We start from the raw sequence: 72,089 nt of genomic DNA on the forward strand, positions 1-72,089 counted from the left end.
GAGGTGGAGGAGGAGGAGGAGCAGTAGAAGGAGGAGGAGCAGTAGAAGGAGGAGGAGTAGAAGGAGGAGGAGCAGTAGAAGGAGGAGTAGAAGGAGGAGGAGCAGTAGAAGGAGGAGCAGTAGAAGGAGGAGGAGTAGAAGGAGGAGGAGTAGAAGGAGGAGGAGCAGTAGAAGGAGGAGGAGCAGTAGAAGGAGGAGGAGCAGTAGAAGGAGGAGGAGTAGAAGGAGGAGGAGCAGTAGAAGGAGGAGGAGCAGTAGAAGGAGGAGGAGCAGTAGAAGGAGGAGGAGCAGTAGAAGGAGGAGGAGTAGCAGAAGAAGAAGAGGAAGCAGAATGTTCAGATGGAGCAGGAGAAGAAGAGGAAGAAGAATGTTCAGATGGAGCAGGAGAAGAAGAGGAAGAAGAATGTTCAGATGGAGCAGGAGAAGAAGAGGAAGAAGAATGTTCAGAAGGAGCAGGAGAAGAAGAGGAAGAAGAAGGTGGGGGAGCTTGAGAAGGAGCAGGAGAAGAAGAAGAAGAAGGTGGGGGAGCTTGAGAAGGAGCATGAGAAAAAGAAGAAGAAGAAGAAGGTGGGGGAGCTTGAGAAGGAGCATGAGAAGAAGAAGAAGGTGGGGGAGCTTGGGAGTTATGTGGTGTGTGAGGATGGGGATGGCGGCAAATCACAGTGTCCTCTGTGAGAAGACCCCTCACCCCCTGATTTGCCAGGGTGATGAGGAGGCCCTCAAAGAGGAGGCGTTGGTCTAATGTCATTTCTGACATTTTGGCCAAAACAACTGTGACAAATCCCTCCTGAGCAGTGGGAGGCTGTTGCAGGGTTGCATGGGCATCCCGAATGAGGGCTAGTGAGGCGTCACGCACCCTTGTATCCCTCACCTGCCTTCTCGGACGCAGACGAAGAGGAGACACCTGGCATCTCGTGCTTGGCCCAGCAACCTCGTGCAACCCACTTGGGCCTGCCACCTCATCCGCTCCACTTGGGCCTGCCACCACGTTACTGATACTTGGGCCTGCCAACACGTCCAAGATACTTGGGCCTGCAGCCTCCTCCAAGCCACTCACCCTGTCCTCCTCCTGCCTGGCATTTTCCTGATTCCTCCTGCTGCCTGGTCTCGTCCTGTGTATGGAAAAAAAGTAAAGTTTTACTATTTTTTAACATTTTTGGTTTATTTATTTAAGCTCCTGACTGTTGCATTTTTTTTGGTCACGACTTAGCTAAGCCAATCATTCTGACCCATGTTTTATGGTCAATCACACCACAAAAATTCATGGCCAATACTGACAAATTTTAGGAATAACACTTTTAGATCTAATTTTTTATTTACCTTTAATATCTTAATTTACATCTCTTTAACAACATTTGAACACCACATATTTGCACATTGAAAGTACTATATACCTGGCTCCAGCTGGGCAAATCTGGATCTTCATCCAGGATGGAAGGCTGCTGAGAGGGTTCTTCTGCAGAGGGAGCAGCAGGTTGGCTGGAGGGAAGGCTGGAGCTTCTGTGGCTTCTGGGGCGAAGGCTAGAAAGTGACTCCTAACCTCCAGGTGTTCATCCAGGAAGCTCAGTTTGCTGTAGTACCACAACTTGGGTTTAAATACCCGCCCTGCTCCAGCTCCAGACCTCATCGAAGCCAAGACCTTGTTGCGTGCCTTCCTGTAGGTGCCTCTCAAGGTCCCAATTTTGACCTCCAACTGGTCAGTTGTCACATCAAACCCCACCTGTCTCCGCACAAGTGGGAGCAGGCTCTCCAGTGCAGTTTTGCGCAATTCTCTATTTCGAGAGATGGGGGTCTTTGGTGGCCCACAGAACAGGAAGTTCTTGCCACCTATCAATGAAGATCTCCAAGAAGTCGGGTCGGTTAAAGAGATTCATCTTTTCCTGTCAAAACCAAGGATAAAAAAATAATGTCACTACACAATCTAGAAAGTCAATTACTCTTTCTCACAAGCTAGCCTTAAAGGGTCACTAATGGATAACTATATTTTTGGAGGAAAATTACTGTTTACAGTGTCTAGAGACATACAAGTGCATACATATAATGTGCCTCTAGTTTCACTTTTGGTTTTAAATTTAGTTATTGTTTCTGTGAAGTAAAGAGACACACAGAACCCAAAAAAAAATAAAAGCAGGGCATATTTTAATTTCAAAAATTAGTAGCATTGTTTTGGTTGATTTTTAGACACACAGCTTAGACCACAGTGACAAGCTCCCCTGATAATTTGAGAGGGAGCAGAACCAGGAAGTGATGATTTATGCAAATGATTACAGCTGCTTAAAAGCAAAAAGGGACAATGAGGACATGAAATCAAGACTGATATAATGTAAAGTTAGTTATTTCTGCCCCAAACAATTTTGGCTTAGTGCTCCTTTAAATGTCTGTCTTTCCTGAATATGCCACTGCTGTCCCAAGTTCGAAGCATACCTACACGCTTGTCGTTCAAACGTCTTTCTTACGCAACCCGGTCGTATGGACGCTACATGTGTTCGAGCCTTATATACACTCCGCACACGACATCCGCCCATGCTTAAAAAAATTGATGTTTCCCCCCCGCCCCTATCTTCCGTCGCAAAAACGACAAGGTGGAATTGGGCAGCAGATCATGTTGGGTCAGTTCCTAGGAAACAGATGACCAGTTGTGTCGAACTAATAAGCCAGATCTCATCCTCATTTGTGTATGAAACGTTAGTTAGATAAAAGCACTCCGATATAGTTTGGTCAAGACATAAAAGCGACCATTTGCATCATGTTTAAACCGACTTGTTTTTAGAAGACATCCTGATGAGAACCGAGATTGCCCACACAACAGTAGTTGATCAAAATGCATAATCAAAGCGTTGTTTACGTACGACGGCACTATAGCGGACCATTACCTTCAAATTTCAAACTGGCTATGTTGTAATTTCTGAACCTAAGATGTAGGCCACAAAATCATTCAATCAAGAAAAACATGTAAAATGTAGTTACATACCGGTCTTTGACCCGATCGTTATCTCCGCCGTCTTCCACAAACTGTGAACGCCCCTTTTACTCACGTGGTAGCCCTTTATACACGCGCATGTGGGACTTACGCACGTCTCCCCGCCCCTGACGTTCATGGTATCGTATTTCCCCGCCCCTTTTCCATCTTTTTTTTGTTGGAAGCACATGTTGGAGAATATGGCAGCACGGCGAATCAGTTGTAAGGCCTCCAACATGACCTTTGAGGAAATGGTGGAGATGGTCCTCATCCTCAAAGCAGAGGACTACGATGGGAGGCATGGGCCAATAAGTACCCTAATAAGGTCAAGGCCCAAATAATGGAGAAGGTGAGGAGGAGTCTCCATCAGAAATTTGGAGTGAAAAGGTCCAAGGAGCAGATCGGAAAAGGTGGTGTGACCTCAAAAAACGGGAGCCGGAACAAATGAAGAGGATCAAGGAGAGTGATTAGAAGAAGTAGTTTGTTATATATTTTGTAAGATTTGTTCCGCGCCATGTGTTTTTATTTCAGGTTGTACTGTAATATTTTTTTAGGCACAATAATTTGTCGTCAACTGGACGTCCATTCGGAACGACTAAATATTGTGTTTTAAATCCTACAAATTATGAATTTTTTGAAATTGTGGTGAGATCAATCGTGAAAATTATGTAGATGTGCTATTAAAACCACAAATCTTTTTTTAATAATTAAATATACAGTAAAAGGAGAGTCTGCTCAGCAGTCGGTGACACATGTGGACTCATTTGCATAATTGTTGTCCCTTTAATAACCCATTTTGGGCTTCACACAGAGCTGAGGTGATCCAGTGTATACTTGTTGGCTTACATGTTTAAAAGTAGACCAAAGCTACAAGATTTGTCAGGATCTTTGTGAATGCCTTCAATCCTGTGTTTTGCCCTGAGGGTTTTTCTAAACATCAATAGTCCCAGAAATTTTATAAAGTGAATCATATTCCTCTTTCAGGCCTATAAGCTATAAAAATCCTGTTTCCATTTTCTTCATTCTCGTAGGGCGTCATGAAGCTTCAAACACGGGAGCAAGAAGTCCAGCAAGCCACACCCCCGAGGGATGGTGATGATGCGCAGCTGCCACCACATCAGGTAAAGTAACATATAACTAACCCAGCTCAGTATTGGATGTAGGCCTGCCTAATTTAAATAAATTGTTTTGTCCCACATTCAGGATCAGGTGGTGGCTTGGACAGGCATACAAAACAGATGCTGATCTCGGAAATATGGGCCTGCAGAGAAGAGGTGGAGGAGATACATTTGGCCAACAGAAAAAATAATGAAAGAGCAAGGAGGGTGGAAACTAAATTAAAAAATTTATTGGATGTTTTGGGGAGAGTCTGAATCTGAAAAAAATTCAAAAAAATATTTAAATAGCAGATTTTGAAGTTTAGTTTAATAAAAAAAAAAAAAAAAAAAAAAAAAACCAGATTTTAGACTTTATTTAATAAAAAAAAAACCAAAAAAAAAAATAAAACCAGATTTTAGACTTTATTTAATAAAAAAAAAACAAAAAAATAATAAAACCAGATTTTATACTTTATTTAATAAAAAAAAAACCAAAAAAATAATAAAACCAGATTTTAGACTTTATTTAATAAAAAAAAAAACCAAAAAACTAATAAAACCAGATTTTATACTTTATTTAATAAAAAAAAAAAAAAAAATAATAAAACAAGATTTTATACTTTATTTAATAATAAAAAAAAAAAAAAATTACAAAAATGATTGTATATTGTATGAGAAAAATCACCCACAAAAATACAAAAATGATTGTATATTGTATGAGAAAAATCACCACAAAAATACAAAAATGATTGTATATTGTATGAGAAAAATCACCCACAAAAATACAAAAATGATTGTATATGTATGAGAAAAATCACCCACAAAAATACAAAAATGATTGTATATTGTATGAGAAAAATCACCCACAAAAATACAAAAATGATTGTATATTGTATGAGAAAAATCACCCACAAAAATACAAAAATGATTGTATATTGTATGAGAAAAATCACCCACAAAATACAAAAATGATTGTATATTGTATGAGAAAAATGACCAAAAAAATACAAAAATGATTGTATATTGTATGAGAAAAATGACCAAAAATAATACAAAAATGATTGTATATTGTATGAGAAAAATGACCAAAAATAATACAAAAATGATTGTATATTGTATGAGAAAAATCACCCACAAAAATACAAAAATGATTGTATATTGTATGAGAAAAATCACCCACAAAAATACAAAAATGATTGTATATTGTATGAGAAAAATGACCAAAAAAAATACAAAAATGATTGTATATTGTATGAGAAAAATGACCAAAAATAATACAAAAATGATTGTATATTGTATGAGAAAAATGACCAAAAATAATACAAAAATGATTGTATATTGTATGAGAAAAATGACCAAAAAATATACAAAAATGATTGTATATTGTATGAGAAAATATACCAAAAATTTTTGTAGGGTATTTATGAAAAAATAAAAATAAATAAATTAAGAAAATAAAGAGCTTTTGAACCTCAAAAAAGTGTGTGGTGTTTTTCATAAAATACGTAAAATTTTCTATGTGTTTGGTTTGGGGGGTCACCTGGGAAATGTTTGCTAGTTGATAATGAAAATACACTTAGTTACACTTAGTAAAGAACTCCAAACAACACAAGCAAGACATAACAAGTTTAGAAAAAAGATTATGATTTATTTTTTTGAAAGCTACAATTATGGCAAATTTGATTGAGATGGTATTGCCCCCCTACCCATGAAATAGTCCATGTATTTGTCCCGGACTTCACGGGCACTCTGGGGGGGCAGTCCTGTGTGGCCAGCTTCAAGGCCCGCCAAAGTTTCTGCAGGGGTCAAATGTGTGCCTCGGGCCCAACCAGGGCCATATAATTTGGAGATTGTCTCCGCAAAAATTGTGGAGAATGCAGCAGGCAAAAATAATAGTATTCCACTTATATTCCGCCATGTGGGAGAGAGGTGAGGAAAAGGCGGAACCGGCTGGCCATGATGCCGAAAGCGTTCTCAACCACTCTACGTGCTAGGCCCAGCCGGAAATTAAAGACACTCCTCTCTGGGGTGAGGGTGCGCTGAGGGAATGGCCTCATAAGATGGGGTCCAGGGCAAACGCTTCATCAGCCAGGAAAACAAATGGCAGGCCTTCTACATTCTGGTCATCCGGTGGCAATGACAGATCATCATCCTGAAGGCGAAGCGGAAGCTAACCGTCTGCCTGAAGGCTCCCCCATCCGATACCCGTCCATTCATCCCGACATCCACAAAAAGGAATTCATACTGTGCTGACACCACCGCATCAGCACAATTCTGTTGAACCCCTTATAATTAAAGAACTGGATCCTGAACGGGTGGAGGCACGATGCGGACGTGCTTTCCCGTCGATGCTCCCCCGCAGTTGGGGAAGTTCCATCGGGTCTGGAAGTCCAAAGCCACAGACTGCCACGTCCTGTGGTGTGGACGGAAGCTGGGGAAGAAAAAAAGAAAAAATTAGCCACATAACCTTGCAAGCAGATTATACAAAGACATTATAGCATTATAACATTTCTGGGAACTAGCATATTATATCTAAATATATTTAGCCAATTAACACATTAAACACCCCCTCTGATGGGCCAATGCCCAGTTTGGGGGGAGGGCTAGATGAGTTTGGGAGTACTAAAAAAAAATTAATTTTGATTATTGGTGAACATAGACTTTACAACACATTTTGGAGGGGAGGGCTAGATGAGTTTGGGAGTCCTAAAATTTAAATAAAAAAAAAAAAAAATATTGGGGAACATAGACTTTACAACACATTTGGAGGGGAGGGCTAGATGAGTTTTGGGAGTCCTAAAATTTAAATAAAAAAAAAAATATTGGGGAACATAGACTTTACAACACATTTTGGAGGGGAGGGCTAGATGAGTTTGGGAGTCCTAAAATTTAAATAAAAAAAAAAAAAATATTGGGGAACATAGACTTTACAACACATTTTGGAGGGGAGGGCTAGATGAGTTGGGAGTCCTAAAATTTAAATAAAAAAAAAAAAAATATTGGGGAACATAGACTTTACAACACATTTTGGAGGGAGGGGGGGGGACATTACAATGGATAAACACAAATACATTGGAAGTGACTAGACTAGGTAGGTTGGGGCCCAGGATAGCATGCTGGGGAGGTAAGTGATGGAAAATATGCCATGTAGGCCAAAAAGGGGCATCAAAGTTTACATCATGCATGGGGGCAAAGGGACATTCACAGCATATTCCAGACATGGAAATTAGGGAAGGAGGAGATAACTACAAGACATTAGCATACATTATAGACATAAAATGTGATATTAAAGGAGAATACTTACCCTCATATATTCCTCCTGCAGAACCTGGATGATGGCAGAGCAGGTGTCAGGAATGATGAGGCCCAGAGCCTGGGGGGGAGATGCCCGTGGAGAACGTTAAGTCCTGAAGGCTTCTCCCAGTTGCCAGATAACGGAGGGTGGCAACTAGCCTCTGCTCAGCACTGATGGCTTCCCGCATAACGGTGTCCTGCTGGTAATATAGGGGGACACCAAGCCAACAGGTGCTGAAAGACGGGAGCAGACATCCTCAGGAAATTCCTGTAATCACAGGATTATTTTCCTGAAGCTCCCGCAGCAAAGGCATGTGAGAGAATTGGTTCCTACGGAGCAACCAATTCTTGGTCCATGAACGTGTCCTCCCTCCTGTTCATGAACTCCTCATTGTCCTAGGTCATAAACAAACAGACCTATAGACAGAAGTGCTTTAGCACGAAGTCCGGCGACGACTAGGTGCCTGCAACATGGCTACAAGGCTAGTTACGAACGACAAATCAGAATTGCACTAAACAGACCGCAGTGAAGAACAGCAAGACCTATGAAGAACGACCCTGACAATGAAAACGCGGGGACAGGACCGCAATGTAAAACAATACGACCTGACCGGCACGTCTCGATTGCCTAGATACGACCCACACAAGTACAAACTGAACGGCAGAGATCAATCTGAAAGCACAAAGACTGAAAAGCACGAATCGTCACTCACCAAACTTTTACTAACACGCGTAAACACGGAATCAGCAAAAGGAGCCCCAAGGGTGCGCCAACAAAATCAAACCTCCCCTTATAGTCCCGTCATACGTCGGAGCGTCATCGCGCCGGAGAACGACAAGATTTTGGTAGGTTACGTGTGTACGCAAAGCAAGCCTGCCGAGCTTCTCGACAAGTTCAACAAGGAACTCGTCGAGGAACTCGACGGGCTTGGCACGTCGAGTTTCTCTGTCGTGTGTACGAGGCCTCACTGTCTGACTGATCTTCTATTTCACAAAGCCGGAACACACTACACGAGGCCGCCTTGCAGGCTGCCTTTTATAGTGTGGGGCGTGTACTAAACCCCCTGAGCCATAATTGGCCAAAGCCACCTTGGCTTTGGCCAATTATGGCTCGTAGTTTTTTGAGCGCTGTGATTGGCCAAGCATGCGGGACATACAGCATGCTTGGCCAATCATCAGCGCTCAATGCCGCAGTGAATTATGGGACGTTTTGCGTCATTCGAATTTGGCGCGAATGACCCGTTTTGTTCGAATTTCGACGAACGATCGAACGACCGATGTTCGAGTCGAACATACGTTCGTATCGAACGCAAAGCTCATCCCTAATTAAGAGTAAAATTACCATGTATATGAGCTCTAAGTGATGTTATGTGATCGCTGTGGTATAGGGTGTGTTTACTATAGCATAGCCCCAATAAACCAACTCCCTAATGCACCTGCTCGTTTGATCCGGGAGTCCGCCCAAGGCACACGAGGAGTTAACGCTGAATACGCCCTGTAAACAGATAAGATCACTATTTAAACTGTGTTGTTGCGTCGAGAGGCCACGCCCTCAGAGGAAGTCGGAAGGACGAAACGTCAGGGCGTGACCTCGCGACACACAGGAAGCATTACACTGTGTGCTGCGTTCCAGCTGCCCTCCAGTGTGTGGTAGTAGAGCGTGTCCTATCCACGGTGGACGGGACTGACACATGCAACAATATACAACTGTGAGCCTAGGAACCAGACCGGTATTTGCTGGGTGTTTTAAACCACCTTTTAACTTATGCTGTTAACCATATCAATGCGCTGATTGATGCAGCTTGTGGAATAAAGACTTTAAAACGGTATTACACCATATCTAGTCTTTTCTTTGCCCTCCTAATGTGCTGATATTAGGAGCAAAGCACACTGATCAACTGCTGGTCCTGGAGTTGGAGGAATTCGAACGGAGCAGAGATTCAGAGCTGGTTAAACTCTAACATCTGGTGAGTACATTACCTTGAGGGGAGATTGACATGAGAAACAACTGAAGGGTGGCGTGTTCATGCTTGATGTCACCTGCAGCAGACAGCTCAACACTCTTTTCAAGAACATTTTCTTTCACTGGACTCTTGCTTTTTACGCTAACACCGTGAGAACTTTTTCTTCTATGCATGGTCATAGAAAAAAGAAAGGGTCATCAGTTTCAGTGACAACCTAGCGCTGCTTTAGTAATTAATAAGTATTTATGTATTTATCTGCTTATAAGAATTTACTATATATTTTGATGTTTTTTTTTTTTAAGCGGCTGCTGACAGGTTTATTTGAATGATAAATGGTAACATTTAATGATTGTTGTCTTGTTACATATACCTCTATGCCCATACGCTGAGATAGTGGAATTAGGCCTATATCTTCACTATTTCTTTATATAACTCTAGAAATGTACCTACTGCGACCAAAATCCTTGTATCCGGGGGGCATAAGCTTAACCACCTCCAGCCTGCGCTATAGTCGAATGATGGCTAAAGCATGGGCCTTAATTGCCGGGCGGGCATCTTCCTGTGCATGAGCTGCCTGCGTGCCCCTTGTGGGGCGTGTGCGGCGCACTCTGTGATCACTGAGTTAATGAGACCCTGGCCCCTTACCACATGGTCAGCTGTCAGCCAATGACAGCTGATCACGTGATGAAAACAGAAGATCAGTAATCAGCTTTTTTTCCCCTCACGCTAACAGAGTGGGGGGGAAAAAGCCAATCACTGAACTTCTGACAGAGGGACATCGGTTCTAAACAGGGAGAGGCACTGCTGCTATGAGGTGCCCTCTAGTGTCACCTGCCAGTGCCACATAAAGGTGCCCATCAGTGCCACCTACCAGTGCCCACCAGTTCCACCTATCAGTGCCCACCAGTGCCACCTATCAGTGCCCACCAGTGCCACCTATCAATGCCCACCAGTGCCTCATCATCAGTGCCACCAATCAGTGTTGCCTATCAGTGTCACCTACCAGTGCCTATCAGTGCCACCTATCAGTGCCATCTATCAGTGCCACCTCTCAGAGCCCACCAGTGCCACTTATCAATGCCCATCAGTGCCACCTTATCAGCGCTTATCTGTGCAATCTATCAGTGACCATCAGTGCAGCCTCATCAGCGCACATCAATGAAGAAGATAAATTACCTGTTTTCAAGATTTTACAACAAACTATGAAACTTTTTTTAGTTTTTTAATAATAATGAAAAAAATAAAACAACAGTGATTAAAAATTACTAAAAGAAAGCTCTATTTGTGTGAAAAAAAAGCAAAAATTGTAATTTGAGTAGAATGTTGCATGACCGTGTAATTGTCATTCATAATGTCAGAGCGCTGAAAGGTGAAAATTGGCCGGAGCAGGAAGGGGGTGAAAGTGCCCAGTAAGCAAGTGGTTAAAGTGTGAAATAAATTGGCTTCTTGACCACATAAATGGAAGCAAAGAGGTATGTCTAATCCCTAGGCTATGCATGTTCCGGGGAATGTAGTATATCTAAATAAAAAGTTAAAGTTGTATGAGCCTATCCTTAGAGGAAATTACGGATATATTTCCACAACATTCTCAACATTTGCTTTAGAAACTTGGCCAATCACTGCCTGTCAAAGGATTTTGTAAATCAGGCAATTAAGAATTTTTATCAGCAGGAGCCTTGAAGAACAGAGGCAGCGGTGGAGTGCACAGGTAGTGACTAGATTTGTCCTCACGGGATCAACAGGTATTTTTTGTACTTATATGATAAAATGCTTTCAGTATTATATTTAACAAACCAAAACCGACCAAATAAGAGAAGTTCAATTGTTATTAACCTTCCCTCTCCACCCCCAAAATATGGTCACTACAAGAAACATGGCATGTCAGTGTAAGCCTTCTATTTTATTTGTTTAATAAGATTTTATTGAGAATAATATATAACAGACATATGAAAACAAAACCAAACCAGGCTCAACATATCGAAATTAAGGTGAGTAATCAGTTTTCTTGAAGCGGCGAATACAACAATTTTAGACTTTTCGAGAATAAAGCGGCAAGAACATATATCAACTATATAACAGAATTTTGAGTAGAAAGTTACCATAATAAAAGAATAACTTCAAAAACATAGAGAACTAAATGTAGTACGTTTGTGTGGATCAGAGTACCAGTATTATGCTGAGCCTACAACCATAAAAAAAGACCTATGGTACGCGGTCCCTAATGATCCGACTCAATGGTCGTAGGTGACCCGATAGACCTAAAAACTAGCAACTACTTCCAGATACGTGGAGCAGAGAGAGACAGCTTATAAGGTCCTCATGTTCTGGTATAGGACCCCAGAGGTTATCCATAAATATGATCCCTCTATATCCCAGAAATGCTGGAGATGCTTACGAGATATAGGAACGCACTACCATATCTTCTGGAAATGCCAGTTAATTCTGCCATTTTGGTCCTCGGTCCAATCAGTGCTCCAGTCTGTGTTGGCGATGGACTTCCCAAAAGACCTGGCCCATTACCAGTCCCTGGAATATCTAAACATGCCAAAAAATTGATGTCATATATACTCTTAGCCGCCAAGAGAGTAATACCTACCCATTGGTTATCCCCAACCCCCCCACACAGGCCCAATTGATCTTGGCTATAGCACAGGTGCGTAGAATGGAACATATGACATCAGTGATTCACGACTCTATGCCTCAATTCTCAAAGATACAGAATCCTTGGGACAATTCCTCTTTCAATCCTGAATCACTATCCTGAACTGCTATCAAATGTCCCCTAGGCAACTAGTCCCTTCATGTTCGAATGATTTGCCTGAATACTATTATTACTATATACTCTATTATTATATATATATATATATATGTGTTGTCAAGATCCATGGTGCACCTTCCCCTTTTTTTTTCTTTCTTTTTCTTCTGATTACGATATCACTACTACTAAAGCCCTGTACACACGATGGTTTGTCTGATGAAAACGGACCGATGCCGGTTTTTCATCGACAAACCGATCATGTGTGGGCCCCATATTTTTTTTTTACCATTGAGGTAAAAAAAATTTAACCTGTTTTAAAAATTTCCTATGGATAAAAAACGGATAGAAAAAAAACGATCGTCTGTGGGGAATTCCATCGGAGAAAAATCCACGCATGCTCAGAATCAAGTCGACGCATGCTCGGAAGCATTGAACTTTTGAAAAATTTTCTCAGCACGTCGTAGTGTTTTACGTCACTGCGTTGTACACGATCAGATTTTTGACCGATGGTGTGTAGGCAAGACTGATAAAAGTCAGCTTCCTCGGATATCCGACGAAAAAATCCATCGGATTAGATTCCATCAGATATCCGATCGTGTGTACAGGGCATAAGAGATGCTTCTCTTTTTCTTTATAAGATGATAATGATACTTTTCTGTATTGTGTTTGCTTTTTCTTGTTTTGTTGGAAAAATTTCAACAAACATACAATTACAAAAGAAAACTAGCGACTACTTATGCCTCGTACACACAACCATTTCTCATGACAAGAAAGTTGCAATTTTTTAGATTGGTCATGAAAACCGGTCGTGTGTATGCTCCATAGCAGTTTTCTCGACAAAAAAACTGCCCGCAAAAAAATTAGAACCTGCTCCATTTCTTCTCGTCGTTTTTCCCATTGTTCTTTTTCTCCTTGCGAAAACTGCTCGTGTGTCTGCTTTTCCGAGGGGGAAAAAATGTGCATGCTCAGAAGCAAGTTATGAGACGGGAGCACTCGTTCTGGTAAAACTAGCGTTTGTAATGGAGATAGTACATTCATCACGCTGTAACAGACTGAAAAGCACGAAAACTGAAAACCGTCTCTCACCAAACTTTTACTAACACAAGGATCAGCAAAAGCAGCCCAAAGGGTGGAGCCATTTGAATGGAACTTCCCCTTTATAGTGCCGTCGTACGTGTTGTACATCACTGCGCTACGCTCAAGCTTTTTTTTTTCATGAACATGTGTATGCAAGGCAGGCTTGAGAGAAATCACGACAAATCACGTTGCGAAAAACTTAGTTTTTTTGCATGACAGGAAAAACGTGTGTGTGTACGTGACATTATGGTCAAAATCTCAGGGTAGGGCAATTATACTCCAATATAAAAAATAAAAAAGGAGGGACAGCAAAAACCCATTAGGGGGATATCAGGAAGAAGTGAGAGCAGACAGAAGAAGAAAAGGGAGCAAACTAAACTAGGAAATTGTGAGAGGACAATAAGTGACCAACCGGCAGGAATCTGGTAGTACTAGGTAAGTGGTGTATGAATCATCACATCAAGGGCCTTCAATTTTATTTAATACATTTTAGCCAAAATATCCTTTCATCCTGCTAGTCACTTCTTCCTACTTGTTGGCAGTGGCAAAGATCTGACGTTTTTTTTTTACCCTCTGCAGAGCTGCTACCCCTTGTGAGCATGCTCCCGGTGTCTACTGCTTATCCTCTTCTCTAACCAACTTGTGTAGTGGCTTTGACCTCTACCCTTCACCCTTACAGGCATTACACCTGTAAGGGGCCTGATGGTCCCCAGGGCCCCTTACAGGCCAGGCCAGCCCCCTCCCATTTTTTTTCATTACACCTGTAAGGGGCCTGATGGTCCCCAGGGCTCCCCGCTTATTATCTCACGTCCGGGGAGAAGAGAATACACTTGTTTTTTTTCATCAGCACCACCCTCCCCCCCAGGTCTCTGCTCCAGGGGGGCCCTGCCTAAAGCTGCCTAAAGGGCCCCAAAATTTGTGATGGCTGCCATGTTGCCATTACTTGTGTACATGCTCCAGGTGTCTAAAGGTTCTTATCTCTCTGAATGGCCCTGGTGGTTGGCAGGACCTCTGCCCTACTGTGAATAGTAATGACCGGAGGAGCCACTGTCAATCAAATACCCCTGCCCACCCTGCCAAACATTGCTGTTGGTGAAGTAGAAAAATGGGAGCGTAACAGGAGTGAGAAAATATGTAGGATTAACAGTGGCTCCTCCTATCCCATAACCCAGCCCTCACCACTGTAATTGGCAGCCACTCTCAGAAGTCTTCGGCAGTCTCTACCACCAGTCCTCCAAGCAACAGGAGAAGAGGGGCCAATTATTCACATGGTTATAGATAAAAGCCCCAAAAATTTTACATTGGATTTTCTAGATGCAAAATGGGGAAAAATCATTAGTGATGGTGCCAGGTGTGTTTTCATTTGTTTGACTGGCTTTGCATTTACATACACTTTAACTTTCACAGACCGCCATGTCTTTGTAAAATGTATATTGTTGTCTCTGTTGACCTAGAATAGTATTACAAATATACAAGTCGTTTCCACTGACCTGTGTGTATCTGTACAGTCCGAGGATTTCGGCGATTGGGATTGTAGTGGATGAATATTGATCTCCAATAACACCGGCCAGCTTGCCATGTCCTTTACATGAATAATTAGGAACTGTCCCATTTGGTCCAGATAAGATCTGCAGAACACTCTGTACACCCTTCTTGGGTTCCAGCCATGAGTCATATAGATGGAAGCCGAGAGTGATATTGGGTAAGATGTCTGGATCCTGGTTGATATTATCAATTGCGTAGAGGAAAGCTAGGAGGTTCACGTAATACCGAATAGATGAGCTATAAAAAGACACCCCCCCCCCAAAAGCAGTAAGTTAACAATTTGTATATTTATTTAAAATATTTTTCAAATATTCATACATGTGATCAGCTTAAAGTGTTACTAAACCCACAACAGTAAAATCAGTCTGTATACTGTATGCAGTAAAGCATGCTTGTTATACGCACTGTGACACCTAAGGGGTTAATCCTCCACATTGTGTAAAAAGGCTGCTTGATCCTGTCTTTTCTGATCCTCCCTTTTTTTTGGGGGAGGGTACATGTGATCAGCACAGGGCCAATCAGCACTGTCCAGACAGAAAGCCAGGGGCCATGCAGCCTCATATGACAGTCAGAGGAGGATTAAAACGCCTCTGACAAGCTTTAAAGAGGAAGTAAACCCTAAAAAAAAAAAAAAGGATGAAAATTTCAATAAAAACAATGTGATCAGTCCTCATTGCTGAGCTCCTCCATCCCTCTTATTCATTTTGTTGCTCGTCGTCATTGAAATCTTTCTAATTCAACAACATCTTTCCTGAGGACTGGTGACCAAAACTGAACTGTATATTGTCTTCTTTGAAAGAGTAATTTGATAGATGGATATAATGTTATCTGTGTGTTATATATGTAATATATATATTTATACACACGGTATGTAGATAATATCTATGTATGACTATGTGTGCACAGGAGGGATCAGAGATTATGAATAAATCTACCAAATACATAATGAAATGTCATAGAAATGGCCACCACAAAGTAAACAACAACCAGATGAAGGAAAGTGCTCAATGGACTGGATGTTTGTATGAGGAGTCACACGAGTCAATATTAACATGAAGAAAGACAAATGTTTATTCCTAAATAAGCAAAAATGATAATGGTTAAAACAATGAAATACATTGAAATAAAAATGGAAAGAGTCAATAATATCACACAGGTTCCTATGGGCGTTAAGGGGTTACCATCCTTCAGATTACTAGCCGATGAGGCATGGAGAGGCGCCAATGTCCATGCTGTGCAGATGGAAGCCTGGTCTGAGAAGGGGGGAGGAAGGATGACCGATGGACCAAGGAACGCAGGCGTGAGTTGGAGGTGTGCCTGCCAGTTGCTGCAGAGTGGTGTGGGGCGTCTGGAAAAGGAGACTGAAGAATCTTGCCTCTCTCTATGGAGAACTGTGGCTGCCAGCCACTCGAGCAAACCGGGAAGCAAAGCAAAGCCGAGGAGTCGACCCTCCTGGATGATGCCACTGCAGGGTGCCAACGGGAAGGAGGAAGGTGGAAGCCTGTAACCAGCGTGAGACGCAGGCTCGTCTGTTGCCGTCACGTGTTTCGTGCGCAGAAGCTTTGTCAACATCCATGACAAACAACATTCATGCGAAACGCGTCATCATGGAACAGACGATCCTGCATTCCACCCTGGTTACGGGCTTCCACCTACCTCCTTCCCATTGACACCGTGCAGTCGCCTCATACAGGCACATCGACTCCTAGGCCTTGCTTGGCTTACCGGTTGGCTCGAGTGGCTGGCAGCCACAGTTCTACAGCCTCCTTTCCCAGGCGCCCCACACCACTCTGTAGCGACTGGCAGTCACACCTTCAACTCACGCCTGCGTTCCTCAGTCCCTCAGTCGTTGGCTCTTTCCTTTTTTTTTCAAAGTGTTTCATTGTTTAACCATTATAATTTTTTCTCATTGAGGAATAAACATTTGTCTTTCTTCATGTCAACATTGACTCTTGTGACTCTCCTTCATACAAACATCCAGTCCATTAAGAACTGTCCATCTGGTTGTTGTTCTGTTTATGTCATACTTTCCATATGTTATGATGGCACTGTGCCCATCAAATGCTGCCACTGTGTCCCATCAAATGCTGACACTGTGCCCCATCAAAAGCTGCCACTGTGCCCCATCAAATGCTGCCACTGTGCCCCATCAAATAGAGAAGAAGGGAACTGCCACTCCAGGTGAGTGCACTATGCAATCAATGTCCTCTCAGAAGCGTGGGTGCAGGCAATGCATAAAGCAAAACTTAGAGAAAAAGATTGGACGCTGCTGCTCATGACTAAGCACTGACATTACAGTGCGAAACGCGTCAGATATACACCCCGCTGTCTGCTGTGATTTGTAGTGCTGTTTTCTTTTATTATTAAAGGCAACCTTTTTAAGGATTTTTTGGAAGTGCGGCTGTCCAATCTTTTTCTCTAAGTTGTGCCCCATCAAATGTTGCCACTGTGACCCCCCTCCTGCTCGCCTTCTGTCCAGCAATTACCCTGTCTCGGTGGTGGGTCAGGCAGCGGGTGACAACGGCGAGCTGTGGGACCTTTCAGCGGGTCAGACAGCGGCTCCTTTGTCCTCGGTGCGTCTCCTCCTCCTGATAGGCATCCAATCGCAGCGCCTGTCCTTTCAGCCAATCAGGTCATGGGTAACAGACCTGCGCATCTGATTGGCGGAGAGGCGATCAGTGTTAGGAAGGTGAATATTCATTCACAACTTCTTCATAACTGCAATTACAGATCCGGAAGGACGTTACATTATTCTACTTTGTACTATCATAAATGTCCAATATACCTTGGTGGCCATCTACGCCCCGAACCAACGCCAGATGCACTTCCTCAAAAGGACTCTGCATACAGCGATAAAAGTCCAACAATGCCACCTGCTGATACGTGGAGACTTCAATTTAGTCCCAGATAACGCCATGGACTCGCTCGTGGCCTCCAAAAGACATGTGTGTGGAGAGCGTTGTCACAGGAGTGAACGTGAGTATAACCTATCTATCGCAGCGCCACAACACCAACTCACAAATTGATCTCTTTGTAGCTGATAAATGTATCTCAACAATTCACAACCACCACCTGGTCAGATCATGCCCCTGTCAGCATCACCATACAGTAGCTGCTAAATCATCTCAACCTAATTTCTACCTATGGAGGGTTAACCTTCTCCACACTCCCTGCTATTCTGCCCTCCCCCACACACAACAAATTGAGGAATTCTTCTCAATTAACTATGAATCAGTATCTGACCCGCTGGTGGTATGGAACTCCCATAAGGCATTATACGAGGTGTATTTCATCCAAATGTGAGCTAGAGCAAAGAAAAAGAGGACACAGAGGTTAGATGAACATACAGCTGACATAGCAACCTCTGAGGTTTTATTCAGTTTAGGCCAATACATATTCTTCTACCTATTTTTGGTAAAAAAAAATCGCAATAAGCGTTTATCGATTGGTTTGCGCAAAATTTATAGCGTTTACAAAATAGGGGTAGTTTTTATTGCATCTTTATTATATTTGTTTTTACTACTAATGGCGGCGATGAGCGTTTTTTTTTCGTGACTGCGACATTATGGCGGACACATCAGACAATTTTGACACATTTTTGAGACCATTGTCATTTTCACAGCAAAAAGTGCTATACAAATGCACTGATTACTGTGAAAATTACATTCGCAGTTTAGGAGTTAACCACTAGGAGGCACTGTAGGGGTTAAGTGTGACCTCATATGTGTTTCTAACTGTAGGGGGGCGGGGCTGGACGTGTGACGTTGTCTTTCCCTATATCAGGGAACAGACGATCAATGACACTGGCACAACGAAGAACAGGGAAGGTGTGTTTACACTCACCTCTCCCCGTTCTTCAGCTCTGGTGAGCGATTCGCAGGACACCTGTGGCGATCGGGTCGCGATCACGGAGCTTCGGACCGGGTCGCGAGCGCGCTGCCACGGCTGGGCTTAAGGAATCACGTACAGATACGTGATTGTGCCCAGCCGTGCCATTCTGCCAACGTATATCGGCGTGAAGGGGTCCTTAAGTTGTTAAATCACTTCAAACTATACTATCCAAACTTATATGGCAAGGTAAAAGATCTAGATGCGCTCATGTAAAACTAATTAAGAACCTTCAAGCGGGAGGCACTGGTTACATAGACTTTCCGGATTACTACGCCTCTATACTCACACAAACAAGAGAATGGTTTCTATCTTCTCCCTCCACCTTATGGGGGGAAAATGGAAGCTTTTTACTATCCCAGGTGGATATTTGTCTACATGGCTTTACTCTATTACACTTGGAGCAAAAATCCCTCCTTGTGTCTTCCCAACAATTTTAGAAACACTCAAAACCTGGAACCGGTTTACAAAAAGTAGCTCATCACACTCTCTCAAATCCACTCTCCTAATTCCTCTAGAAGCACTGCGTAATTTAATTCACTCAACATCCTTTGCAATGTGGAAAGCCAAAAGAATAACATATATACCATATATACTCGAGTATAAGCCGACCGGAATATAAGCCGAGGCACCTAATTTTATCACAAAAAAATGGGAAAACGTATTGACTCGGGTATAAGCCTAGGGTGTCCATCTGCATGCCTCACTGTATACATGTGCATGCCTCACTGTGTCCATGCCTTATTGTGTCCATGCCTTATTGTGTCCATGCCTCACTGTGTCCCATGCCTCACTGTGCCAATGCCTCACTGTGCCCATGCCTCAATTGTGCCCTTGACTAAACTGACGTTTAAACATGGGAGTCTATGGAAGGGATGCCCGGTTTTGAAAAAACGGTGCTCCCCAGCTGTAGGGTCCCCCAGACCACAAACTTGCACACTTATAGAGGAGAAATGGGGGCTACATGTGTGCCAAGTATTGACTCGTATCGGGTCCCGAAAATCACTGGAGAAATTACTGCTTAACATGAAAGTCTATGAAAGGGGTGCCCGGCTTTGAAAAAAACGGTGCTCCCCGGCCGTAGGTCCCCTGGACAATAAACTTTGCACACTTGTAGAGGAAGAGTGGAGCTACATGTGTGCCAAGATTGGGGTTCAGGGGACCTACAGCCGGCTGGTACCGGGTCCCCAAATTCCGGGAGATCGGGCACAAAAAGGTGACTCGAGTATAAGCCGTGCTGAAAAATGTGCTGAAAAACTCGGCTTATACTCGAGTATATACAGTAACTGACCTGCTCAGTAAGGAAACAATCTAATCATATCCCACCTTACAAAAAGAATTTCAGTTACCAAACTCAGACCTTTTCCTTAACATCCGCACCCTACACTGCATAGCCAAACTTCCTACATGGGCCCTGCACAATCCCACAATCGGCTTGGATCTTCTTTACAACCCCCCACACCGCACCAAAAGGGAATTTCACTTTTTTTATAATCTCCTTCAACAAAAGAATATCTTTATCAAGACAACCCTATTACTTAGATGGGAATTGGATCTGGGATGTACCATACCGTAGATCAATGGGCTAAAGCTTGCAACTCCACATACAAAACCACCTGTTGTTCCACCCTTTGGGAGCTGCTATCAATCCAACTGACACAACGTTGGTACCTTACCCTGATAGACTGTCCAAATATGACACTAAACTAGACGATACATGCTGGAGGATGTGTGGACAGAGGGGAGATATGCTCCATATATTTTGGAAATGCCCCAAACAAACTCATTATTGGAAATCTATCTTCCACCTACTCTGAAATTACCCAAACACAATTTCCACTGAGGCCTTTACTGGCACTATTGTCCCTCGACATGGAAAACTAACCAAAACCATATAGACATACCATTACTCATAAATTACTGTCAGCGAAACTCAACATTACCAGAAATTGGAAAAAAATCTGACCCACCCACACTGGGAGATGTGTGTGAAACACAACCCATGTACACTTCATCTATAAAAAAACACTATCATTAACTAGCATTATGAAACAAAAAACAAGGATCACACCTATAGATTGTGGTGACCATGGATAAACTGGGTTAGCTCCCCAGGAATTGTCAAGGCTCTTGGATCCTAACCTCACTATCTGGGAACTCTATTGTTCTTGTTCATTGCTTTTAAGTTTAATGTTTGAATTACCGTATATACTCGAGTATAAGCCAAGTTTTTCAGCCCTTTTTTTAGGGCTGAAAATATCCCCCTCTGCTTATACTAGAGTCAGTACCTGAATTCTTGCCAGGTGTCCATTTTAAAAGACACGGCTTCCTCTTGGTGTTCCGTTCCGTGATAGGCATTTGACACTGTGTTCCGCCTATCATGGAGGTCCTCTCATCCTCGGACAGTTTCCCAGCAGACACTGTGTTCAGTGTTTTGCCAATCGCGGACGTCCTCTTGTTTGAGAATGAAGGAATGTCTGTGATTGGCAGAACACTGAACACAGTGTCTGCTGGGAAACGGAGTCCGAGGATGAGCGGACCTCCATGATAGGCGGAACACAGTGTCAAATGCCTATCACGGAATGGAACACCAAGAGGAAGCCGTGACTTTTAACTGCTTGCAGAGCCAGGTTGGCTCTGCTGGGCGATATCATGTAGATCTACGTTATCTCACCGTTCAGCCAATAGGGGTGTGCGCGCGACGCCGGAGGCGTACGCCCCCCCGCTCGCCCCTGATGCCGACGCGCGTGCCCGGTGGGCATGATCACCACCGGGCACCCGCGATCGCTCGTTACACGAGCGAGAACCGGGAGCTCTGTGTGTAACACACAGCTCCAGGTCCTGTCAGGGGAGAAAGTACTTATCGTCTGTTCAAACAATGTATGAACAGCGAACAGTCAGTCCCACACTCAGTTAGAACACACCCAGGGAACATAATTAACCAATAAAAATCGCTGATCACCGCCATTACTAGTAAAAAAAATAATAATAAAAATGCCATAAAACTAGCCCCTATTTTGTAAGCGCTATAACTTTTGCGCAAACCAATCATTAAACGCTATTGTGATTTTTTTTTTACAAAAAATATGTAGAGAATACGTATCGGCCTAAACTGAGGGAAAAAAATTATATCTTTTTGGGGGATATTTTTATAGCAAAAAGTAAAAAATCGCAGAGGTGATAAAATACCACCAAAAGAAATCTCTATTTGTGGGGAAAAAAAGGACGCCAATTTTGTTGGGAGCCACGTCGCATGACCCGCGCAATTGTCAGTTAAAGTGACACAGTGCCGAATCGCAAAAAGGGGCCCGGTCATTGACCAGCAATATGGCCTGGGGCTTAAGTGGTTAAAAAATGGACGCCTGTCAAGATTGCAGGTACTCCAACAGTGAAGTATGGCACAGTGAGACTGCAATGGCACAGAGAGGTATGGCACAATGAGACTGCAATGGTCACAGTGTGGGTATGGCACAGTGAGACTGCAATGGGCACAGTGAGGTATGGCACAGGGAGACTTTATTTGGGCACAGTGAGGTATGGCACAGTGATACTGCATTGGGCACAGTGAGGTATGGCACAATGAGACTGCAATGGGCACAGTGAGGTATGGCACAGGAAGACTGCAATGGGCACAGTGAGGTATGGCACAGGGAGATTGCAATGGGCATGGTGAGGTATGGCAAAGTAAGGTTGCAATGGGCACAGTGAGGTATAGCACAGTGAGGTTGTTTAAGGTATACATTTATACCAGGGATGAGCCGAACACCCCCCCCACGTTCGGTTTCGCACCAGAACCTTCGAACGGACCCGACCAGTTGCGCGGACATTTAGATCCCCATTGAAGTCTATGGGACTCAAACGTTCAAATTTAAAAGTGCTCATGTTAAAGCCTAATATGCAAGTTATTGTCGGAAAACGGGTTTGAGAACCCGGGTCTTGCCCCAGGGAACATGTATCAATGGAAAAAATGTTTTAAAAACGGTCATTTTTTCTGGAGCAGTGATTTTAATGATGCTTAAAGTGAAAAAAAAAAAAATGAAAAATGTATTTAAATATCGTACCTGCTGGGTGTCTATAGTATGCCTGTGAAGTGGCACGTGTTTAGAACTGTCCCTGCATAAAATTAGATTATTATAAGAAAAAAGTAATTTAAAACTGATTGCGGCTTTAATGTAATGTCTGGTCCCTGCAATAAGGATGAAAATCATTGAGAAAAATAGCACAGACACAGACAGTACACACACCACATAGCTTTAGGTGCACACTGTACAGAGGACACAGACAGTACACCACGTGAGAATACTGCAGCTAGCACAATCACCTGCCTGCCTGTCAGTAAATTAGGAAGAGCGGATCTAGCTAAACTATACAGTGTATAAATATATGTACAACACCTGGGATGTATATATATCCTCTACACACTGTAACTTTAACCGACTAGCCTGCCTGCCTGCTCTATCTACCTACTAAAAATTACACTCTCTATCTCTCTGTCTTCTCTCTCTTAACCACCACAACACACTACACAAGGCCGGCCTGCAGGCGGCTTTTTATAGTGTGGGGCGTGTACTAAACCCCCTGAGCCATAATTGGCCAAAGCCACCCTGGCTTTGGCCAATTATGGCTCTCCGTTTTTTGCAAGCTGTGATTGGCCAAGCATTCGGGTCATAGTGCATGCTTGGCAATCATCAGCCCAGCAATGCACTGCGATGCCGTAGTGAATTTTGGGCCGTGAAACGCCACTCAAATTTGGCACGAACGGCCCAAAACGTTTGTAATTCGGCGAACGTTCGAACATACGATGTTGGAGTCGAACATGAGTTCGACTTGAATATGAAGCTCATCCCTAATTATAACAGTATTGCACCCACCGGGGTGTCCGGGATTGGAGTCAACCCTTCTGCCTCTATCCTATACCGAAAACCTAATAAATGGCATGACAAAATATTATCCATCTTGATGTCACTATACTACCTCATATACAGGTATACATAGATGGTATATGATACAATCTAACATTGCTCGACAGATACTGTAATTTGTTTAACTGTTTATCTGTATGTTTACTTATCTACTTATTCTTGACATATATCATACATTTCAATAAAATTCTATTGAACAAAAAAAAGTGACTGTAGAGGAAGTAAAGCAGCTCATTACAACTTGTGTTAGGAACTGTTCTAAGACTGTTGCCATAGGAAAAAAAATGCTCCTGGACTGCCGCACTCTGATAGGCGATTTATTTGAAACAAAATGAACAAAGGATAAAATCCAAAGCTGTATAACATCCAAAAGTTCATGCAACACTGCAATCAATGGTAGAAAGTGGACATAGGGGACACAAAAGCTAACATGTTTCACATCATGGATAGATGCTTAGTCATAGCTGGGTTGTGTGAGGATCTGAAAGGATTTAAATAGAAAACTTTGAATGCATTCAAACCAATTAAAGCTGGTCTGCACAGCATTAGAGAATTAGATACCTGATTGAAACTGACACAACCCATGGTTAGAACAGCATCTGCACAATCAAAAACAATCAAAAACAAAAACACACATGTGTATGTGACATTCTAACCTAAAACACATTTTATGATATAGACTTTATGGCCCGGATTCAGATACAATTGCGTATCTATCGGCGGGCGTAACGTATCTCAGATACGTTACGCCGCCGTAACTTAGGGCGCAAGTTCCGTATTCAGAAAGAACTTGCGCCCTAAGTTAAGGCGGCGTAGCGTATGTGGTCCGGCGTAAGCCCGCGGAATTCAAATTCTCCATGCAGTGGGCGTGTTGTATGGTAATGAAGGCTGACCCCACGTAAATTACGTTTTTGGCTAACGGCGCATGCGCCGTCCGTGACGTATCCCAGTGCGCTTGCTCCAAATCAACCCACAAAAAGTCAATGCTTTCGACGTGAACGTAAATTACGCAAATTTTACTCTGGCCCGACGTCAATACTTAACATAGGATACGCCTCATATAGCAGGGGTAACTTTACGCTGGAAAAAGCCTAACGTAAATGACGTAAAAAAATGCGCCGGGCGGACATACATTTCTGAATCGGCGTATCTACCTAATTTGCATATTCTGTGCGTAAATCTACGGAAGCGCCACCTAGCGGCCAGCGTAAATATGCAGCCTAAGATACAACGGTGTAAGAGACTTACGCCGGTCGGATCTTAGGGAAATCTATGCGTAACTGATTCAACTAATCAGGCGCATAGATACGACCCCGCACACTCAGAATTACGACGGCGTATCCGGAGATACGCTGTCGTAACTCCTATCTGAATCCGGGCCAATAGGTGTATGTGAAAACATACAAAGAAATGCAATAAATGAATAAATACTGTATATATAAATATACTGCAAAGGTAAAGTGCTATTAAATAAATATAAATGAAAACCGATATGAATGATATCATGGTAATAAAATGTGGAGACCTTGGGGTAGATTCAGAAAGATCAGCGGATCTTTCTGCTGGCGTAACGTATGTCATTTACGTTACGCCGCCGCAAGTTTTTCAGGCAAGTGCTTTATTCACAAAGCACTTGCCTGTAAAGTTGAGGCGGCGTAGCGTAAATCACCCGGCGGAATTCAAATACGGCGGGTAGGGGGCGTGTATCATTTAAATGAAGCGCGTCCCCGTGCCGAACGAACTGCGCATCCGCCGGCCGCGACTGAATCCCAGTGCGCATGCTCCAAATGACGTCGGCAACTCGTCATGCTTTCGACGTGAACGTAAATGATGTCCAGCCCCATTCACAGGCGACTTACGCAAACGACTTAACTTTTTAAAATTTGACACAGGAACGATGGCCATACTTAACATAGGATACGCCTCATATAGCAGGGGTAACTATACGCCGGGAAAAGCCTAACGTAAACGTCGTAAATGTACTGCGTCGGCCGGGCGTACATTCGTGAATTCGCGTATCTAGCTGATTTACATATTCTAGGCGTAAATCAGCGTACACGCCCCTAGAGGCCAGCGTAAATATACAGTTAAGATCCGACGGTGTAAGAGACTTTTGTCGGTCGGATCTTAGTCAAATCTAGGCGTATCTGATTCTTTGAATCAGGCGCATAGATACGACCGGCCGGACTCAAAGATACGATGGCGTATCAGGAGATACGCCATCGTATCTTCTCTCTGAATCTACCCCTATGTGTGAATGTGGAGTTGTTCATAAATACGGTGCTGATCTGTGTTGGAAATAAAACATAACAACAATGAGTTGTTGATATGCAAGTGCGCAAAAACTGCAATAAATATATGAATATAAACGTGTATTTATATAGTTATAAAATATGGCTATGAAATACACATTTACACCACGTAGACACGTCCTTTAATATTTAACGTTCAGTGTTTAGGGCTCGACCCACATCACACTTGTCATTTTATTCCATATATTCCTTTGCTGTCCATAGATTTATGTTAATGACATTTTTCTTTATATTTCTTTTAGATACAATAAATTAGTTTATATGACAAGTGTTGTTGGTAATAATTATAACAACTTTAGTATATTAATTTATACAAATTTTAGCAACTTATTATATTATGTTTTTATGTTTTTGTTTATAAATAATTTCTCTTCATGCATACTCGTCATGCTTGTCGGGGTTTGCCCATCTTACATAATGGGCATGACTATATTATACAAACATTGAACATATTTGTCTGCACATACAGTAAATAAATAAACAAATATTTAATTTAATTTATTGCACTACATGGGTCCGATCTTAATTTTACATTTTATTTAATTTCATTTAATCTAATTTCATTTAATTTATTTCACTTAATGTTGGACCATGTTTTTATAACTATATAAATACACGTTTATATTCATATCTTTATTGCAGTTTTTGCGCACTTGCATATCAACAATTCATTGTTGTTATGTTTTATTTCCAACACAGATCAGTACCACATTCAACTCCACATTCACACATAGTCTCCACATTTTATTACCACAATATCATTCATATCGGTTTTCATTTATATTTATTTAATAGCACTTTACCTTTGCAGTATATTTATATATATTTATTCATTTATTGCATTTCTTTGTAGGTTTTCACATACACTTATAAAGTCTATATCATAAAATGTGTTTTAGGTTAGAATGTCACATACACATGTGTGTTTTTGTTTTTGATTGTGCAGATGCTGTCCTGACCATGGGTTGTGTCAGTTTCAATCAGGTATCTAATTCTCTAAGGCTGTGCAGACCAGCTTTAATTGGTTTAGATGCATTCAAAGTTTTCTATTTAAATCCTTTCAGATCCTCACACAACCCAGCTATGACTAAGCATCTATCCATGATGTGGAACATGTTAGCTTTTTTGTCCCCTATGTCCACTTTCTACCATTGATTGCAGTGTTGCATGAACTTTTGGATGTTATACAGCTTTGGATTTTATCCTTTGTTAATTTTGTTTCAAATAAATCACCTATCGGAATGCGGCAGTCCAGGAGCATGTCTTTCTTATTTTTTCCACGCATCAGCGCAGAGTCTGCACCTGTCAGCACTACAGGGCGGGAGCACAGCATAGGTCGCAGGGCTTGGAGCGGTACTCTTTTCCACTGTTGCCATAGGAGACAGCATTCCTACACATGCAGATGTGGTGTCTTGCTGTCTGCCTTTCCCTGCATGGCTGTCTACCTGTAGAAGTCTCGGAGACTGCCAATAAACATTGCAACCACCTAAGGGTGTCCTGGCCCTAAGACTCTCTCCCAAAAATCCATTCAAGAGAAATAAAATGTCTTTGCAATCAAGTGTCTGGCGCCCATGAATCTACCTTGCATTATACCCACTATGCCTTACAACCCACTCTACAAAGAAGTGAACTCCTGGCCCTGGAGGTTCTCATTAGTCTAAAGGAGGCCTGGGATCTTGCTACATATACATTCTTACAATATTTCCATCACATGTATTTCTTCTAATCATTGTGTAAAGTCCTCTCTGTTGTTCTTTGTCACCCCGATCACTTGTTTCCCCCTCTTCCTAGCAAGTAAGTTACATACCTGTATGTCTTTTCTTCAGGCAGTGCTAGATATTCGATTTTTGACCTCAGAGTGAGCACTCCTCCAATGATCAAATCTCCATCCTGAAAATATTCAAATTCATCAATGACATCAGGAAGCTTGAGGGAGCAGGCTGGACTTTCCATCCCCGATCTCCAGAGGGTCACACATTGCGGCATCAAACAGAACTGGAAGATGTAGATATATAATATGACCATAACTCGGCTCACTGGATTCTTCTTAGGTCTCCTTGTGACACCGAACTCTGCAGCATGTGTGTCACAAGGACGATACAAGGAGCTGGCTCCTCTCACCCTTCTTTTATACAGTTCAGTACCATACAGCTTCTATTGTTCTCAATATACTGACATCGTCTTCTATCTAATTTTAGTTGTTTTGCAGGTAGTTTTTTTTTCCAAGTGCTTAAGTATAGACCTCTAATATTATTCATTTTATTTTAACAACTCTAAACCAAGACACAGAATTTATTTAAAAGTAAACTCTATAATATAACAATGCACAATGTTGTTCTACAGTCATGGCCGAAATTGTTGACACCCCAGAAATTTTTCCAGAAAATCAAGTATTTCTCACAGAAAAGTATTGCAGTAACACATGTGTTGCTATACACATGTTTATTCCCTTTGTGTGTATTGGAACAAAACAAAAAAAGCACATTGGACATAATATCACACAAAGCTTCAAAAATGGGCTGGTCAAAATTCTTGGCACCCTTAACTTAAAATTTGGTTGCTCAACCTTTGAAAAAAAAAATGTGGAAATCAGTCGCTTCCTATAACCATCAATAAGCTTCTTATGCCGCGTACACACGATCATTTTTCGGGCTGTAAAAAATGACTTTTTTTTTTACTGTCATTAAAAACGATCGTGTGTGGGCTTCAGAGCATTTTTCGGGTTCTGAAAAATAGGCAATTTTTTTTCGAACATGCTCTAATTTTTAACGACGTTTTTAACGTTGTCGTTTTTTGGGTTGTAAAAAATGGTCGTGTGTGGGCTTTAACGACGTGAAAAATCCGCACATGTTAAGAAGCAAGTTATGAGACTGGATGGCTTGTTCTAGTAAAACTAGCGTTCATAATGGAGATAGCACATTCATCACGCTGTAACAGACAGAAAAGCGCAAATCGTCCTTTACTAACATGAAATCAGCAAAAGCAGCCCAAAGGGTGGCACCATCCAGGGACGATCCTAGGGTCACATGCGCCCGGGTACAGAAATATTTCTGCCGCCCCTACAAGGGTGTGGTCACCTTACTAACTCCTCCCCTTTACAAATGTTTCTATGGCAACGATTCAAACACAGAGATGCTCCCCTAGGGGGGGTTGAGTGAGAGAGGTCAGGCTGAGAGAGAGAGGTGGGGCTGAGACAGAGAGAGGTGGGGCTGAGACAGAGAGAGTTGGGGCTGAGACAGAGAGAGAGAGAGAGAGAGGAGGCTGGGAGAGAGGGATGAGGCTGAGAGAGAGAGGGATGAGGCTGAGAGAGAGAGAGATGAGGCTGAGAGAGAGAGAGAGAGGTGGGGCTGAGAGAGAGGTGGGGATAAGAGAGAGAGAAATTAGGCTGAGAGAGAGAGATGAGGCTGAGAGAGAGATGAGGCTGAGAGAGAGAGATGAGGCTGAGAGAGAGCGATAGAGAGAGAGATGAGGCTGAGAGAGAGAGATGAGGCTGGGACAGAGGGGGCTGAGAGAGGTGAGGCTGAGAGAGAGAGCGCGAGGTGAGGCTGAGAGAGAGCGAGGTGTGGCTGAGAGAGAGAGAGCGAGGTGAGGCTGAGAGAGAGAGAGAGAGCGAGGTGAGGCTGAGAGAGAGAGAGAGAGAGAAAGAGCTGAGGCTGAGAGAGAGAGATATGAGGTTGAGAGAGGTGAGGCTGAGAGAGAGGGTATTAAACAGAGAGGGGGCTGAGAGAGAGAGAGAGAGGGGTTCAGAGAGAGGTGTGGATGAGAGAGCGAAGGGCTCAGAGAGAGGGTAGTGGACAGAGAGAGGGGCTGAGTGTGGGGGCTGAGAGAGAGAGGTGGGGCTGAGAGAGAGGGTAATGGACAGAGAGGGGCTGAGAGAGAGAGGGGTTTAGAGAGAGGGTAGTGGACAGAGAGAGGGGCTGAGAGAGAGAGGGGCTGAGAGCGAGAGAGAGAGAGAGAGGTGGGGCTGAGAGCGAGAGAGAGGTGAGGCTGAGAGAGAGAGATATGAGGCTGAGAGAGAGGGTAGTGGACAGAGAGAGGGGTTCAGAGAGAGGTGTGTATGAGAGAGAGAGAGAGAGCTGGGGCTGAGAGAGAGAGAGTTGTGGATGAGAGAGAGGTGGGGCTAAGAGAGAGAGGGGCTCAGAGAGATGGTAGTGGACAGAGAGGGTGTGGTCACCTTACTAACTCCTCCCCTTTACAAATGTTTCTATGGCAACGATTCAAACACAGAGATGCTCCCCTAGGGGGGGTTGAGTGAGAGAGGTCAGGCTGAGAGAGAGAGAGGTGGGGCTGAGACAGAGAGAGGTGGGGCTGAGACAGAGAGTTGGGGCTGAGACAAAGAGAGAGAGAGAGGAGGCTGGGAGAGAGGGATGAGGCTGAGAGAGAGAGGGATGAGGCTGAGAGAGAGAGATGAGGCTGAGAGAGAGAGATGAGGCTGAGAGAGAGAGAGAGAGAGAGAGGTGTGGCTGAGAGAGAGGTGGGGCTAAGAGAGAGAGAGATGAGGCTGAGAGAGAGAGATGAGGCTGAGAGAGAGAGATGAGGCTGAGAGAGAGAGATGAGGCTGAGAGAGAGAGATAGAGAGAGAGAGAGATGAGGCTGAGAGGGAGAGATGAGGCTGGGATAGAGGGGGCTGAGAGAGGTGAGGCTGAGAGAGAGAGAGCGCGAGGTGAGGCTGAGAGAGAGCGAGGTGAGGCTGAGAGAGAGAGAGCGAGGTGAGGCTGAGAGAGAGAGAGAGAGAGAGAGAGAGAGAGAGAGAGAGAGGTGAGGCTGAGAGAGAGAGAGAGAGAGAGAGAGAGAGAGCTAAGGCTGAGAGAGAGAGAGAGATATGAGGTTGAGAGAGGTGAGGCTGAGAGAGAGGGTATTGAACAGAGAGGGGGCTGAGAGAGAGAGAGAGAGGGGTTCAGAGAGAGGTGTGGATGAGAGAGCAAAGGGCTCAGAGAGAGGGTAGTGGACAGAGATAGGGGCTGAGTGTGGGGGCTGAGAGAGAGAGGTGGGGCTGAGAGAGAGGGTAATGGACAGAGAGGGGCTGAGAGAGAGAGGGGTTTAGAGAGAGGGTAGTGGACAGAGAGAGGGGCTGAGAGAGAGAGGGGCTGAGAGCGAGAGAGAGAGAGAGATGTGGGGCTGAGAGCGAGAGAGAGGTGAGGCTGAGAGAGAGAGATATGAGGCTGAGAGAGAGGGTAGTGGACAGAGAGAGGGGTTCAGATAGAGGGGTTCAGAGAGAGAGAGAGAGAGCGAGGTGTGAATGAGAGAGAGAGAGAGCTGGGGCTGAGAGAGTTGTGGATGAGAGAGAGGTGGGGCTATGATAGAGAGGGGCTCAGAGAGATGGTAGTGGACAGAGAGAAGGGCTGAGAGAGAAGGGCTCAGAGAGGAGGCTGAGAGAGAGCGGTGAGGCTGAGAGATTGGGTAGTGGACAGAGAGGGGGCTGAAGAGGGGCTCAGAGAGAGGGTAGTGGACAGAGAGAGGGGCTGAGAGAGGGGTGGGGCTGAGAGAGAGAGGTGAGGCTGGGACAGAGGGGGCTGAGAAAGGTGAGGCTGAGAGAGAGAGAGAGAGAGAGAGAGAGAGAGAGAGAGAGAGAGAGAGAGAGAGGAGTTCAGAGAGAGGTGTGGATGAGAGAGAGGGTAGTGGACAGAGAGAGGGGCTGAGTGAGGGGGCTGAGAGAGAGAGGTGGGGCTGAGAGAGAGGGTAGTGGACAGAGGGGGGCTGCAAGAGAGAGGGGTTTAGAGAGAGGGTAGTGGACAGAGAGAGGGGCTGAGAGAGAGGGACTGAGAGGGAGAGAGAGAGAGAGAGAGAGAGAGAGAGAGAGAGAGAGAAGTGGGGCTGAGAGAGAGGTGAGGCTGAGAGAGAGGGGGAGATATAAGGCTGAGAGAGAGGGTAGTGGACAGAGAGAGGGGTTCAGAGAGAGGGCTGAGAGAGAGGTGTGGATGAGAGAGAGAAAGGTAGGGCTGAGAGAGAGAGAGGGCTGTGGATGAGAGAGAGGTGGGGCTGAGAGAGAGAGAGAGGGGCTCAGAGAGAGGGTAGTGGACAGAGAGAGGGGCTGAGAGAGAAGGGCTCAGAGAGGAGGCTGAGAGAGAGATAGCGAGAGAGAGAGAGGTGAGGCTGAGAGAAAGGGTAGTGGACAGAGAGGGGGCTGAAGAGGGGCTCAGAGAGAGGGTAGTGGACAGAGAGAGGGGCTGAGAGAGAGGTGGGGCTGAGAGAGAGAGAGAGGTGAGGCTAAGAGAGAGAGAGAGGGAGAGAGAGAGAAAGAGAGGTGAGGCTGAGAGAGAGAGAGAGAGGGGGGTGGGGCTGAGACAGAGAGAGGTGGGGCTAAGACAGAGAGAGGTGGGGCTGAAACAGAGAGAGAAAAAAGAGAGATAGAGGGATAAGGCTGAGAGAGAGAGGGAGAGAGAGAGGGATGAGGCTGAGAGAGAGGGGGATGGGGCTGAGAGAGAGAGGTGGGGCAGAGAGAGACTTATGTCCATTCCCCTTTATATTACCCCCTTCCCCTTTTCCTATACAAACTCAACTTAAACTCCTATAGAAACTCAGGACCAAATACATGCTAACATGTATTTGGTCCTGCCAATAAAGCTTATTTCAATTGAATTGAGAGAGGTGAGGCTGAGAGGGAGAAATTAGGCTGAGAGAGAGAGAGAGAGAGAGAGAGAGAGAGAGAGAGAGAGAGAGAGAGAGAGAGAGATGAGGCTGAGAGAGAGAGATGAGGCTGAGAGAGATGAGGCTGAGAGAGAGAGATAGAGAGAGAGAGAGAGATATGAGGTTTAGAGAGAGAGAGAAAGAGAGAGATGAGGCTGAGAGAGAGTGAGCAAGGTGAGGCTGAGAGAGAGAGAGTGAGGTGAGGCTGAGAGAGCGAGGTGAGGCTGAGAAAGAGAGAAAGCTGAGGCTGAGAGAGAGAGAGAGAGAGAGATGAGGTTGAGAGAGAGAGAGAGAGAGAGAGAGAGATGAGGTTGAGAGAGAGAGAGAGATGAGGTTGAGAGAGGTGAGGCTGAGAGAGAGGGTAGTGGACAGAGAGAGGGGTTAAGTGAGGGGGCTGAGAGAGAGAGAGAGGTGGGGCTGAGAGAGAGAGGGGCTGAGAGAGAGAGGGTAGTGGACAGAGAGAGGGGCTGAGAGAGACAGAGAGAGAGGTGGGGCTGAGAGAGAGAGGTGAGGCAGAGAGAGAGAGAGAGATATGAGGCTGAGAGAGAGGGTAGTGGACAGAGAGAGGGCTGAGAGAGAGAGAGAGAGAGAGGTGTGGATGAGAGAGAGAGAGAGAGATGAGGCTAAGAGAGAGAGAGAGAGAGAGAGAGATGAGGCTGGGGCAAAGAGGGCTGAGAGAGGTGAGGCTGAGAGAGAGAGAGAGTGAGGTGAGGCTGAGAGAGAGCAAGGTGAGGCTGAGAGAGAGAGAGAGATATGTGAGGCTGAGAGAGAGGTGAGGCTGAGAGAGAGAGATATGAGGTTGAGAGAGGTGAGGCTGAGAGAGAGGGTATTGGACAGAGAGGGGGCTGAGAGAGAAAGAGAGAGAGAGGGGTTCATAGAGAGGTGTGGATGAGAGAGAGGGGCTCAGAGAGAGGGTAGTGGACAGAGAGAGAGGCTGAGTGAGGGGGCTGAGAGAGAGAGGTGGGGCTGAGAGAAAGGGTAGTGGACAGAGAGGGGGCTGAGAGAGAGGGGGGCTCAGAGAGAGGGTAAGTAATGGACAGAGAGAGGGGCTGAGAGAGAGAGGGGCTGAGAGAGAGAGAGGTGGGGCTGAGAGAGAGAGAGAGAGAGGCGAGTCTGAGAGAGAGAGAGAGAGAGAGAGATGAGGCTGAGAGAGAGGGTAGTGGACAGAGAGATGAGTTCAGAGAGAGGGCTGAGAGAGAGAGTGGTGTGGATGAGAGAAAGAGAGAGGTGGGGCTGAGAGAGAGGGACGTGTGGATGAGAGAGAGAGAGGTGGGGCTGAGAGAGAGAGGGGGTGAGAGAGAGGGTAGTGGACAGAGAGAGGGGCTGAGTGAGGGGGCTGAGAGAGATAGGTGGGGCTGAGAGAGAGGGTAGTGGACAGAGAGGGGGCTGAGAGAGAGAGAGGGGCTCAGAGAGAGGGTAATGGACAGAGAGAGGGGCTGAGAGATAGAGAGGTGAGGCTAAGAGAGAGAGAGCGCAAGGTGAGGCTGAGAGAGAGCAAGGTGAGGCTGAGAGAGAGAGCGAGGTGAGGCTGAGAGAGAGAGAGCGAGGTGAGGCTGAGAGAGAGAGAGAGCGAGGTGAGGCTGAGAGAGAGAGAGAGCGAGGTGAGGCTGAGAGAGAGAGGTGAGGCTGAGAGAGAGAGAGAGATATGAGGTTGAAAGAGGTGAGGCTGAGAGAGAGGGTTTTGGACAGAGAGGGGGCTGAGAGAGAACGAGAGAGAGAGAGAGGGGTTCAGAGAGAGGTGTGGATGAGAGAGAGAGAGAGGGGGGCTCAGAGAGAGGGTGGTGGACAGAGAGAGGGGCTGAGTGAGGGGGCTGAGAGAGAGAGGTGGGGCTGAGAGGGAGGGTAATGGACAGAGAGGGGGCTGAGAGAGAGAGGGGCTCAGAGAGAGGGTAATGGAAAGAGAGAGGGGCTAAGAGAGAGAGAGGGGCTGAGAGAGAGAGAGAGAGAGAGAGGTGGGCTGAGAGAGAAAGGGGATGAGAGAGAGGGTAGTGGACAGAGAGAAGGGCTCAGAGAGGGGGCAGAGGGGGTCTGAGAGAGAGGTGGGGCTGAGAGAGAGAGGTGAGGCTGAGAGAAAGAGAGAGAGTGCACTGTGGGATGAAACTAACAGCTACACATACCTCGGCCTAGACATTACCCAATCAGGAAGCTTCAAGCAAGCCATAGAGGCACTAAAAGACAAGGCATGCAGAGCATACTATGCCATCAGGAGACGGCTGTACCACCTAAAACCACCGGTGAGAGTCTGGCTCAGAATATTTGATAGCGTCATCGCCCCAATTCTTCTTTATGGCAGTGAAGTTTGGGGTCCTGTCACCTACCCAGACCAATCCAAATGGGACCCCAGCCCAACAGAAATATTCCATCTGGAATTCTGCAAGCACCCCCTCCAAGTCCATCGGAGCACCTCCAACAGTGCTTGCCGGTCCAAGCTGGGCAGATTTCCCTTACTTCTCGCAGTACAGAAGAGGGCGCTATCATACTGAGACCACCTACAAAACAGCAGTCCCAACTCCTACCGCCATAAAGCCTTACTGGACAGCAAGAACCAGTCCAAGCTGTGTGGCCTGCAACAACTTATCAACACCTTGTCTACCCAAAACTCAACAATGTGGCCTGACAAAATCTCAAATAAAAAACATAATAAATAACTCCAAAGAAACACATGTTGGAGAATGGACATATGAAATAAACTCCAAAAAACTAATGATTTACCAGTCACTGCAGAGAGACTACAAACTGGCCCCGTACTTGGAGGTGCTACAAGACCCCAAAGACAGACAGACAATGAGCTGTACAGACTGAGTGCCCACAGCCTGGAAATGGAATTAGGACAGCACAGACAGACCTACAAGCCCAGGAAGAGTAGACTGCGCCAGCAATGTGTCAGGGGATGCCCACGCAGGCATCCGAGTACTGAGTACAGGTCAATGGGCTGCACTAATGGAAACAGGCACCAACATAGTGAAAAATATATATATGTTTATTAAGTTAAAGCACACGTGAAAAACAATCAATGGAAGCAAGCGTGACACAGCAACCAAAAACCACTAAGCAGGTAATGCAAGGGATAAGGCATAAGCAAGTCCGAGGTCCAAGCCAGGGGTCAAGGATAGGAGAGAGCAGCGAAGTCCAAAATACAAGCCGGGGTCAATAAGCGACAGGATCCAGGGCAGGGAGCGAAGCAGGAACAGATGGGCAACAGGTCAGGCAGGGAACAGGCTGACAAGCAAATACTGAAGCCCTGAACTCCAGTTTAGGGCGGGCTTAAATACCTGTGCAAATCTGTATTGAGCGACACCTGCTGGAGGCCACCAGAACTGCACCCCTGTTACTGAAGAGAACAGTGCCACCAGCAGGTGACCAGAGTCATGACACAGATCATGACAGTTCCCCCCCCCAAGGGGTGGCCTCTGGACACCCCATTCTGCCCTTGCCCTGGTAGTGCATGTGGATGCAGAAGAGTCCCAAATAGTCCTTCGGTCCCAGCCCTTTAACCCATTGGGAGACCAGCCCCCCGAGTCCGGAAACGGAACCTGCATCCTACCACCACCAGGGTCTGGAAGTTGGTATCTAGAGGTGGAAACAGGCCAGGCAGCGAATTTAGGGTCATTAGGCTGGGAAAGTGACACATCGAACTGAAAGTCAGGCACGTCAGGCTGGGAGCCCGTACCCAGGACGTCGGGACGGACAACAGGAACCAGGCCGCCAGACTGGGCCGCAGATGGTGGCAGATCAGCAGACGGTGGCAAATCAGGCTGGGCAGTAGACAGGAACCCCTCCGTCTGGGCAGCAGACAGGAACACCTCCGGCTGGGCAGCAGACAGGAACAACTCCGGCTGGGCAGAAGACAGGAACAACTCCGGCTGGGCAGAAGACAGGAACAACTCCGGCTGGGCAGAAGACAGGAACAACTCCGGCTGGGCAGAAGACAGGAACAACTCCGGCTGGGCAGAAGACAGGAACAACTCCGGCTGGGCAGAAGACAGGAACAACTCCGGCTGGGCAGAAGACAGGAACAACTCCGGCTGGGCAGAAGACAGGAACAACTCCGGCTGGGCAGAAGACAGGAACACCTCCGGCTGGGCAGCAGACAGGAACACCTCCGGCTGGGCAGCAGACAGGAACACCTCCGGCTGGGCAGCAGACAGGAACACCTCCGGCTGGGCAGCAGACAGGAACACCTCCGGCTGGGCAGCAGACAGGAACACCTCCGGCTGGGCAGCAGACAGGAACACCTCCGGCTGGGCAGCAGACAGGAACACCTCCGGCTGGGCAACAGACAGGAACACCTCCGGCTGGGCAGAAAATAGGAACACCTCCGGCTGGGCAGAAAACAGGAACACCTCCGGCTGGGCAGCAGACAGGAACAACTCCGGCTGGGCAGCAGACAGGAACACCTCCGGCTGGGCAGCAGACAGGAACACCTCCGGCTGGGCAGCAGACAGGAACACCTCCGGCTGGGCAGCAGACAGGAACACCTCCGGCTGGGCAGCAGACTGGAACACCTCCGGCTGGGCAGCAGACAGGAACACCTCCGGCTGGGCAACTGGCACGTCAGGCTGGGCAACTGGCACGTCAGGCTGGGCAACTGGCACAACAAACTGGGCAACTGGCACGTCAGGCTGGGCAACTGGCACGTCAGGCTGGGCAACTGCCACGTCAGGCTGGGCAACTGGCACAACAAACTTGGCAACTGGCACGTCAGGCTGGGCAACTGGCACGTCAGGCTGGGCAACTGGCACGTCAGGCTGGGCAACTGGCACAACAAACTTGGCAACTGGCACGTCAGGCTGGGCAACTGGCACGTCAGGCTGGGCAACTGGCACGTCAGGCTGGGCAACTGGCACGTCAGGCTGGGCAACTGGCACAACAGGCTGGGCAACTGGCACAACAGGCTGGGCAACTGGCACGTCAGGCTGGGCAACTGGCACGTCAGGCTGGGCAACTGGCACGTCAGGCTGGGCAACTGGCACATCAGGCTGGGCAACTGGCACATCAGGCTGGGCAACTGGCACGTCAGGCTGGGCAACTGGCACAACAGGCTGAACAGATGGCACTGGAACAAGCTGAACAGATGGCACTGGAACAGGCTGGGCAGGTGGCACTGGAACAGGCTGGGCAGGTGGCACTGGAACAGGCTGGGCAGGTGGCACTGGAACAGACTGAAGCAGGTTGGCTGAAGTGGATGCAGATTGGGTTAGTGGCAGGATCGAGTGGGTTGGAAAAAACGTTTTCTTCTTCTTCTTTGGTTTCACCACTGGGGGTTTGTATATGGGTATAGGGTTGGAGGTAATGGATACGGCTGGTAGGGGTGAAGAGGATTTTGGTGGAACAAACGGAGGCAGTTGAGAAGCAGCAGAAGGGTTAAAGGCAGGGTAAGTGCAGCAGGAGGAAACAGGGGACTGGTACTTTGTTGTTAGCAGGGTGTATTGTTCAGCAAAAGTGGGAATTGGGGGTAAAGAAAAAGACATCCCAGCAGGTTGGTAACTAGAAATGGATGGTTGGAAGCTGGCAGGGGCTGAGTACAACAAACTGGACCAGGCTTGTAATAATGGCTGTACAAAATCAGATTTGCACCTGGCTTGTCTGACCAGAGACTGCACAGAATTAATGCATGCTGCAAGCACCTGTTGAGGACAAGCTGAGTACTGCTCATAAAAGAAGGCTGAATCATCCTCCAACAGCCACACCAAAGACTCTACCTGAGCTGCACTAAAAGGAGGTGTGTAATCGTCACGCCCAGTAGCAGCATCAGACTGAGCCAACTCTGTGCAGATCCGAATCAATGGCTGCACATCATCAAACAAAACACTGCCATGATCAATAAAAACATGAGCCATACGGATACATTCCAACAACTGCTCACTAGTGTATTCACTTAATTCCTGATAGCAGAAATCTCTGTCATCTGTTGCCAAGAGTGACAGGTACACAATCTCTTCTAGATGCATTTTTATAAAACCAAATGCCCAGAGCCAATTTCCCAAGTGCAGCCGACCTGTTTATATGGCTTCAGTATTATGTCAGGGGATGCCCACGCAGGCATCCGAGTACTGAGTACAGGTCAATGGGCTGCACTAATGGAAACAGGCACCAACATAGTGAAAAATATATATATGTTTATTAAGTTAAAGCACACGTGAAAAACAATCAATGGAAGCAAGCGTGACACAGCAACCAAAAACCACTAAGCAGGTAATGCAAGGGATAAGGCATAAGCAAGTCCGAGGTCCAAGCCAGGGGTCAAGGATAGGAGAGAGCAGCGAAGTCCAAAATACAAGCCGGGGTCAATAAGCGACAGGATCCAGGGCAGGGAGCGAAGCAGGAACAGATGGGCAACAGGTCAGGCAGGGAACAGGCTGACAAGCAAATACTGAAGCCCTGAACTCCAGTTTAGGGCGGGCTTAAATACCTGTGCAAATCTGTATTGAGCGACACCTGCTGGAGGCCACCAGAACTGCACCCCTGTTACTGAAGAGAACAGTGCCACTAGCAGGTGACCAGAGTCATGACACAGATCATGACAAATGTGATCAGGGGGTCCCGGAGTATGAGGAACACTTTCTGCTACATTGCCCCAAGTACTCATAAGTGAGGGACACTCACTTCCAGAGACTCTCTGCTCTCATCCCGGACTTCAATTCTACAGAAGAGAAGAGGAAACTCCAATTTCTACTGGGAGAAGAGGAGCCAATGGTGAAGATAGCTGCCCAATATGTGACAGCATATCACAGACTGAGAGGGACATGAGAAACTGAGGACTTTCACAGACTTATGTCCATTCCCCTTTATATTACCCCCCTTCCCCTTTTCCTATACAAACTCAACTGCTCTGGCAATGCTAACATGTATTTGGTCCTGCCAATAAAGCTTATTTGAATTTGAATTTGAATTGATTTGAGATAGAGAGGGAGAGAGAGAGAGAGAGAGAGGTGAGGCTGAGAGAGAGGGTAGTGGGGAGAGCGGGGGCTGAGAGAGAGAGAGGGGTTCAGAAAGAGGGTAGTGGACAGAGAGGGGGGCTGAGTGAGAGAGGGGCTCAGAGAGAGGATAGTGGACAGAGAGGGGGGGCTGAGTGAGAGAGGTTGGGCTGAGAGAGAGAAAGGGGCTCAGAGAGAGGGTAGTGGACAGAAAGAGGGGCTGAGAGAGAGGGGCTCAGAGAGAGGGTAGTGGACAGAGAGGGGGGCTAAGAGGGTAGTGGACAAAGAGGGGGGTGAGTGAGAGAGGATCTCAGAGAGAGGATAGTGGACAGAGAGGGGGCTGAGTGAGAGAGGTTGAGCTGAGAGAGAGAGAGAGAGGGGGCTGAGAGAAAGGGTAGTGGTCAGAAGGTGGATCTAAGAGAGAGGGGGGCTGAGAGAGATGTGGGGCTGAGAGAGAGGGTGGTGGACAGAAAAGGGGGCAGACAGAGAGGCAGGACTGAGAGAGAGGGTAGTGGACAGAGAAGGGGCTGAGAGAGAGAGGTGGGCTGAGAAAGAGGGTAGTGGACAGAGAGAAGGGCTGAGAGGGGCGTGGCCTGGACATGCAGCGGTGAGGACGTGTTTCTCTGAAGCTCCAGCGCTGACACCGTAAAAACCTGCTATCTTACTACTTTTAGGACTCCCACACCTGCTCATCATGAGGAAAAAGTCAGGCAAGACTCTTCTTAAACCGGGGGCATCTTTGGGCTCCATCAAGAGATTCCTAGCTATGGAATCGGGAGACGTGGAGGACACAGACGGCCTAGGCCGCTCTCCACGTGGCGCCAGCTCCGGGGCGGGTTCCGCCCCCCGCCGTAAGCCAGAGCATAGGCGCCATTCTCCAGCTTTGTCTGCCTGTTTAGAAGGAGAAGGGAGCTCCCCTGGACGTTCCGGCGTTACGACCCTGGTGGAAGGATTCCCGACCAAGGCTGAATTTGCCTCTATGTTCCTGGGCTTAGAGCGCTCGATCAAAAAAGAACTCTCCGCAGTGCGAGGGGACCTGTCACTGGTGTTGGAGTGGGTGGAGGAATCTGAACTCCGCTTGGACTGCCACGCGGCCGCCATTAGAGACTTACAATCCACCACCAGGTCCCTCACTATTGCGCACATGATGGCCCTATACAAGATCGAGGATCAGGAGAACCGGGCCAGGAGGAACAATATTCGCATCAGGGGCCTCCCTGAAGCGACGGGAGATGATGACCTCATCCACTCGGTCCGCGGCATCTTCAACGGTATGCTAGGCCTCCCGGCAGACCACCCACTCAAGTTGGACAGGGTCCACAGGGCCCTGCATCCCTGCAATCTCTCCTCTGACACTCCAAGCGATGTGATCTGCAGGCTCCACTATTACGAGGAGAAGGAGCGTATAATGTGCAAAGCCCGGGAGTCTGCCTCCTTAGACTTTGATGGTGCCACCCTGTCCTTCTTCCCTGATCTGGCTAGGGAAACCCTGGATCGCCGTAGAGCCCTGAAACCCCTGACAGAGAAACTTAGGGGCGCTTCTATCTCCTATCGCTGGGGCTTCCCATCGGCTCTAATTGCCCATCATGGAGGTAAGACTGCAGTGCTCCGCTTTCCGGAGGACCTGGAAAAGTTTTGCTCGGATGTCAACATCTCCCCTCCGGAGCTGCCTGGCTGGCAAGATGTTATCCCATCCCTTCCTACTGCTCCTACCCCTCAATGGCAAAGTGTAGGCCGCGGACGTCGCTCCGCCACCATGGAGGCCTCTCCGCGGCTGGAATAAGTTCTATTTCGTCGGATGGAAGCTTCTTAGACATTGTCTCAGGCCCGACCGGCCGGCCTGACCGAGTTTCTCTACTTCTAGGTGCCTTCTGGTCTTCTTCAAACCCCTGGGCTCCATATGTCACTCTGTTCCTCCTAGGGTCTTACTGATCCATTGCCCATTTTCGTGTGACCTACAGGGTTTTTTTGTTTTTGATTTTGTTTATCCTTGTTCAATTTGTTTTATGTGAAAGTTTTTATTTTACATTGCAGGTTCTAAATTCCTGTTTCGCTTAATATGTTTATTGTGTTTAGGTTCTACTCATATTCTAGTGTATTTGGTGTCGGCGCTGGGATTCCTTGGCGGCAAAATGGTTATTTCGGTGCTCGCTGCACGCCCCCTCCCTTAGGGTGTGCGGCGCGGTCCTGCGCTCTTGTGACCTGGTCCCCTGGAGGGCTGAGATCGTGGGAGTGTTGGCCCGCTCGCACCACCCTTCTTTGCACTGCATTCATTGGGGGCTAGTCTTGTTTTTTGTGTTATTATTCACTGTTTTTTTCCTCTCTCCCTCTCTCTGGGTCTTTGGTTCCTTTCTACCATTCCCTCCCCCCTGTCCCTTATATTTTTTCTCTGCCGCAGGTGCTACCTTGTTCGTGATGCTTGTGTGTGTCCCTACTGTGAAACCCCATGGCTGCGCTGAATTTGGTCTCCCTAAACGTTCGGGGTCTACACTCCCCAGGTAAGAGACATAACCTTTACAGAGAGCTGGGTCGCCTGCATGGGGATGTTGTGCTCTTGCAGGAAACCCACCTCACGCACACCACCTCAGTGAAGCTATCTTCCCCTCATTACCCACTGTGGTATTATAGCCTATCGGATGTCCACAAATCTAAGGGCGTGGCCATTGGGTTCCATAGGGGGACTCCTTTTACGTTGGATGCTATGCTTAGTGATGATCTGGGTCGCTTCCTATTCCTACAGGGTAACCTGGGTAATATGCCTTGCACCATTGCTACTTTATACGCCCCCAACCGGGATCAGGTTTCCTTTTTGGCTTCTACCCTTAAAAAACTCTGTGATTTCGCCCGGGGTTGCGTTCTCCTTGCCGGAGACTTTAATGTGCCCCTGGAGCCATCTCTTGATACATCCTTGGGTCATTCCTGTATCTCACAGAGGCGTCTAGCGTTTTTTGCGTAAGTGCCTACATAATGCTCAATTGATGGACTCCATGGTACACGAAACGTCTGCTATTGCCAGGGAATTCCGCTCGTTCTATCAGACTCTGTACCATGTGCACAGTACTTTTTTTTTTTTTTTTTTAAAGTGTATTTTGTGCGTGTACCCGAGAGAGGAGCCGGACTGCAGGAGTTGGGAGTAGGCAGGCCTCCCCCAGAGTGGCAATGGCGGGTGCGTGAGGGGGTCCTCCCACACAGCCCGTCCTACCTGCTCCGCTTTGAAGCCCAACGGGGCAGAGGGACTTCCTATAAGGGAGTGAGAGGATCTAGCCCGCTCAACCAGCCCCGTTAGTCCTTTGCCTCTCTTTTTAGAGACCGCGTGGTCAAAGTGCGTGCATGTTAACCCAATTTCGAGTGCGTGTAAGTGTGGTGGTTTTTATGGGAGGGGGGTGGGCGTACTAAGCGCAGGCTTACCTCGCATAGCACACCCACCGGGGGCCGGGCTGAGACCACCAAACTCAATTCACATGTAGCCGAGACCGGGATCCGAACCCCTAGCTGCAGAGGTGAATGGCTTGTCAGTGCAGTGTCAATCGCTTTGAGCCACCGCAGCTCCCTATATTGATTCCGCATTTGACCAATTATGCCAATTCCATCTCGGAGAGTAGTGCCTTCCGACCTGAAACTCTCCACGCACACATCACAGTCATCCCCAAGCCTGGTAAGGATCCCTGTAATTGTGGGAGCTATAGACCCATTTCTTTGTTAAATATTGATGCCAAGCTTTACGCTAAGGTCATTGCGAACAGGCTTCTTCCGCTCCTCCCCCATTGGGTCTCTATGGACCAGTCAGGCTTTATCCCCGGCAGGGAGGCACGGGACAACTCCCTTCGCACCCTTTCACTGATGTCATATGTTCAACGGTTCTCCCAGCCCACCCTTCTTTTATCTACGGATGCTGAAAAAGCTTTTGACAGGGTAGACTGGGAGTACCTCATGGCGACCCTCTCCCATCTTGGCATCGGTCCCTCCTTATTGTCCCATATTTCGGCCCTCTATTCCTCCCCACTTCCCAACTCCGTATAAATGGCACCCTGAGTGAGTCCTTTACGTTGTATAATGGCACCCGGCAGGGATGCCCCCTCTCCCCTATCTTGTTTGCCCTCTCCCTTGAACCCTTCCTTTCAACGATCAGGCTAGACCCGAACATCCGTGGGATCACGGTTGGTTCTGTTGAACATAAGTATGCCGCATATGCGGATGATATTCTCTTTTACATACAGCGTCCTGTTATCTCTCTCCCTAACTTAATGTCCGCCTTTTCAAAATTTAGTGCTATTTCTAATTTTAAAATCAATATGTCCAAATCTGAAATCCTGAACCTCACTGTCCCGAGCGAGCTTGCCACCCGTCTGAAGGAGTCCTTTCCTTTTAACTGGCAGACCCGGTCCCTTAAGTATCTAGGCATCTTCCTGACTCCCAACCCCTCTTCACTGTTCCGAACTAACTACATTCCCTTATTGAACGCTATTAGAGCTGATTTGCAGAGATGGTCCCAACTTGCCCACTCCTGGTTGGGGAGAATCAGTGTTGTGAATATGAACATATTACCCAGGCTTCTGTTTTTGTTTCAAATGATCCCCTTTAAGGTCCCGGTGGGTTTTTTCACTCTGCTTAGGTCCCTTTTATGTAAGTACATTTGGCATGGGAAGCGACCCAGGCTAGCTAGATCCACTCTTATCAGGTCTAAATCTGAAGGGGGCCTTGCCTTACCGGATGTTAAAGGTTACTTTGTGGCCACAGTCCTTACCAGGATATTAGACTGGAAGTATCATAAGCATTCTAAACTGTGGGTGTCTCTAGAAGAGTCCCTGTGCGCCACTGATCTTTTTACACAGCTATGGATTCCCAGAAGATGCAGGTCTTTGGCTGTATCTACTTCTCCTCTTACGCATTCAACTTTGATGATATGGGACTCGCTGTGTAAAACTCACAAATGGCCGCACAATTTCCCATTGATGCCCCTTGTCGGACACAACTACTTCCCCCCTGGGAATACGTACCCTTCTGGAAAGACTTGGGCCCATATTCTCTCTAAAAATCCGCTGGCTGCGCTTAAGGCACTTACACTCCGCTGTCCCAACTTACAGGAGCAAGTGTTGTATTCCCCAAACACTTGCTCCGTAAGTTGGGACGGCGGAGTGTAAATGCCCCGGCGTAGCCTGGCGGATCTCCAAGGGGGCGGCTTGTATTCAAATTAAGCGCGCCCCCGATTCTAATGAACTGCGCATGTGCTGGGCTTCAAAAAGCCCAGTGCGCATGCTCCAGTTCTCGGCGGAAAACGTCAATGACGCCGACGTGTGCGTCATTGACGTAAAGTCGTATTCAAGAACGACTTACGGAAACTACGTACCCGACGAAAAAACACGACGCGGACCCGACGCCATCCGTAACATGGCCTACGTGGGACTTGCGGAAACTTACTCCTCATATAGCAGGAGTAAGTTTCCGCTTACGCAAACGACGTTAGCGACGGTTACGCGACGCAAACTCGTTCGGGAATCGGCGTAGAAGGATCATTTGCATACGCAAATGAGTCCTTCACGTAAATGCCATCTAGCGGCGGCCGGCGTCATTACATTTAAGATCCGCCAGTGTAAGTGACTTACAGATGGCGGATCTTAAGTGTATCTATGCGAAAATGATTCTAAGAATCAGTCGCATAGATACACGGGCCAAAAAAGGGAGATACGATGGAGTATCCTGAGATACTCCATCGTAACTTCTATGAGAATATGGCCCTTGGTCTCTGGGTAATGCAACAATGCTACATCATGTGGTTACTCCCACTGGCATTGCCTCTTTGTCTGACCTGGTAGGTCCTCCCCCTGTATCTCAGCTGGATCACTGGAAATACTACCAACTTTCGGCCTTTGTACGCTCCCTTCCACGACCACTCCGAGTTCTTATGGATCTGTCACTAATTGAGCTTGCTTTTGCTGAGGACCAACCACCGGAGAGGCCTCTTTCTTACTTTTACAAGGCACTGCTATCCCTATCTACCAAGGGCCAACCCATCGTTCTTTGCAACTGGGAACAGGATCTTAATATGTCTTTTACAGAGGCCCAAAAGTCCAAGATCCTTTGTTTGGCTCACACCTCTTCGATTTCTTCCAGGACTGCGGATGTTAACTATACGGTTCTCACTAGGTGGCATCTCACCCCTGCAGTGCTTCATGGGATTTTCCCCCAGACTTCCCCCCTCTGCTGGCGGGGTTGTGGTAGCCGAGCAACACATGCTCACTTGTGGTGGTATTGTCCAAATATTTGCCCGTTTTGGCGATCTGTTCTTGACTGTATGAAGGAAATCCAGGGATTTGAGACCCCTAATGACCCTTGGGTTATTTTGCTTCACTGTACGGACAGACCAGTTAGCTCATATAAGAAATCTTTGACACCGCATTTTTTGAATGTGGCGAAGTCTCTAATTCCTAGATTTTGGAAGTTAGCCACAGTTCCAACTCTACGTCAATGGTTAGAGGAAGTAGATCATACCTACCGAATGGAGGATCTTACACTCTCTAGTAGGAATAAAGCCGATTTAGCGATCAAAATATGGGCTGACTGGTTTGCTTTTAAATATACTACTGCATATGCCAACCTTATGTCTTGAACTATGTGATGCTGATATTTAGTATGTTTATTTTATCTTACTTTGCCTGGTGGTCACCTGTGGAGGATTACCCCCCCCCCCCCCCCCCGTCCCTCTCTCACCCTTTTTCTCATTTTTTGCTTTTGCCCTTTTCTTATATCTTTTCTTACCTTTTCTTTTCCCTTTTTGTTTTCCCTTGCTAATTGCTATACTTTATGCACATTGGTACAAGTGCAATTAAACAGTGATGTCGGGAAATGGTGATTTACTGTTGAGTCATACTGGTCATTTTTTTTTCTTTGTATAAGGCGGTTTCTACTGTGTTATGATTGTATGACATCTGGAAGTTTTTGGTAACTTGTCATAGCTTGACCGCATCCTCTACCCCTTTCCCCTTTATTTTCTTTGTTTTGCCGCTTGTTTTTGGAATTGTTTTTTTCTTTTTTGTACCTCTATGTCTTTAATACCTTAATAAAAACTTATTGAACAAAAAGAGAGAAGGGCTGAGAGAGGGTAGTGGACAGAGAGGGGGGCTGAGTGAGAGAGGGGCTCAGAGAGAGGAGAGTGGACAGAGAGGGGGGCTGAGTGAGAGATGGGCTCAGAGAGAGGAGAGTGGACAGAGAGGGGGGCTGAGTGAGAGAGGTTGGGCTGAGAGAAAGGGGGGCTGAGATAGATGTAGGGACTGGGAGAAAGGGTAGTGGTAAGAAGGTGGATCTGAGAGAGATGTGGGGCTGAGAGAGAGAGGGAGGGGCTGAGAGAGAGAGAGGACAGCTGAGAGACACTGGGCTCTACAGTGTGACCCAAAATCCTTTGGTAATCCTCATATTTTTTTTTTTTTTTACATCAAAAGTTTATTAAAGATAATGTTATAACAGTACAAATTATTGCAAGTAACAGATAACAGTCTGTCAAAGAGGTATATCATTAAGTTTGCACCAAAGATCAAAGACATTTTCAAACCACGGTATGGCAACAGACATATATATATACAGACACACTATATACGTTACTGCATGTGCAATCTTAACCACTTAAGACCCGGACCATTATGCAGGTTAAGGACCTTGCCCCTTTTTGCGATTCGGCACTTCGTCGCTTTAACTGACAATTGCGCGGTCGTGCGACGTGGCTCCCAAACAAAATTGGTGTCCTTTTTTCCCACAAATAGAGCTTTCTTTTGGTGGTATTTGATCACCTCTGCGTTTTTTTTTTTTTTTTGCGCTATAAACAAAAATAGAGCGACAATTTTGCTATAATAAATATTCCCAAAAAAGATATAAAAAAACTTTTTTTCCTCATTTTAGGCCGATACGTATTCTTCTACATATTTTTAGTAAACAAAAATTGCAATAAGCGTTTATCGATTGGTTTGCGCAAAATGTATAGCGTTTACAAAATAGGGGATAGTTTTATGGCATTTTTGTTAATATTTTTTTTTACTACTAATGGCAGCGATTAGCGATTTTCTTCATGATTGCGACATTATGGCGGACACATCGGACAATTTTGACACATTTTTGGGACCATTGTCATTTTCACAGCAAAAAATGCTATAAAAATGCACTGATTACTGTGAAAATTACAATTGCAGTTTAGGAGTTAACCACTAGGGGGCGCTGAAGGGGTTAAGTGTGACCTCATATGTGTTTCTAAATGTAGGAGAGCAGGGCTGGACGTGTGATGTCAGTGATCGTCTTTCCCTATATCAGGAAACAGACGATCACAGACACTGCCACAATGAAGAACAGGGAGGGTGTGTTTACACTCACCTCTCATCGTTCTTCAGCTCTTGAGACCGATTGCGGGACACCGGTGGCGATCGGGTCCGCGGGTCCCGCGGACGCGGTCACGGAGCTTTGGACCGGGTCGCGAGCGCGCCGCTGGCGGCACGCTCGTGAACCCACGGCTGGGCTCTTAAAGAGGACGTACAGGTATGTGATTGTACCCAGCCGTGCCATTCTGCCGACGTATATCGGCGTAAAAGGGGTCCTTAAGTGGTTAAGGTCGAAAGAATAGCAATGAAAAAATAACAATTGGTAGGCATTGTTATCCAAAAGAATTATCTGTTTATAGAATTAGCTATATATTCAAAATATATAGTAACAGGAAAGTCAGAATAGAGAGGGGAGGGGGATAAATGGAAAAATAAATAAATAAAATAAATTGTATTAGTATATATAAGCAGTTCAAAGTGCATTCAGCTCAATCCTGGTCTCCGGTAATCCTCAGATTTCATGATGCCTTGCCAGTGCCAGAGGCAGCAAAACAACCCCCAAAACATCATTGAACCTCCACCATATTTCACTGTAGGTCAGTGGTTCTCAACCGTTCTAGTGCCGTGACCCCTTGATAAAATTTCCCAAGTTGTGGGGACCCCTAACAGTAAAATTATTTTCATAACGTGGGTTGTCAGCACCCAAGGCAAGACAAGTCATTTGTGCCCCTAAACCACTGACATTTAGCGCTCCCTGACCCCTTCCACTCATACAGTATTAAAACCCCTTATGGTACATTTTTGGATGTTCTCCTTCTTTCCCTTTTATCTCTCTCTATCCTATTTTCTTGTCCCCCCCCTATCCTTCTCTCTAGCCGTCTTTCTTGTTCTTTCTCTTATTCTTTCTCTCCCTTTTTCTTTTTTCCTCTCCCTCATTTCCTCTCCCTTCCATGTATTCTATATTTCCTTCTCTTACTCCTTAGTAGGATGTGGGGGGAATGGGATGAGTGGCAACGCTGGCGGGGAGTTGGGATAAGTGGAAGTGCTGGGGGGGGGGGGGGGGGAGTTCTGATCAGCCAACTTAGGTGCTCTTGATGAAGGTCATCTGCTGATCTGAGAACTGTAATGGGGACTTTTATTGGCAACTATAATCACAGGTAGTGTTACTCACTGTGTCTCCAACTTTGTGGTGTCTCGTAGCAGTGACACCTATGCCAAAATCAGGAGATAGCCCCTCCCACTTCACATTCCTCACCAGTCAGCTGACCTCTAGTCTCGGCCCCCAAGCCATGCTGTGAACTGAATGGGCGGCTGCGAAGAGGCTGAGTGGGTGGCCGCGGGCTCCAGGAACAGCCCAGCTGGGCGGGCCCCAAAATGGCTGGGAGAGCAGTGCGGGCTTCAGAAACAGCCCAGGATTTGGTGACCCCGACAAATTATCATTTGACCCCCGAGGGGGTCCCGAACCCCAGGTTGAGAACCACTGCTGTAGATACTGTGTACTTTTCTTTGTAGGCCTCATTCCGTTTTTGGTAAACAGTAGAATGATGTGCTTTACCAAACAACTCTATCTTGGTCTCATCTGTCCACAAGACGTTTTCCCTGAAGGATTTTGGCTTACTCAAGTACATTTTGGCAAACTGTAGTCTTGCTTTTTTATGTCTCTGTGTCAGCGGTGGGGTCCTCCTGGGTCTCCTGCCATAGCGTTTCATTTCATTTAAATGTCGACGGATAGTTGGCACTGACACTGATGCTCCCTGAGCCTGCAGGACAGCTTGAATTTCTTTGGAACTTGTTTGGGGCGGCTTATCCACCATCCGGACCATTCTGCGTTGCAACCTTTCATAAATTGTTCCCTTCCGTCCACGCCCAGAGAGATTAGCTACAGTGCCATGGGTTGCAAACTTCTTGATAATGTTGCGCACTGTGGACAAAGACAAATCTAGATCTCTGGAGATGGACTTGTAACCTTGAGATTGTTGATATTTTTCCACAATTTGGGTTCTCAAGCCCTCAGACAGGTCTCTTCTCCACTTTATGTTGTCCATGCTTAGTGTGGCACAGGTTAGGCCCCTTTCACACTGAGGAGTTTTTCAGGTGGTACAGCGCTAAAAATAGCGCCTAAATACCGCCTGAAAAACTCCTGCCCAGCAGTCTCAATGTGAAAGCCGGAGGGTATACCGCTCCTTCACCACTCCTTCCCATTTAAAACAATGGTAAACCGTGGTTATACCGCCTGCAATGCGCCTCTGCAGAGGCGCATTGCGGGCGGTATTGACCCTTTATCGGCCACTAGCGGGGGTTAATACCGCATCGCTAGTGGCCGAATCCCGCGGCAATTCCGACGGTATAGCGCTGCTATTTTTAGCGGCGCTATACCGCCACCGCGCCTCCCGCCCCAGTGTGAAAGGGGCCTTAAGGTAAAGAATCTGCGCTGCTTTCTGTAGAGTGAACAGGTGTGGAAGGGAAACCTTCGCTAACAAAAAAGGAGAGGAATGAACCTCACCTGCCAAACAATTAGGTGCAGCAATTTAATTAGCCTGAATAAGGCTCGCAGAAATCAGGGATCCTCAAACTACGGTCCTCCAGCTGTTGTAGAACTACACATCCCATGAGGCATTGTAACACACCGACCTTCACAGACATGACTAGGCATGATGGGAATTGTAGTTCCTGAATAACTGGAGGGCCGTAGTTTGAAGACCCATGGTCTAAAGTGATTAAAAATGCGCAACCCAAAAAACATGTGAAATAGAAATGAAAATAAAAATGATATAATAATAATGAGTGTGAATCGGTGATAAGTGAATAACAAATAACTAAAAAATACCACAAATAGGAATGCATAATTTCATTGTCCCCATACTGAAAACATGACAAAGCAATAGTCCAAAAAGTTAAAATGATTAATACGGACAAAAACAGAAATGCCAAAAAATAAATGAAAAATGTTGCTAGGGTGATGTTGTCATATCAAACAATGCATCACTGAACCGTTCTTAGATGTCAAACAATGCTATCCTTATATTGATAAGTGAATGGCCGCTTACCAGATAAATAATAATAATGGGCCATATTCAGAAAGAATTGCGTTGCGCAGCGGCGGCGTAACGTATCCCATTTACGTTACACCGCCGCAGGTTTACAGCGCAAGTGCCTGATTCACAAAGCACTTACATGTAAACTTGCGGCGGTGTAACGTAAATCCGCTCGGCGCAAGCCCGCCTAGTTCAAATGGGGCGGGCACCATTTAAATTAGGCGCGTTCCCGCGCCGAGCATACTGCGCATGCTCTGTCCATCAAAATACCTGACGTGCATTGCGCTAAATGACGTCGCAAGGACGTCATTGGTTTGACGTTAACGTAAATGGCGTCCAGCGCCATTCACGGACGACTTACACAAACGACGTGAAATTTAAAATTTTGACGCGGGAACGACGGCCATACTTAACACTGCTTAGACCAGGGGTTGACAAATTTGCTTGGAATCTAGGAGCCAGCTAAAAAAGTTAGGAGCCAGAAAACGCGCCCCATCCCGACGAGCTTGCGCGCAGAAGCGAACACATACTTGAGCACTGCCCGCATATGTAAACGGTGTTCAAACCACACATGTGAGGTATCGCCGCGATTGGTAGAGCGAGAGCAATAATTCTAGCCCTAGACCTCCTCTGTAACTCAAAACATGCAACCTGTAGAATTTTTTAAACGTCGCCTATGGAGATTTTAAAGGGTAAAAGTTTGTCGCCATTCCACGAGCGGACGTAATTTTGAAGCGTGACATGTTGGGTATCAATTTACTCGGCGTAACATTATCTTTCATAATATTAAAAAAAATGGGGATAACTGTACTGTTGTCTTATTTTTTAATTAAAAAAAGTGTAATTTTTTTCCCAAAAAAGTGCGCTTGTAAGACCGCTGCGCAAATACGGTGTGACAGAAAGTATTGCAACAATCGCCATTTTATATTCTAGGGTGTTAGGATAAAAAATATATATAATGTTTGGGGGTTCCAATTAGAGGGAAGAAGATGGCAGTGAAAATATTGAAAAATGGTGAAAAATTACATTAGAATTGCTGTTTAACTTGTAATGCTTAACTTGTAATACCAATGGCCACCACCAGATGGCGCCAGCTTACACATCTGGTGTTAATAACTTGTAATACCAACGGCTCACCACCAGATGGCTCCAGCTCACAAAAAAAAAAAAAAATGTTTGCCCCCCCTTCCAAGCCAAGTCGCCAGGACCCTATTTCTAGTCGCCATGGCGACCTTGCTACCGGGATTTGTCGAGCCCTGGCTTAGACCACCTAGGAGGCAGCCTTAAGTTTACGCCGCGTATCGCTACGGAAACAACGTAAATTTAGATCAACGGGCATCGCGGACGTTTGTGAATCGCCGTAACTAGTCATTTGCATATTCTACGCCGACCGCAATGGCCTCGCCACCTAGCGGCCGGCCTAGAATTGCAGCCTAAGATCCGACGGTGTAACACAAGTTACACCTGTCGGATCTTAGGGCTATCTATGCGTAACTGATTCTATGAATCAGTCGCATAGATACGACAATCGTATCTCAGAGATACGATGGCGTATCAGGAGATACGCCGTTATATCTCTTCTCTGAATCTGGCCCAAGGAGCTCACCCCTGGGCCGACCCGCCCATTCCATACACAGATCAGTCATGAATTCCAACACCGTACATTATGGAGATGGTTCTGCGGATATTTCCAGGGTCCCTCGGACACAGGGATAGGTGGTGTGTTTTCCTTAGTGGAATGCTGCCATGCATGGAGTGGCAGTTTCCATAAACCACCAAATCAGTTTTCCTCTGAAAGCAACACTCAATTATCACAGGAGGGGAAGAAGAAAAAATACATCTCTCATGGTGTAGTATTCCCGTAAAAAAAGATTAATTTATTGAAGGCTTCGTTACAAGTCCAAGATATAAAAAAGAGACTAATTCAAAACTTAGCCGCGGTTCACACCAGCTGGCTAAAAACGTGATGACGTCAAGAACTTAAAGCTCCACCCTACGCGTTTCCCTGTATAAGGATTCTACTGGGAACGGAGGCTATCAACGGTTCAGTGATGCATTGTTTCATATGACAACATCACCCTAGCAAAAAATTTTCATTTTTGGCATTTCTGTTTTTGTCCGTATTAATAATTTTAACTTTTTGGACTATTGCTTTGTCATGTTTTCAGTATGGTGACAATGTAATTATGCATACCTATTTGTGGTATTTTTTTGTTATTTGTTAGTCACTTATCACCGATTTACACTCATTATTATTATATCATTTTTATTTTCATTTCTATTTCACATGTTTTTTGGGTTGCGCATCTTTAATCACTTTAGTGTGGCACACACAGACACACAATGCAAAGACAAGGGCCCAGATTCTCAAAGGGCTTACGACAGCGCAGCGCAATGTGCGCCGTCGTAAGTCCTAATCTGGGCCGTCGTATCTATGCGACCAATTCTTAGAATCAGTTACGCATAGATAACCATTAGATCCGACAGGCGTAAGGCTCTTACGCTGTCGGATCTTAAATGCAATTTTTTTTTGCCGCTAGGTGTCGCCTCCGTCGTTTTCCCTGTCGGGTATGCAAATTATCAAAATATGCGAATTCCCGAACGTACGCGCGGTTGACGCAGTGAAGTTACGACGTTTACGTTAGATTTGCGACGCGTAAAGTTGCCCCTGCTATATGAGGGGCAACCAATGTTAGGTATGGCCGTCGTTCCCGTGTCGAAATTAAAAAATTTACGTCATTTGCGTAAGTCGTCTGTGAATAGGGCTGGACGTCATTGCGACGTCATTTACCGCAATGCACGTCGGGAAATTTTCGGGACGGCGCATGCGCATTAGGTTCGGCGCGGGAACGCGCCTAATTTAAATGCTATACGCCCCCTACCCGCCTAATTTGAATTAGGCGAGCTTGCACCGGGGGATTTACGCTATGCCGCCGCAACTTTACAGGTAAGTGCTTTGTGAATCAAACACTTGCCCGTAAGACTTGCGGCAGCGTAACGTAAATGAGATACGTTACACCGCCGCAGAGATGCGGCGATCTACGAGAATCTGCCCCTAAGACTCCATTCACACAGGGGCAACACGACTTCCAGCATGACTTTGGGAGGCAACTTGGACATGACTTGAATATAAATCACAGCGTGACATGAGGCAACTTCAAGTCGCCTCCAGGACAGGAGGCTTTCCAGTGGCCAATCAAACAACAATCAGCTCTGTGGGAGGGAGGTGGGAGGGAGGGGTTTGCCTGAGAAATGTATGTTCTCTCCCTGTATTGTTGCTTCAGTTAAGACAGTGATCTGACTTCTGAGGCGACTTCCATTGAAATCAATGTGTGCAAGTTGCCTACAAGTCACCTAGAAGTCGGATTGAAGTAGTACAGGAACCTTTTTTTAAGTCGGAGCGACTGCAGTAGTGTGCATTAAGACTCCATTCACTTACATTGATTTTCTCACACAGCGCGACTTGAGGCGACTTGGGGCGACTTGAAGTCGGATCCAAAGTCGTCCCTGTGTGAATGGGCTCTAATTGAACTTCTTTCCTTTTTATCTGCTTTAAGGTGTGATTTTTATATTGCCCACACCTGTTACTTGCCCCAGGTGAGTTTAACCACTTGCTTACTGGGCACATATACCCCTCTCCTGCCCAGGTGAAATTTCAGCTTCCGGCACTGCGTCGCTTTAACTGAAAATTGCGTAGTCGTGCAACGTGGCTCCCATCAAAATTGATGTCCTTTTTTCCCCACAAAAAAAATCGCAATAAGCGACTGGTTTGCGCAAAAGTTATAGCGCCTACAAAATGGGGGACAGAATTATTATTATTTTTTATTTTATTTTTTTTACTAGTAATGGCGGTGATCTGCGATTTTTATTGGGCTGGTGACAATATGGCGGACACATCGGACACTTTTGACACATTTTTGGCACCATTCACATTTATACTGCGATCAGTGCTATAAATATGCACTGATTACTGTATAAATGTGACTGGCAGGGAAGGAGTTAACACTAGGGGGTGAGGAAGGGGTTAAATGTGTGCCCTGCATAGTGTTCTAACTGACTGGTGGAGGTGACCGATCTGTGTCCCTATGTACAAGGGACACAGATCGGTCTCCTCTCTCCCTGACAGGACAAGGATCTGTGTGTTTACACACACAGATCCACGTCCTTGTCTGTGTAATCGCCGATCGCGGGTGCCTGGAGGACAACGCGGCCGCTAGGAATGCGCATCGGCATCTCAGTGATGCGGCAGGCACGCACGCGCCACCGTCGGCGCCGCTCGCGCTCCCCCCCAGTGGCTGGAGGCCGTATATAGACAGCCTCCCGGCAATTGGCATCCACACTGTGGCCGTACAGAGTCGTACGGCCGGCAGGAAGTGGTTGAAATAGCATCACATGCTTAAAACAATCTTATTCATCCACAATTTTGAAAGGGTGCCAATAATTTTGACCAGCCCATTTTTGGAGTTTTGTGTGACATTATGTCCAATTTGCTTGTTTCCCTCCTTTTTTTGTTTTGTTCCAATACACACAAAGGGAATAAACATGTGGAGAGCAAAACATGTGTTACTGCAATACATTTCTGTGAGAAATATTTGGTGCCACCATTAATGGCTAACACGCACGCATGCGCATATGTGTTTGCCTGTACCCGGCAAGATGGGCACCTGCAGGATCATACCTACGCATGCATATCTGCCTCTGCCTAGCTAGGAACTTCGGCTGTGCTATGGCCAGCATGTCCCTGACAGCCCTTATGGCTTTAACCCCTTTGCGCCAACACTTTTTTTATTTTATTTTTTTGCGCTACAAATTAAAATACAAAACAGAACTTTTTGAAAAAAATATATTTTACTTAGTTTTTGTTATAACATATTCTAAGGTAATTTTTCTTCATCAATTATTCTGCTACATTTCATATATATATATATATATATATATATATATATATATATATATATATATATATATATATATATTTATTAACATGATTTTTATTGTTTTTTTGATGTATTTATGTAATTGTATTATATTAAATGTGATCATGATGCTTGCAGGGTGAGGTTGCCAGCTGTAGGTTAAGTAATGGTCATGCTGGTATGTTAATTGGCTCCTGCCTAATTTGGCCCTAGTATATGAATGTGAGTTAGGGACCTTAGATTGTAAGCTCCTTGAGGGTAGGGACTGATGTGAATGTACAATGTATATGTAAAGAGCTGCGCAAATTGACGGCGCTATATAAGTACCTAAATAATAATAATAATAATAATATACACAAAAGTTTTTTCCCAAAAATCGGATTTAGGAAGACATTTTTCTGTTTGTCAGACATCCCTATGTGTATTGGTGCAGTTTTTTTACCACTTCCTGTTTCCTGTGTCAGCCTGAATGGGTGTGCCATGAGGCCGGGTTCAGCATGGTGGGTGGGACCGGGGGAATGATGATGCAGTGCACCTGAGTAGAGAGTATAATGTCGTGTACACACGATAATTTTTTCCTATGAAAAAAGACAGATGGACTTTTTTCATCTGAAAAAATGATCGTGTGTGGGCCCCATCTGTCTTTTTTCCATTGGTGTAAAAAAATAGAACACGTTTAAAATGTTTCCGATAGAAAAAAAAAGATAGGAAATTCTGATCGTCTGTGTGGAATTTCATCAGAGAAAAAACCCACACATGCTCAGAATCAAGCTGACGCATGCTCGGAAGCATTGACCTTCATTTTTCTCGGCTCGTCGTAGTGTTTTACGTCACTGCGTTTTGGACGGTCGGAATTTAGTATGATAGTGTGTAGGCAAAATTCCATCGGATTTTATGCCATCGGAAATCTGATCGTGTGTATGCGGCTTTAGTCTATTTAAACAGGGGTGAGGCGTCCAATCTCTACACCTTACTGAAGAAGTCATTCGACGTAACTCGTATAGGGGGAAAGGGGTCACAGTGGCTACATCATCCCGCGAGCATCTTGTCGTTTCTATGCATCCTGAGCCCGCACTGCTTAAATGCTATGTTTGTGAGTAACATTTTAAAGTTTTAATGAGCAAATAAACTGTTTTGATATTCAGAGAGCACTAGATTTTGCCTTTTCTATTCCTTTGTGCACCGGACCCCATTGAGGGAATCTGTATGCAGAAGACTCTGAGGACTAAAGTTGTGCATTTTGACTCTTAATTTCTTTTCAGTGTGTGGACTTTATTGTTTTGTTTATTTTTCACTAGGGATGAGCTTCGAGTTCGAGTCAAACTCATGTTAGACTCGAACATTGCCTGTTCGCCAAAACAGCGAACAATTTGGGGTGTTCGCGGCAAATTTGAAAAGCCGCGGAACACCCTGTTAAAGTCTATGGGAGAAATCTAATTTTAAAGGCTAATATGCAAGTTATTGTCATAAAAAGTGTTTGGGGACCCGAGTCCTGCCCCAGGGGACATGTATCAATGCAAAAAAAGTTAAAAAAAATGCAGTTTTTTCGGAAGCAGTGACTTTAATAATGCTTAAAGTGAAACAATAAAAGTGAAATATTCCTTTAAATTTCATACCTAGGAAGGGGGGGGGTGTAAAGTATTCCTGTAGAGCAGCGCTTGTTTCCCATGCTTAGAACTGTCCATGCACAAAATGTCATTTCTGAAGGAAAAAAAGTCATTTAAAATCGCTACTCCCAAGAAAGAAAGCATAGACCCCCTTATGTAGGGATGAGCTAAACACCTCCCCGTTCGGTTCACACCAGAACCCGCGAACAGAGCAAAAGTTTGTGTGAACTTTAGAACCCCATTAAAGTCAATGGGACTCGAACGTTTGAAATCTAAAGTGCTAATTTTAAAGGTTAATATGCAAGTTATTGTCATAAAAAGTATCTGGGGACCTGGGTCCTGCCCCAGGGGACATGTATCAATGCAAAAAAAGTTTTAAAAACAGCAGTTTTTTCGGGAGCAGTGATTTTAAATTATTTTTTATTCCTCAGAAATGACACTTTGTGCAGGGACAGTTCTAAGCATGGGAAACATGCACTACTTTACAGGCATACTATAAAGGAATATTTCACTTTCATTGTTTCACTTTAAGCATTATTAAAATCACTGCTCCCGAAAAAAATGATTTTTTTTTTAAACTTTTTTTTGCATTGATACATGTCCCCTGGGACAGGACCCAGGTCCCCAAACATGTTTTATGACAATAACTTGCATATTAGCCTTTAAAATTAGCACTTTAGATTTCAAACGTGGATTTATGGGGAGTTGTTTTGTATTAAGGAAGCGCAACACTGTTTTGTTTTATATATTCTACATGTGAAGTGAACGCATTTTCTGTGTGTTCAGCAGCCGTTGTGTTTTACGTCACCGCGTTTTGGACGGTCGGAATTTAGTCTGATAGTGTGTAGGCAAGACTGATATAATTCAGCTTCATCGGAAATTCCGACGGAAAATTCCATCGGATTTTATTCCATCGGAAATCTGATCGTGTGTATGCGGCTTTAGTCTATTTAAACAGGGGTGAGGCGTCCAATCTCTACACCTTACTGAAGAAGTCATTCGACGTAACGCGTATAGGGGGAAAGGAGTCACAGTGGCTGCGTCATCCCGCGAGCATCTTGTCGTTTCTATGCATCATGAGCCCGCACTGCTTAACTGCTATGTTTGTGAGTAACATTTTAAAGTTTTAATGAGCAAATAAACTGTTTTGATATTCAGAGAGCACTAGATTTTTGCCTTTTCTATTCCTATGTGCACTGGACCCCATTGAGGGAATCTGTATTGGCTGGTATCCATCTAATCAGCCGGAGGCAGCACAGAAGGGATAGGAGCTCCATGACCAGTTAAATTGTTTATATCCCTGAGAGGGAACCTGCTTTTTCTGACCTTCTGGGGAAACATGGGTCAGAACATGAGGTGAGCAGCTAGGATATAGAGGTGGAGGAGAGCACTTGCATTTTCAACATTCAGGCACTAGTGGTGTGTTGTGTGTTTTTATGCAGAAGACTCTGAGGACTAAAGTTGTGCATTTTGACTCTTAATTTCTTTTCAGTGTGTGGACTTTATTGTTTTGTTTATTTTTCACTAGGGATGAGCTTCGAGTTCGAGTCAAACTCATGTTAGACTCGAACATTGCCTGTTCGCCGAACAGCGAACAATTTGGAGTGTTCGCAGCAAATTCGAAAAGCCACAGAACACCCTGGGAAAGTCTATGGGAGAAATCTAAAGTGCTAATTTTAAAGGCTAATATGCAAGTTATTGTCATAAAAAGTGTTTGGGGACCCGAGTCCTGCCCCAGGGGACATGTATCAATGCAAAAAAAGTTTTTAAAAAATGCATTTTTTTCGGAAGCAGTGACTTTAATAATGCTTAAAGTGAAACAATAAAAGTGAAATATTCCTTTAAATTTCATACCTGGGGGGGGGGGGGGGGTGAAGTATGCCTGTAAAGCAGCGCTAGTTTCCCGTGCTTAGAACTGTCCCTGCACAAAATGTAATTTCTGAAGGAAAAAAAGTCATTTAAAATCACTACTCCCAAGAAAGAAAACATAGACCCCCTTATGTAGGGATGAGCCGGACCCCCCCCCATTCGGTTCGCACCAGAACCCGCGAACAGAGTAAAAGTTTGTGTGAACTTTAGAACCCCATTAAAGTCTATGGGACTCGAACGTTTGAAATCTAAAGTGCTAATTTTAAAGGTTAATATGCAAGTTATTGTCCTAAAAAGTGTTTAGGGACCCGGGTCCTGCCCCAGGGGACATGTATCAATGTAAAAAAAAAGTTTTAAAAACGGCAGTTTTTTCGGGAGCAGTGATTTTAAATGACTTTTTATTCCTCAGAAATGACACTTTGTGCAGGGACAGTTCTAAGCACGGGAAACATGCTTTACTTCACAGGCATGCTATACACCCCCCCCCCAGGTACGAAATTTAAAGGAATATTTCACTTTCATTGTTTCACTTTAAGCATTATTAAAATCACTGCTCCCGAAAAAACTGAAGTTTTTTTAAAACTTTTTTTTTGCATTGATACATGTCCCCAGGTCCCCAAACACTTTTTATGACAATAACTTGCATATTAGCCTTTAAAATTAGCACTTTAGATTTCAAACGTGGATTTATGGGGAGTTGTTTTGTATTAAGGAAGCGCAACACTGTTTTATTTTATATATTCTACATGTGAAGTGAACGCATTCTGTGTGTTCAGCAGCCAGGTGGTGGGGGGATTTTTTAAATTTTTTCACTTTTGTTTTTTTGGTGGGATTTTGTTAAATCACCCACTGCACATATCACTGTTTAGTGACTAAGGGCATTATTATTTGTGCTGATAGAAATTTGTTTTACCATTTCAGACACGACTCTGAACCAATTCACTAGTTTTGAATCCGCTTGCAAAAAACGACCCACATGCTTGAGGACTAATCTCCTCCCTCTATTCTCAATTACTAATACATGCTGAAACAGATAAACCTACATACAAGTGGAAATGGGAGGAGGACTTGGAATATGTCCTAAATGAGGCAGATTGGTTAAAAATTTGGTCCACAACTAATGCCGCGTACACACGATCAGTTTTCTCGTCAGGAAAACTGTCATGTTTTCTCTTGGACGAGAAAACCGGCCGTGTGTAGGCTCTCCAGCAGTTTTCCCGATGAGAAAACCACAGAGAATCACAACAAGAAAATTTAGAACATGTTCTAAATTTTTCTCGTCGCAAATCGCATCGTCGCAAATCGCATCGTTTTTTTTTAGGGAAACACTGCTAGGGAGCCTACACACGGCCGGTTTTCTCGACCAAGAGAAAACCTTTTGGAAAAAACGTCCGTGTGTACACAGGGAAAAGGGACCAAGCCAGTCCTTGGTTTTCCCGTCGGGTTTCTCGGCAATGTTTGCACCGCCGAGAAACTTGATCGTGTGTATGTGGCATGAATCTTCCTCCCCTAATGTAATAGCTATGGAAACCAACTATAAAGTACTAACTAGATGGTACTTAGTACCAGCCAAAATTGCTAAATTTACCCCTGACCATCCTGGTCCTCGCGACCCCACTGCTGAGCTCTCAAATAGGAAAACAAGGTATGTGCCTGTGCCCAGCTCTGCCATTCTGCCGACATATATCAGCGTGAAGGGGTCCTTAAGTGGTTAATGTAACCCTCCAACCCAATCCTACTACGACATTACTTAAAGGGTCACTAAAGGAAAAAAAAATGTTTTAAATAACAAACATGTCATACTTACCTCCACTGTACAGTTTGTTTTGCACAGAGTGGCCCCGATCCACATCTACTGAGGTCCCTCGGTGGCTGTCTCTGGTCCTCCCCGCACGAACTACACATGTTCATGCGAGAGAGCTTGCATTGTGTGTAGTCCCTGCGGGCGCGCTCCCGTGATACAGCGATCGGCCATAGCCACTCACTGTATCACTTGGCCCCATCCCTCGGCGCACCGCGTCACTGGATGTGATTGACTGCAGTGCCAGCCAATGGCTGCGCGGCTTTCAATCCATCCTCTCTAGCCAATCAGCGGCCAGGCTGAGCGGTGAAGAGGATCTCGGGACCGAGCGCGGGACTTTCGAGGAGTTCACCCTAAAAAAAAAGCGGGAGTTCACCCTAAAAAAAATGTTAAGATTAGATTCATGCTCATTTTGTCAAGGGGAATCTGGTAGTTTTTTTAAAAATGAAGCAGTACTTACCGTTTTAGAGAGCGATCTTCTCCGCCGCTTCTGGGTATGGTCTTCGGGACTGGGCGTTCCTTCTTGATTGACAGTCTTCCAACAGGCTTCCGACGGTCGCATCTATCGCGTCACGAGTAGCCGAAAGAAGCCGAACGTCGGTGCGGCTCTATACGGCGCCTGCGCACCGACGTTCGGCTACTTTCGGAAAATCGTGACACGATAGATGCGACCGTCGGAAGCCTGTCGGAAGACTGTCAATCAAGAAGGAACGCCCAGTCCTGCAGCCCATACCCGGAAGCGGCATAGAAGATGTATCTCTAAAACGGTAAGTACGGCTTCGATTTAAAAAAAAACACCCGATTCCCCTAGACAAAATGAGCATCAATCTAATCTTAAAAATTTTCATTTCCGGGTGAACCTCCACTTTAATGCATAGAATGCATTAAGGTGAAATAAACTTTTTCCTTTACAACTCCTTTAATCTCAAACCAGATAGTCTGACTCATGCCCAATTTAAACTTATTATATTTTTGCTCACAGCAGCAAAAAAAACTGTGGCGAGAGCTTGGAGAACTCCCTCTTTGGCCGAGACAAAACAAAGAATGAACAACGTAAATTATGGCAACCTTAGATAGAACATTTCTTACCGACAACATTTAACCACTTCCCGATTTTCAGTGGGGATATCTGAAAGATGCCTGCAGCTACAGGCATGATTCAGATATCCATGTCTTCAGCCGGTGATTCTGTTCCACCGCTTTATCATTCTTATAGGCGACGGGAGGGGATGTCCCCCCTCCCGCCGCCATCCGGTGCTTCTCCGGGCTCTCCAGTGCCATCGGAGACCCGGAGAAACGATCTGCCAGAGCCGGATGGGAGGCGTAGAGATGACTGGTGACCAGATGGTCACCAGTCATCTCTATGATCGTTGGAGGCCCGGGCGCGATGTTATGACGTTACGCCCGGGTACCGGAATGTAAACAAAGCCGCAATCGCGGCTGTAAGCATGAGATCCGTGAATTTTTTTTCACAATCTCATGCTTTCCAGCCTGGAGGAGAGATGTGGAGGCTTATTAACCCCGCCTCTCATCATAAAGAGGGCCTGTCACGAACCATTCCTATTACATGGGATGTTTACATTCCTTGTAATAGGAATATAAGTGATAAAAATCAAAATGTAAAAAAAAGTTCAAAAATAAATTAAGTAAAATAAAAAATAAAATAATAAAAAACGTTTTTTTAAACCCCCCTGTCCCCGGTAGCTCGCGCTCAGAAGCGAACACACACGTAAGTTCCGAGTAAGTTAAAGTTTTAATGAGCAAATAAACTGTTTTGATATTCAGAGAGCACTAGATTTTTGCCTTTTCTATTCCTATGTGCACTGGACCCCATTGAGGGAATCTGTATTGGCTGGTATCCATCTAATCAGCCGGAGGCAGCACAGAAGGGATAGGAGCTCCATGACCAGTTAAATTGTTTATATCCCTGAGAGGGAACCTGCTTTTTCTGACCTTCTGGGGAAACATGGGTCAGAACATGAGGTGAGCAGCTAGGATATAGAGGTGGAGGAGAGCACTTGCATTTTCAACATTCAGGCACTAGTGGTGTGTTGTGTGTTTTTATGCAGAAGACTCTGAGGACTAAAGTTGTGCATTTTGACTCTTAATTTCTTTTCAGTGTGTGGACTTTATTGTTTTGTTTATTTTTCACTAGGGATGAGCTTCGAGTTCGAGTCAAACTCATGTTAGACTCGAACATTGCCTGTTCGCCGAACAGCGAACAATTTGGAGTGTTCGCAGCAAATTCGAAAAGCCACAGAACACCCTGGGAAAGTCTATGGGAGAAATCTAAAGTGCTAATTTTAAAGGCTAATATGCAAGTTATTGTCATAAAAAGTGTTTGGGGACCCGAGTCCTGCCCCAGGGGACATGTATCAATGCAAAAAAAGTTTTTAAAAAATGCATTTTTTTCGGAAGCAGTGACTTTAATAATGCTTAAAGTGAAACAATAAAAGTGAAATATTCCTTTAAATTTCATACCTGGGGGGGGGGGGTGTGAAGTATGCCTGTAAAGCAGCGCTAGTTTCCCGTGCTTAGAACTGTCCCTGCACAAAATGTAATTTCTGAAGGAAAAAAAGTCATTTAAAATCACTACTCCCAAGAAAGAAAACATAGACCCCCTTATGTAGGGATGAGCCGGACCCCCCCCATTCGGTTCGCACCAGAACCCGCGAACAGAGTAAAAGTTTGTGTGAACTTTAGAACCCCATTAAAGTCTATGGGACTCGAACGTTTGAAATCTAAAGTGCTAATTTTAAAGGTTAATATGCAAGTTATTGTCCTAAAAAGTGTTTAGGGACCCGGGTCCTGCCCCAGGGGACATGTATCAATGCAAAAAGAAGTTTTAAAAACGGCAGTTTTTTCGGGAGTAGTGATTTTAAATGACTTTTTATTCCTCAGAAATGACACTTTGTGCAGGGACAGTTCTAAGCACGGGAAACATGCTTTACTTCACAGGCATGCTATACACCCCCCCCCCAGGTACGAAATTTAAAGGAATATTTCACTTTCATTGTTTCACTTTAAGCATTATTAAAATCACTGCTCCCGAAAAAACTGAAGTTTTTTTAAAACTTTTTTTTTGCATTGATACATGTCCCCAGGTCCCCAAACACTTTTTATGACAATAACTTGCATATTAGCCTTTAAAATTAGCACTTTAGATTTCAAACGTGGATTTATGGGGAGTTGTTTTGTATTAAGGAAGCGCAACACTGTTTTATTTTATATATTCTACATGTGAAGTGAACGCATTCTGTGTGTTCAGCAGCCAGGTGGTGGGGGGATTTTTTAAATTTTTTCACTTTTGTTTTTTTGGTGGGATTTTGTTAAATCACCCACTGCACATATCACTGTTTAGTGACTAAGGGCATTATTATTTGTGCTGATAGAAATTTGTTTTACCATTTCAGACACGACTCTGAACCAATTCACTAGTTTTGAATCCGCTTGCAAAAAACGACCCACATGCTTGAGGACTAATCTCCTCCCTCTATTCTCAATTACTAATACATGCTGAAACAGATAAACCTACATACAAGTGGAAATGGGAGGAGGACTTGGAATATGTCCTAAATGAGGCAGATTGGTTAAAAATTTGGTCCACAACTAATGCCGCGTACACACGATCAGTTTTCTCGTCAGGAAAACTGTCATGTTTTCTCTTGGACGAGAAAACCGGCCGTGTGTAGGCTCTCCAGCAGTTTTCCCGATGAGAAAACCACAGAGAATCACAACAAGAAAATTTAGAACATGTTCTAAATTTTTCTCGTCGCAAATCGCATCGTCGCAAATCGCATCGTTTTTTTATAGGGAAACACTGCTAGGGAGCCTACACACGGCCGGTTTTCTCGACCAAGAGAAAACCTTTTGGAAAAAACGTCCGTGTGTACACAGGGAAAAGGGACCAAGCCGGTCCTTGGTTTTCCCGTCGGGTTTCTCGGCAATGTTTGCACCGCCGAGAAACTTGATCGTGTGTATGTGGCATGAATCTTCCTCCCCTAATGTAATAGCTATGGAAACCAACTATAAAGTACTAACTAGATGGTACTTAGTACCAGCCAAAATTGCTAAATTTACCCCTGACCATCCTGGTCCTCGCGACCCCACTGCTGAGCTCTCAAATAGGAAAACAAGGTATGTGCCTGTGCCCAGCTCTGCCATTCTGCCGACATATATCAGCGTGAAGGGGTCCTTAAGTGGTTAATGTAACCCTCCAACCCAATCCTACTACGACATTACTTAAAGGGTCACTAAAGGAAAAAAAAATGTTTTAAATAACAAACATGTCATACTTACCTCCACTGTACAGTTTGTTTTGCACAGAGTGGCCCCGATCCACATCTACTGAGGTCCCTCGGTGGCTGTCTCTGGTCCTCCCCGCACGAACTACACATGTTCATGCGAGAGAGCTTGCATTGTGTGTAGTCCCTGCGGGCTCGCTCCCGTGATACAGCGATCGGCCATAGCCACTCACTGTATCACTTGGCCCCATCCCTCGGCGCACCGCGTCACTGGATGTGATTGACTGCAGTGCCAGCCAATGGCTGCGCGGCTTTCAATCCATCCTCTCTAGCCAATCAGCGGCCAGGCTGAGCGGTGAAGAGGATCTCGGGACCGAGCGCGGGACTTTCGAGGAGTTCACCCTAAAAAAAAAGCGGGAGTTCACCCTAAAAAAAATGTTAAGATTAGATTCATGCTCATTTTGTCAAGGGGAATCGGGTAGTTTTTTTAAAAATGAAGCAGTACTTACCGTTTTAGAGAGCGATCTTCTCCGCCGCTTCTGGGTATGGTCTTCGGGACTGGGCGTTCCTTCTTGATTGACAGTCTTCCAACAGGCTTCCGACGGTCGCATCTATCGCGTCACGAGTAGCCGAAAGAAGCCGAACGTCGGTGCGGCTCTATACGGCGCCTGCGCACCGACGTTCGGCTACTTTCGGAAAATCGTGACACGATAGATGCGACCGTCGGAAGCCTGTCGGAAGACTGTCAATCAAGAAGGAACGCCCAGTCCTGCAGCCCATACCCGGAAGCGGCATAGAAGATGTATCTCTAAAACGGTAAGTACGGCTTCGATTTAAAAAAAAACACCCGATTCCCCTAGACAAAATGAGCATCAATCTAATCTTAAAAATTTTCATTTCCGGGTGAACCTCCACTTTAATGCATAGAATGCATTAAGGTGAAATAAACTTTTTCCTTTACAACTCCTTTAATCTCAAACCAGATAGTCTGACTCATGCCCAATTTAAACTTATTATATTTTTGCTCACAGCAGCAAAAAAAACTGTGGCGAGAGCTTGGAGAACTCCCTCTTTGGCCGAGACAAAACAAAGAATGAACAACGTAAATTATGGCAATCTTAGATAGAACATTTCTTACCGACAACATTTAACCACTTCCCGATTTTCAGTGGGGATATCTGAAAGATGCCTGCAGCTACAGGCATGATTCAGATATCCATGTCTTCAGCCGGTGATTCTGTTCCACCGCTTTATCATTCTTATAGGCGACGGGAGGGGATGTCCCCCCTCCCTCCGCCATCCGGTGCTTCTCCGGGCTCTCCAGTGCCATCGGAGACCCGGAGAAACGATCTGCCAGAGCCGGATGGGAGGCGTAGAGATGACTGGTGACCAGATGGTCACCAGTCATCTCTATGATCGTTGGAGGCCCGGGCGCGATGTTATGACGTTACGCCCGGGTACCGGAATGTAAACAAAGCCGCAATCGCGGCTGTAAGCATGAGATCCGTGAATTTTTTTTCACAATCTCATGCTTTCCAGCCTGGAGGAGAGATGTGGAGGCTTATTAACCCCGCCTCTCATCATAAAGAGGGCCTGTCACGAACCATTCCTATTACATGGGATGTTTACATTCCTTGTAATAGGAATATAAGTGATAAAAATCAAAATGTAAAAAAAGTTCAAAAATAAATTAAGTAAAATAAAAAATAAAATAATAAAAAACGTTTTTTTAAACCCCCCTGTCCCCGGTAGCTCGCGCTCAGAAGCGAACACACACGTAAGTTCCGCCCACATATATAAACGCCTTTCAAACCACACATGTGAGGTATCGCCACGTGCGTTAGAGTCCCAGCAACAATTCTAGCACTAGAGGTCCTCTGTAACTTTAAACTGGTAACCTGTAAAAAAAAATAAGCAACGCCTATGGAAATTTTTAAGTTCTGAAGTTTGGCGCCATTCCAGAGTGTGCGCAATTTTAAAGCATGACATGTTAGGTATCTATTTACTTGCCGTAACTTCATCTTTCCCATTATACAAAAAAATTGGGCTAACTTTACTGTTTTGTTATTTTTTCATTCATGAAACCGTTTTTTTTCCCCAAAAAAAGGTGTTTGAAAAATTATTGCGCAAATACCCTGCGAGATAAAAAGTTGCAATGACCGCCATTTTATTCCCTAGGGTGTCTGCTAAAAAAAACATATATTATAGTGTTTGGGGGTTCTGATTAATTTTCTAGCAAAAAAATTATGATTTTTGCATGTAGGAGAGAAGTGCCAAAATAGGCCCGGTATGGAAGTGGTTAATGACTCTGTTTTAATGGCATGGTAGATGATTTAAAGTTATACTAATCATAAAGGTCTGACTGTGACTTCTGGATCGACCTGGTGGACCCCTCCCCACTACTTCTTTACTTTTCACTTTTCTTGTCTACTGTCTCTCCTTACATCTTATAATTTTGAAGTTCCATAGGTTACAAATATAGGGCCAGATTCAGGTACATTTGCGGCGGTCTAACGTATCCCATTTACGTTACACCGCCGCAAGTTTTAAGCGCAAGTGCTTGATTCACAAAACACTTGCCTGTAAACTTGCGGCGGCGTAGCGTAAATGCGTCCTGCGCAAGCCCGCCTAATTCAAATGGGGCGTGTATCATTTAAATTAGGCGCACGTACTGCGCATGCTCCGTTTTAAAATTTCCTGCCGTGCTTTGCGCGAAACGATGTCACACCGACATAATCTTTTGAACGCGACATGCGTTACGTCCTTTCCTATTCATGGACGACTTACGCAAAAAAAAAAAATTAAAACATACTTTAACATGGGCAGTCTAAATATAAGCCATGAAATAGCAGCCGTAACTATACGCCGGGAAAAGCCGACTAGCGACGGCGTAAGAGAATGCGACGAACGCGTGTACCTTCGTGGATCGCCGTAAACAGCTAATTAGCATACCCGACACGGAAAACTACGCAAACTCCACCCAGCGGGCGCCGAAGTATTACACCTATGATCCGAAGGCATACGAAGCCATACGCCTGTCGGATCGAAGCCTAAAGCCGTCGTATCTTGGTTTGAGAATTCAAACTAAAGATACGACGCGGCAAATTTTAAAATACGCCGGAGTATCAATAGATACGCCGGCGTATTTCTACTGTGAATCTGGCCCATAGTACCAGTTTTGAAAGACGATCCATTAACCCAAGTTTGCTCAGGAAATCTTTATTCAGTTACTCATAGCTATTATAATCATTTACTATTTGGATTTCTACACCTCCTTAGGTTGAACACATACGGCCAGATTCTCAAAAGAGATACAATGGCGTATCTCCGGATACGCCGTCGTATCTCTGAGTCTGGGCGGTCGTATCTATGCGCCTGATTCTTAGAATCAGTTACGCATAGATTTCTATTAGATCCGACCGGCGTAATGTTTTTGAAGCCTTTATTGGTTACCAGTTTAGAGTTACACAGGAGGTCTAGAGCTAGAACTATTGCTCTCAATCTGACATTTGTGCCGATACCTCACATGTGTGGTGCGATCGTCGTTTACCTATTTGAACGGGACCAGCGTGTACGTTCGCCTTTACAAGCAAACACGGGGGGATGGGACTGGGTGCTTTAAATGTTTTTATTTTATTTTAATTATTGGTGGGACACTGGTACACTGACAAATGTTTTTGTGCGATTGTACACTGAAAGATGTTGATCGGCCACTGGTGGTCACTGACAGACGTTGATGTCACAATGGTACACTATTGCACTATTGCAGATGCTTTGTGCACTGGTACAGATGTGATGGGAAACTGACAGATATTTTCTGCACTGGTAAAAATGTTTATGGGGCACCGTGACAGATGTGTATGGGGAAAGGGACAGTGGTGCATGATGTACTGTGTGTGGGGGGGATCTGTGACAGCTCTGTGTGTAAAATTATCCTTACACACAGAGCTATCATAGACCTTGCCGATTTCTTACCCTACACCCTGCACTGAGCTCTCTCTGAGCTCAATGGGGAGAACTGTCACAGTGAAGGCTGGGATTGGACACAGCCGGGACATGATTGGGAGGGCCAATCACAGAGCTCATACCCTGATCCCATCTTGGCTGTATCCTGTGGCCTTGGGGCCACGCTGTGGGCACTCATTCTGAGGGACAATCCTGAACATCCACTCAGAACGATGAAAAGCCCACCCAACCATTTATGTACAGTGGCTGGGTGGGAAGAAGTTAAGGATCGGGCCAGAGAAACCAAATGTTTCTAGAACTGCTTTGAGGAAGTTCCAGTCAACCCTATTAAATACCCACTCTGCATCTAGGGAGATGAACAGAGAAGGTATTTGATGGTTTTCTGCCCATTGTAGTAGGTTGATGTATCCATGGGTACCATTGGACGCTTGTCTGCCAGCCACAGAACCCACTTGATCAGGGAGTACCAGATGTAGCATTATGCCAGAAAGCCACATAGCCAGAAGTTTAGCATACAATTTGGTGTCTGTATTTAATAGTGAGATGGGCCTGTAGCTGGTAAAGTCAACCAACGGTTTTCCAGGTTTGGAGATTGTTGTGATGGTGGCTTCAAGAGATTCTGGAGGGTTAGAGCCTGTAGAACCAATACAATTGAAGAATTGACAAACATGTGGAGCAAGCAGGTTAGAAAATTGTTTTTAGTATTCATTTCTGAATCCATCAGGCCCAGAGGCTTTCTGTAACTGGAGAGAGGTGATAGCTTGCTTGACTTCAGATAGGAGGAAGGGGTCTAGGAGGGTTTGCAGTTGTTTTATGCCCCGTACACACGATCAGGCTTTTGCGCGACCAAATCACATCGGAATTCCGACGGAATTCCATCGGAAAATAATAAAACATGTTCTATATCTAAACTCCGACGGAATTCCTCTGAATTTCCGCTGAAAAAACTCAGATGGGGCTACACACGGTAGGAATTTCCGATGGAAAAAGTCAGTTGGACTTTTTCCATCAGAAACTTTGATCGTGTGTACAAGGCATTAGGGACAATGATGGTAAGTGCAATTGATTCATAAAATGTATGATATCTTCAGGTGTAAGGGCTCGGGCCCCACCAGATGTGAAGAGGTTGCATCATTTAGCATAAAACAAGCTGAATTGGTTGACAATGGCTTTAGGGTTTGTGACACGAGCCTGTGAGGGGAAGGTGAGGTACAGTATGGGATCTTAGTATCTTAACCACTTCCATACCAGGCACTTATCCACCTTCCCGCCCAGACCAATTTTCAGCTTTCAGCGCTGTTGCACTTTGAATGACAATTGCGCGGTCATGCTACATTGTACCCAAACTAAATTGTTATCATTTTGTACCCACAATTAGAGCTTTCTTTTGGTGGTATTTTATCACCTCTGGGATTTTTATTTCTGTAAAAAAGAAAATTACCGAAAATTTTGAAAAACAAAAGTTTTTTTTCAGTTACAAAACATTGTAAATAAGTATGTTTTTCTCCTTCACTGATGGGCACTGATGGTACTGCACTGACAGGCACTGATAAGGCAGCACTGATGGGCACTGATGAGGTGGCACTGATGAGTTGGCATTGATGGGCACTGATGATGGGCACTGATAGGCAGCATGGATGGGCACTGATAGGCAGCACGGATGGGCACGGATAGGCAGCATGGATGGTCACGGATAGGCGACACGGATGGGCAGGGATACGCAACATGGATGGGCACGGATACGCAACATGGATGGGCACGGATAGGCGGCATGGATGGGCACCTATATGTGGCATGGATGGGCACTGATAGGTGGCATGGATGGGCACTGATAGGTGGCACAGATGGGCATAGATGGGCACTGATGTACTGATGTGTGTTGTACTAATGGATGCCAATCAGTGCCAAACAATAATGCCTGCCAATCAGTGATGACCATTATGGGCACTGATTGGCATCCATTGTAGGCACTGATTGGCATCCTTTTATTCTGATTGTCATCCCTGGTGGTCTAGGGTGGCATACCTGTGGTGGGCATCCCTGGTGGTCTAGTGGCATCCCTGGTGGTCCAGTGCGGGCATCCTCGGGGGGGCTGCGCTGATAATCCATCAGTACAAACCCCCCCTGTCAGAGGAGCAGCCGATCACCTCTCCTCTACTCGCATCTAAATGAGGAAAAGCTGATTACCGGCTTTTCCTGTTTACATCGTGATCAGCCGTGATTGGACACGGCTGATCACTTGGTAAAGAGTCTCTGTCAGATCAGTGTTGTGGGGTGTCAGACTGACACCCTGCACCAGCGATCCCCACGATGCGTGCCCCCGGGGGCGTGCAACGACTCAATATCCTGAGGACGTCATATGACGTCCAGTCAGGATATTAAAACCATTTTGCCGCCGTCCTTTTGTTATAGGGCGTGCGGCAAGTGGTTAAATATTGTTCAATCTTGGATGCGACCTGCTTCTGAAGATGGGGGAGAGAGTAGAGAGGTGTTGAGATGCCACATCATCCCTTTCTCTGTAGGGTGTGGAGAGAATAATTTAGGAAATATGGGAGCGTGGTCAAACCACATAATGATGTCATTCTTGGTTTCTTGAATTCATTACAAGGTTTGTTTTTCAACCAGAAACAAACTTTTGTGTGTGCTAGTAAAAGGTGTAATCCTTTTCTGTGTCATGCTGACACCTCCATGGGTCGTATAGGTCCTCAGATCGGAATAAGGAAGAAAGGGCAGTGGTTTGTTTGCAAGATGGATTTGAGGAATCTGGAGCTGGGTCTACGACTTGGTTAAATTTGCCACAGATGACTAAGGCCTCGTACACACGTCCGAGGAACTCGACGTGCCAAACACATCAAGTTCCTCGTCGAGTTCAGTGTTGAAGCCGCCGAGGATCTCGGCGGGCCGACTTTCCTCATTGAACAACGAGGAAATAGAGAACATGTTCTCTATTTGGCCCGACAAGTTCCTCGCCGGCTTCCTCGCTGAAAAGTG

General features: G+C 45.4%; 1 protein-coding gene across 1 annotated transcript; it reads right to left on the minus strand.

The window, feature by feature from the left end:
* Window positions 1-11,137: 11,137 nt before the first annotated feature.
* LOC120924781 lies at window positions 11,138-38,394 on the minus strand. The gene is made up of 4 exons (XM_040335825.1): window positions 38,021-38,394; window positions 27,624-27,938; window positions 14,640-14,931; window positions 11,138-11,849 (listed from the first exon to the last, which is right to left on the minus strand). Exons 1-4 carry the CDS (start codon window positions 38,392-38,394, stop codon window positions 11,781-11,783), a joined length of 1,050 nt encoding a protein of 349 aa, XP_040191759.1. The 3' UTR covers window positions 11,138-11,780.
* Window positions 38,395-72,089: the final 33,695 nt, after the last annotated feature.

This window comes from Rana temporaria, chromosome 1 (genome assembly GCF_905171775.1).
Source record: "Rana temporaria chromosome 1, aRanTem1.1, whole genome shotgun sequence".
NCBI classification, from domain to species: Eukaryota; Metazoa; Chordata; class Amphibia; order Anura; family Ranidae; genus Rana; species Rana temporaria.

Bases quoted from the DNA above. Each gene is read 5' to 3' on its own strand.
- LOC120924781 (XM_040335825.1), bottom strand. From the start codon at position 38,394: ATGCATCTAGAAGAGATTGTGTACCTGTCACTCTTGGCAACAGATGAC. The intron at 14,932-27,623 runs GTATGTAACTTA...GTCTTTTTATAG, and splicing joins CCTGAAGAAAAGACATACAG to CTCATCTATTCGGTATTACG. The intron at 11,850-14,639 runs GTCAGTGGAAAC...TGGCATGTTTAG, and splicing joins GACTGTACAGATACACACAG to ATATTCCAGGGACTGGTAAT.